At 34.0% G+C, this 72089-nt stretch overlaps 2 protein-coding genes, 1 long non-coding RNA gene and 1 pseudogene across 3 annotated transcripts; 2 read left to right on the top strand and 2 right to left on the bottom strand.

The window, feature by feature from the left end:
* The first annotated feature begins 17612 nt into the window (after window positions 1-17612).
* LOC120129665 lies at window positions 17613-20723 on the top strand (annotated as a pseudogene).
* Window positions 20724-40037: 19314 nt separating this feature from the next.
* LOC120129576 (probable E3 ubiquitin-protein ligase LOG2) lies at window positions 40038-41357 on the top strand. The gene is made up of 2 exons (XM_039147040.1): window positions 40038-40593; window positions 40789-41357. Exons 1-2 carry the CDS (start codon window positions 40118-40120, stop codon window positions 41135-41137), a joined length of 825 nt encoding a protein of 274 aa, XP_039002971.1. The 5' UTR covers window positions 40038-40117; the 3' UTR covers window positions 41138-41357.
* Window positions 41358-50894: 9537 nt separating this feature from the next.
* LOC120129752 lies at window positions 50895-53969 on the bottom strand. The gene is made up of 3 exons (XR_005516781.1): window positions 53654-53969; window positions 53504-53545; window positions 50895-53422 (listed from the first exon to the last, which is right to left on the bottom strand). It is a non-coding gene; the product is annotated as an uncharacterized LOC120129752 (long non-coding RNA).
* A 1575-nt stretch (window positions 53970-55544) lies between these two features.
* On the bottom strand, window positions 55545-57222 carry LOC120129657 (zinc finger protein JACKDAW-like). The gene is made up of 3 exons (XM_039147109.1): window positions 56833-57222; window positions 56499-56713; window positions 55545-56364 (listed from the first exon to the last, which is right to left on the bottom strand). The coding sequence occupies exons 1-3, from the start codon at window positions 57189-57191 to the stop codon at window positions 55790-55792; spliced, it is 1149 nt and encodes a 382-aa protein (XP_039003040.1). The 5' UTR covers window positions 57192-57222; the 3' UTR covers window positions 55545-55789.
* Window positions 57223-72089: the final 14867 nt, after the last annotated feature.

Genomic DNA, 72089 nt, shown 5'->3' with positions numbered 1-72089 from the left:
GAGGCCCGAGACACACACTTTTCACCTTCCATGTGGAGAGGCTACAATTACATTGGAGGATGTCTCTATGCATCTGAGGCTTCCCGTTGACGGAAATATGATGTGTGGTATGGCGGATGGTGATTGGCAGTCAATGTGCATGGATTATCTTGGAGTTGCTCCTCCAGAGTTTAATGGAGGTAGAATAGCTTTATCTTGGTTGAAATCTAATTTTGAGGTTTTAAATGAAAATGCTTTAGAGGATCAAGCAAAGGCATGTGCTCGGGCATATATTCTACGAATAATTGGAGGAATATTGATGCCCGACAAATCTCGCAACCAGGTGCATTGTATGTGGTTGTGACATCTGATCGATTTTGATGAAGCTGGAAGATATAGTTGGGGTACTGCAGTTTTGGCATTTCTCTTACAACGAGCTACCCAGTTAGTTTCATGTTGTGCAAAGTGTTGAAAACATTTTTGTGTTTCGATATAACAAATTAGTTTAAATGAATTTTAAGATTTTACAAATGATTTTCTAAGTATATTCGATTCAATTAATCGAATATCAAATTATTACTCCAAGTCTTTTAAGATCAATTTCAAACCTTACTAAATGTGTAAAATTGTGTTTTATACTTAATATATTTTTGAAACAATTTTCACAAAGTATTTTGAACCAAAATCAAGCCTAAAATCAATTTTTCAGAGTGATGCACCGATGAACCAATCCATGCATCGATACACATACCATGCACCGATGCACTAAGGATTTTATGAAAATATCAAATGCATTTGATGCATCGATGCACCAGCCATGCATCGATGCACTCTGGCTATTTTGAAACATCGAATAAACTTGATGCATCGATGCACTCTTAGTGCACCGATGCACTGAGAGTCCAACGGTCAAAATATTTGAATTTTACACTGATGCACCGATGCACCTAGGGTATGCATCGATGAACTGATGCTCCCAACTGCTTTAATTAATTGTTTTCATACTTAAACGACTATATTGACTCCACTAATCATCCCCAACGTTCAAAATCATTTGAAGGTGTATTTAAACAAGGTTAGAAGCCATTTATCAATAACAAGAAACAACAATCAACAAGAATCAAGAGAGATCAAAGAGAAAGCATCAAACCTCAAGTTTGAGCATTTCAAGCCTATTTTTCATTCAATATTCATTTTACTTTCAAGAACACTACTTGTACTCAATTGTATTCATTCTTGAGTGTTCTTTTCTTTGTTCTAGAATTGTGCAAACAATTTACCTTGTGAGGATTTCCTTGTAAGTTTGCAAATTTGCAATCTTCTCTTTGAGAAAGAGTGTTCTCAAGAATTGGGGTATATTCTTGAGGGTGTTGTAAGGTTATCTCTTTGGCCTCAAAAGAAGAACAAATTAGTGAATTTTTTGAAAAATCCTTAGTGTAGATAGCTAAGGTAGTGGACGTAAACTTTGGTTGAGAAAGTCGAACCACTCTAAATCACTGTACAAATCTTTTCAATTTTCTGCAAAAGCTTCCACCGAAAGTTTTAATTGCCAATTCACCCCCTCTTAGCCAATTCTGTCGATCGATTAGCTCAACAATTAATATCAGAGCTTGACTCATTTAAATGTTTAACTGCCTCTTGAGTAGATCCAGGAAGAGTTACATCGATAATCAAAGTCATAAATGGCCTCCACTTCAAACGTCGGCTCCGGTCTCGATTCGATGCCCGTCAACAAGACTCCTTTCTTCAATGGAGCTAACTATGCCTATTGGAAGAATAGGATGATGTATTTCATTCAAGCCAGTGATAGATATATCAATCCTCTCACTCATCCAAGATTGTGGAGTGAATGAGAGACAAGAATGTTCCAGCTCAACTGTAAAGCTATCCATATCATATTTTGTGCTCTTGGACCAGATGAATATGGAAGAGTTTCATCTTGTACAACCGCCAAAGAAATATGGGATAAACTACAAGTCACTCATGAAGGCACCGACGATGTAAAAAAATATAAAATTAGTCTTTTAACACATAGTTATGAAAATTTCAGGATGAAACCAAATAAAGATATCAAAGCTATTACAGATAGATTCTAAACTATTGTCAATGGTCTCAAATCATATGGAGAGATCATTCCTAACGAGAAGCTTGTGAGGAAGTTAGTTTACTCACTTCCAAAATCATGGCAATCCAAGAAGACGATAATCATCGAGGCTAAGAACCTAAAGTCCTTAACTCTTGAAGAGTTAATCGGTTCTCTCCTCACTCATGAAATGATGCTTGAGATTAAAAAGACACCAAAGGAGAAGGAGAAGAAGAAAAACATTGGAGTTGCTCTCAAATCCACAAAAGATTAGAGTGATTCGGATATAGATGACGATGATGAGGAAATGTCATTGTTTGCCAAACGGTTCAGAAAAATGATGAGACCTTACCGAGGAAGAAAATTCAAACGAAATGAAGGCCTAAAAAATGAACCAAAAGAGAAGGACCCGATCATTTGCTATGAATGCAAAAAACTGGGTCATGTCAAATATGATTACCCACAATTAAAGAGAAATGGCCAATCAAAGAATAAGCACAAGGCTCATGTGGCTACATGGAGCGATGAAGAAGGTTTCGATGAAGAGGAACAAGAAGTAGCAAACTTGTTCTTGATGGCATTCGGGGAAGATTCTAAGGTAACCTCTAACTCATCTGATTTTGATGATTTATCTTATGATGAGCTATTAGAGGAATATAATGGGTTGTCTTCGGATAATGAGAAATTGTTTTTAAAATATAAAAATGATATTTCAAAATTGAAAAATGAAAATAAACTCATATCCAAGACCAACAATGATCTTGAAAGTAAAATCAAATATTTGCAAATCAAACTAGAAGAGTTTGAAAAGAAAAATTCGGATTTGCAAAATTTACTTTCAAAGGTTAATGATGATCATCAAAAGAAAATTGATGATCTTAAAGCTTCTTTTGATAAAGTTGGAACAAAACGTTTTGAAAAAGGAGAAAATTCAAAAACCAACTTTGTTAGAAAAAGTTTTAAAAACTACAATCATAGAGGTCCCCGAAGAACCTCTAATGGAAAAATCGTTAGAAGTATGTGGGTTCCTAAAGAACTCATTACTACTAAAGATAAAGATATCCTACACAAATGGATACCTACGGGGACTAGGATTTTGGAAACTAATGAATATGGACCCAAAAGAATTTGGGTACCAAAAATTAAAAATTAATCTATGTTTGTAGGAAAAGGAGCATTGCTACAAGGCACGGGAAATAAATTCAAATTCATGGTACCTTAATAGTGGATGCTCGAGACACATGACCGGTGACAAAAGCTGATTCATTGAGCTTAACGCCAAAAATGGAAGAGAAGTGACTTTTGGTGATGATTCAAGAGGTCACATTGAAGGTATAGGTACTATAGGTAATACCTCTTCCATACAAATTAAGAATGTTTTATATGTGAATGGATTAAAGCATAATCTTTTGAGTATTAGTCAATTTTATGATAAAGGATTCAATATCATGTTTGAAATTAATGGTTGTAAAGTTATTGACATTGCATCTAATCGGATTATGCTTGTTGGTCATAAAATAGGAAACATTTACATGGTGAATTTAGATTCTATTAATGTGACTAATTTATTCCAAGTTGCAAAAGATGAGCATGATAGTTGGTTATGGCATAAGAGACTAGGACATGCTAGCATGAGTGTTTTGCAACGGTTAATTCAAGGAGACTTAGTAAGAGGGCTGCCTAAACTGAAATTTGATAATGATAAAATTTGTGATGCTTGTGCTAAAGGAAAACAAAAGCAAGTTTCTTTTAAATCCATTAATGACGTATCAACTAGTAGAGTATTACAATTGATCCATTTAGATCTTTTTGGACCATCTAGAACTACTAGCTTGGGTGGAAAACAATATGCATTTGTCTTGGTAGATGACTATTCTAGATATACTTGGGTTCTATTTTTAAGTACTAAAGATGAAGCATTAGAAAAATTCATCATGTTTTCAAAAGTAATCCAAAATAAAAAAGATTATTCTATAACTAGTGTTAGGAGTGATCATGGAACTGAATTTGAAAATCTTGGATTTACTGATTTTTCTAATTCTAATGGTATTAGCCATAATTTTTCAGCACCTAGATCCCCTCAACAAAATGGAGTTGTTGAGAGGAAAAATTGAACTTTAGAAGAAATGGCTAGAACCATGCTTTGTGAAAACAATTTGCCAAAATATTTTTAGGCGGAAGCCACAAATACTGGTCGTTATGTTATAAATCGAGTATTGATTATGCCTGTTTTAAAGAAAACTCCATATGAACTTTTCAAAAATAAAAAGCCTAACATTAGATATTTTCATCCTTTTGGATGTAAGTGTTTTGTTTTAAACAACGGTAAAGACAATCTTGGCAAATTTGATGCTAAAAGTGATGAAGGAATTTTTTTGGGTTATTCCTTAAATTCTAAAGCTTATCGAGTATTTAATAAAACAACTTTGGTGGTAGAAGAGTCTATACATGTTGTTTTCGATGATAATCTCCTTCCGAGGAAGGATTCTTGTGTGAATTATGATGTAGGTGTTATAAATACAAATAACGTTAGACATGACGTTGGAGAACCATCATCAAAGGAAGAAACGAAAAATGAGGAAACTCATGATCCTCTCAAGAATCCAACCATTGAATAAAGGGAAGTCTCTTACCCAAGGGAATACAACTATGTCAAGGATGGTGAGATTATAAGTGATCCATCCAAAGGGGTAACAACTCGATCATCTCCTAGAAATATTTGTAATTATGTGGCATTTATCTCATGCATAGAGCCTAAGAATATTAAAAAACATTAAAAGATGAACATTGGATTATGGCTATGTAAGAAGAGTTAAATCAATTTGAGAAGAGTAAAGTATGGACATTAGTTGAAAGGCCTAGTAATAAATCTACTGTAGGTACTAGATGGGTATTTAGGAATAAGCTTGATGAGAGTGGTAATATAGTGAGAAACAAGGCTAGACTTGTTGCTCAAGGCTATACTCAAGAAGACGGCATAGACTATGATGAAACATACGGTCTCGTAGCTAGGATGGAAGCAATTAGAATGTTATTAGCATTTTCATGTTTTCATGAATTTAAATTATATCAAATGGATGTTAAAAGTCCATTTTTAAATGGTTTTATAAAAGAAGAAGTGTATGTGGAACAACCTCCAGGTTTTGAAGATTCAAAATTTCCGGACCATGTTCTTAAATTGAAAAAAGCGCTTTATGGTTTAAAACAAGCTCCTAGAGCTTGGTATGAAAAATTGTCAAATTTTTTAATTGAAAAAGGTTTTTCAAAAGGGAAGGTTGACACTACATTATTTTTAAAGCATAAAGGTAAAGATTTATTAGTAGTTCAAATGTATGTTGATGATATAATATTTGGTTCTACTAATGATGTTCTTTGTGAAGAATTTTCTAAGCTAATGCAAAGTGAATTTGAGATGAGCATGATGGGGGAGCTCTCATTTTTCTTGGGACTCCAAATCAAGCAAAGAAAAGATGGCATCTTCATCAATCAAGCTAAATATGTCAAAGATATGCTCAAGAAGTTTGGACTGGAAAATGGGAAACCTCATGATACTCCAATGAGCTCATCAACAAAGCTTGACTTAGATGAAGGAGGTAAATGTGTGGATGTTAAATTATATAGGTAAATGATTGGTTCTTGGCTTTATCTAACTGCAAGTAGACCTGGCATTATATTTAGTGTTTGCTTATGTGCTAGATTTCAATCATGCCCTAAGGAATCACATTTACTAGCTGTTAAGAGGATCTTTAGATACCTTAAGGACACTCCTAGTTTAGGACTTTGGTATCCTAGAGACTCTAGCTTTAGCTTGCATGCCTTCTCTGATGCGGATTATGGAGGATGCAAATTAGATAGGAAAAGCACATCCGGTACTTGCCAATTCCTTGGAAATATGCTGATTTCTTGGTTTTCAAAGAAACAAAATTGTGTAGCATTATCTACCACTGAAACGGAATACATTTCAGCTGGTAGTTGTTGTGCACAAGTTTTATGGATGAAACAACAACTTTTCGACTATGGAATTGAAGTAGGTACCATTCCTATCAAGTGTGACAATACTAGTGTTATTTATCTCACTAAAAATCTCATCCAACACTCTAGAACTAAGCATATTGAAATTAGACATCACTTCATTAGAGACCATGTCGCTAAGGAAGATGTAGTTCTAGAATTTGTTGATACTTTGCATCAATTAGCAGATATCATTACTAAGCCTTTAGACAAGGAACGTTTTTGGACACTTAGGAGAGAATTAGGTTTAACTGACCTATCTTCACTTAGTGTTTAAAATAATTTTAACACTTTTAAGAATAAATAAAAATATATATGCTTATAATGGTATTTTTTTTATTGCATTCATTGCTATTAGTTAGGGGGAGTTTTTGTTGCTTAGTGAAAATTAATTTTATGTTCAAATGAAATTTAAGAATTAATTTGATTGATTGAACATGATTAATTTTCATTATATGAGTTGCCAATACCACTAGAGCTAATTAATTTAGCATTTTGAGTGTTTAAAATAGATTTTTGACATTTTTGTGCTTCATGCATCGATACACCTAACAGTGCATCAATGCATCCTTGAATGTGCATCGATACACCATGAAGGTGCACCGATGCACGCCTTGAATGTTCATCGATGGATAAGGCCATGCATCGATGCATCCATCGGGTTTTTGGATAAAAACCCTATTTCTTCCTCATTTTCTCAAAACTCTCTTAAAAGTCTCTCTTGGCCGCCGCTCTTCTTTCTCTCTTCACTATCAAAATTGCTCCAAATCCTTGGTTTTTGATCGAAATCTTCAAGATTTTCAATTCCTTATCCTGCTTCTATCATCAATTCGTGCAAAACAACATCTCATTCTCATCAATCCGAAATTTTCAAGGTAATATTTCAAAAACCTCTATTTCATTGATTTTTTATCTTAGGACTAGTTTAGGTTAGTTCTAGGATGAACATTATATCGGGCATTGATTATTTGATGATTATAAACTACATTTTACAACCAATTTCATCAAAAACTCACAAATTTTCAATAAATTTTTGAATTTTCGAAATTAAAAAAATCGAAAATCTGAATTTAGTTTTTAAATTTGATGGTTTTTGATTTAATTATATTGTCTTTATGAAGAACTATACATATTATAATTTTCAAACGTTGTTTTCTAAATAGTTTTTCAAAAACTATGCCCATTATAATTTGGTTTAGAGAACCTTGAATTATTGCGGACTCAATTGAGTTTTGGGATTGATTAAATTACATACATGTGTTTCAATTTGCAGGGTATATTTCTTATTCCGATTCCTAAACCATGTCTAATCTCAAATGCCCTAGAACTTCGTCGAGTCGTTCTCGTTCAAACCAACCTCCTAATCCCATTCCTCAACCTCCTAATAGCCTATTAGGATCTTGCTTTAACATGCCTGAGCGTCGTAGAGACGAATTGTACTCTAGGTACAGAAATTCTTTCCAAACTTATAGAATCTGTGAAGAGCGTATTCCTTTGCTTTAAGCCATGGTTGATATTGACTTCGAATACCTTCTGATTCTTAAAGCTTGGAAGTTTGATAAATTGTTTCAGCTTAAACCTATCGTCTATCAACAATTGGTACGCATTTTCTATTCCAATGCGGTGTGTATTCAAAATGAAAATCAATGTGGAACTATAGCCATTAGATCCTATCTTTTAGGCCAATATATTAATATTGACCCCGAGACTATATCTTTCCGATTTGGGTTAGATGATAGTGGTATATATAATGATAGTGAAAATGTGAAATATCCTTATGTTCCAAACTTCAGTGTTAGTACTCTACGATCTCATCATGATCGTTTTCTCCATTTGATGATCTCTTGGTGGTTTAGACCATCCAGAGGTAGGTACTCCACACTTCGTGCTAGGGATTTATGGTGGATGTATTGTATTAAAAATAAAATCAAAATAAATTTGCCCAAATTATATTCAGTCAACTAGTGGACATCATAAACATTGTTCCTTCAAAACATGTTGAAACATTAATTTATGGATGTCTTCTTAGTAACCTATTTATCAAACTTGGTCTAGACGTCTCTCTCGACAATCCTATCCCACTCCAAAATCAAATCAATCTTACTTTCTTTAAGAAAGCAGATTGGAAGCAAGACGAGGAAATCAGTCTTTGGGTATTTCGACCCGGTAAGCAAACCCCGAGAGCTAGCTCTTCACGAGCTGCTCCTAGCTCTTCTCGTGCTCCTCCTCCTCCTACGACATCGGATGCTGACGATGATCCTGAGTTTCATCAACTTATGCAAGATATCGATGATTATGCAAGATATCGATGATCACGTTCCAGACAATGAGCCTACACCGGAACCGGCACGACAAGAAGATCAAATGCCACCATATTTTTTATCCTTCTTGGAGTCTTTTGATCTGAGGTTTGCCTCCATGGAGTCTCAGATTACTGAGTTTCAGCGGGAGATGCGTGAACGTATGGACGCGCTCACTCTTGAAGTTCGAGCTCATTATCCTCCTCCTCCCGACCCTCCTATGGATTAGACCTTTTTCATGGAGTTATTTGTTTTGGATTGTTTAATGTTTGAATTTGTTATGGTTTGGATGATTGGATTTTGAACTTAATTTTATATATATTTGGTTTGGTTGAATTTTCTTTTCTTTTTTTTTGCATCATTAGATATATATATGACCAATTATACCATTTCACATTTACTTATGAATATTGTTTATGGAACTAATGGCTAATCTCTCTCTTGATTGTGATTTTAGCAACTTAAGTTATATTACTAATCAATTGGCTAAATGTTTTTCAAAACCTTATTTAAATCGATTTTTAAGTCTTTTTGATTTAACAAAAAGGTGGAGAAATGTTAAGTGTTGTTTTAAAAGGGAGAAGTGTTATAGTAAGGAGGAGTAATTTTTCAAAATTGATTTCAAATTTTTAGAAAATCTTAAAATAACACAAATGTTTTGTTATATCAAAAAGGGGGAGATTGTTGAAAACATTTTTGTGTTTCGATATAACAAATTAGTTTAAATGAATTTTAAGATTTTACAAATGATTTTCTAAGTATATTTGATTCAATTAATCGAATATTAAATTATTACTCCAAGTCTTTTAAGATCAATTTCAAATCTTACTAAATGTGTAAAATTGTGTTTACTTAATATATTTTTGAAACAATTTTCACAAAGTATTTTGAACCAAAATCAAGCCTAAAATCAATTTTTCAGAGTGATGCACCAATCCATGCATCGATGCACCATGAATTAAATTGAACATCGAATGCATTTCATGCATCGATGCACATACCATGCACCGATGCACTGAGGATTTTATGAAAGCATCGAATGCATTTGATGTATTGATGCACCAGCCATGCATCGATGCACTCTGGCTATTTTGAAACATTTAATGCACTTGATGAATCGATTCACTCTTAGTGCACCGATGCACTGAGAGTCCAACGGTCAAAATATTTGAATTTTACACTGATGCACCGATGCACCAAGGGTATGCATCGATGCACTGACGCTCCCAACTGCTTTAATTAATTGTTTTCACACTTAAACGGCTCTATTGACTCCACTAATCATCCCCAATGTTCAAAATCATTTGAATGTGTATTTAAACAAGCTTATAAGCCATTGATAAATAACAAGAAACAACAATCAACAAGAATCAAGAGAGAATCAAAGAGAAAGCATCAAACCTCAAGTTTGAGCATTTCAAGCCTATTTTTCATTCAATATTCATTTTGCTTTCAAGAACACTACTTGTACTCAATTGTATTCATTCTTGAGTGTTCTTTTCTTTATTCTAGAATTGTGCAAACAATTTACCTTGTCAGGATTTCCTTGTAAGTTTGCAAATTTGTAATCTTCTCTTTGAGAAAAAATGTTCTCAAGAATTGGGGTATATTCTTGAGGGTGTTGTAAGGTTATCTCTTTGGCCTCAAAAGAAAGAACAAATTAGTGAATTTGTTGGAAAATCCTTAGTGTGGATAGCTAAGGTAGTGGACGTAGACTTTGGTTGAGAAAATTGAACCACTCTAAATCGCTGTGCAAATCTTTTCAATTTTCTGCAAAAGCTTCCACCGAAATTTTTAATTGCCAATTCACCCCCTCTTGGCCGATTCTGTCGATCGATTAACTCAACACAAAGACTCAATCCTGGGATGATTGTTGAGTTCGAAACTCAACATCATTACGTGAATGATCGAGTGGTTCACGATCGCAACCAATTCTATCGTGTCTTTTGGACTTACCCTCAGTGTATTAATGCAGTCAAGTACTGTAAACCAGTTTTCCAAATTGATGGTACTTTCTTGTATGGGAAATACAAGCAAGTTTTATTATTGGTTATGGTCCAAGATGGAAACCGCAATATTCTTCCTGTTGCATTTGCCCTCGTTCAAGGAGAAGACACTGAGTCTTGGGCTTTTTTCCTTAAAAATTTACATTTACATGTTGTCACCAGGGAACGAGTATGCATTATTTCAGACCGAGGAGCCGGGATAAAAGCAGCAATGGACTTTTTGGGTACAATGTATAGACCTCCACATATTCAACATCGTTATTGTGTCTGTCATATTGCTGCAAACTATTACGGAAAATACAAGAAGAACGATGAACGTCAGTTAGTCGTGCGGATGGGTATGTTACTTTTTTCCAATTTTTCTATCATTTTCGTATTACTTATTTATACTTCATATTAACTATGACATATTCCTAATGGCTTAGGTTACGAACTCTTACCTCAAAGGTTTGAGTCGATGCTACAAGAGTTGTTTGGCAAAAATAAGAAGGGGTGCGAGTACATTATGGACATCAGCAAAGAAATGTGGACAAATGCGTATGACGGGGGATATCGCTATGGTCATATGACAACAAACTTGGTTGAAGCAATAAATTCAACCTTAAAGGGAGCGCGTCATTTACCAGTCACGGCGTTGGTCAAAATGACTTATTTTCGTTTGGGTTAACTATTTGCAAAGCTCAGTGAACAAGCTCTTACTTGGATGCAAAACGGTCATATTTACCACCCAAGACTAGTAACTGATTTACAGAAAAAAGTGGATGCATCAAATGGGATGTTAGTTACAAATTTTTCTCGCACCCGTGAACTGTTTCGTGTAACTGAAATGCCACATCCGTTGCAAGGAATTGAAGCTAACTCTTTCAGAGTTAATCTACATGAGAGGTGGTGCGATTGTGGTTTCTTTCAAGCACTCAAATATCCATGCTCTCATGTCATCACAGCTTGCTCACATTCGCATTTGGACTACAAAAATTATGTTGATCCTGTATACCAACTTTCACAAGTATTCAAGGTATATGAATTTGAGTTTTCGCCCATAGGAAACGAAAGAGACCCATATGAGATTCAAACTTGGCTTACAATTGTACCAGATCCATTGTTATTGAGGGACTCAGGTCGTCCAAAATCTACTAGAATACATTGTGATATGGATATTCGGGAGAAGTCAACAAAACAAAAACGATGTAGGTATTGTAGAAACATCGGACACAATAGAAAAAAATGTCTAGCTCTATTATCATCACATAACCGTTAACCCTTATGTAACATAATATTCTATTTAAATGAATGTTTTTGTTTCTAATATATAAATGTAATTGCATTTTCTATAATTTCTTAATGTATAATAATAATAACAGATTAAATGTGTAATTATACTAATTTTATTAACTTATGCATCAGTATTTTGGTTAAATAATAATAACAGATAACTAGATTGATAATATTTAAATAATTAAGTGATAAAATTAATAGATCAAATAATCAAAATAAAAAATAATAATATAACCATACGTGTAATATAATAATTTTATACATTTTTCATATAACTACAATAAAATAAAAACTAGTTTTCATCTATCGTTCTATCCGATTAATGTGGATAATACACTCCACCTTTAACACACATTAAAAAAATACATTCGATAATTATTAAATTATAACCGAAACAATTTACATAATATATTACTAATTTATAATAACAATAAAAATAAAATTTTTATTATTAAAAAAATACCACCGTGGTAACCAAATCAGCAAAACCCCATGAAGACGCGTCTCCTGGGATGCGCTTTTCACATGTGGCATCCAACTCAGCGTAAAATCAGATAAAGCGCGTCCCCGGGGATGCGCCTTTCGCCACCTTAGTCGAAAGGGTGTCACTTCGAGAAATATATATCAAACAGTGCTAAAAAAGAAAATATTCGATTAAACGGTGTCAATCTGGTTAAATCACCCAAAAAAGTGCTCTCTTTATAATTGATATATTTCTCTCTGAATTTGTTTTTCTGTCTCCTTTTGCCTGCTAATGGCTTTTTCTATCTGCTTCAGTGTAGGCCAACTATGGCTGTAAAAAGCTGACTCGACCTGTAAAACTGACTGAAACCGACCCGAGTCAAAACTGTTTTTGACATGTACTGTAGCGATCCGAAACCGACTCGAGTCGAAACTGGTGTTGACTTGAACCCGATTTAGACCTGGAAATTGTGGATCCGAACCCGACCTGCATCCGACCTGAGAACGACCTGAACCCGAATTAAACCGAAAATATGATACCCGAACCCGAACTGCATCCGACTGATATGAACCCGAACCCGATATTGACCTGGTAAATAACTGGTATTACCCGACATGTTTTCAACCTGACCTGTTTTCAACCTGACATGTTTTCAATCTAACCTCTTTTTAAACTGACCTGTAAATGATCCGACTTGTTAATGATCTGATCTGATATTTACCTGACTTTTATATTACCATGGACGGAATTATAAGATTTTAATAAAATTATGAGATTTTAGTTTATGATGTAATTAAAAAATTAATATGATTACTTTTTTAAATGTTATAATAAAATATTTATTATGATAATTAAATTAATAAATAGACATATTATATAATTTTTTTAATAAAATTAATAAAATTATTTAAATATAAATTATATATACTTTTAAAATAACAATTCTACATAAACGCATATCATTTTAATAAATAATAGTATTTGAATATCATTTTAAAAAATAAAGATATTATAAAAATGCCACATCCTTGATATAAATTTTAAAAATTGTGTAAACAAAATATAAATAAAATAACATATTAAAATATTCCCCCATTGTTTTATTATTTTCTTGATAGATTTAGTAAAAAGATTGGTATATTTAGATTAACCTTTTTGTACAAATGCAGGTTTGGACAGGTTACTAGGGTTTCAGAAAACCAATTTGGTTTTATGCCAGGCAGGTCGACTACGGAGGCAATTCATCTACTTCGACGGCTTATGGAGAAATATAGGGAAAAAAATAGAGTTCTTCACATGGCGTTCATTGACCTTGAAAAGGCGTATGATAGCGTCCCACGCGATACGATCTGGAAAACCTTGGAAATGAGACGGATCCCAACCGCTTATATCCGAGCGATTCGTGATATATACTGTAGATCTACTACTTCTGTCAGGACTACAGTTGGCGACACTGAGGCATTCCCGGTGGAAATCGGACTCCACCAGGGGTCAACTCTTAGCCCGTACATCTTCGCCTTAATTATGGATGACATCTTTTTGGCGACACCAGACGGTGTCCCATGGTGTATGCTTTTCGCTGACGACATTGTCCTAGTTGCTGAAACAAAAACTGAGTTGAATAGTAGACTGGCTACCTGGAAAACTGCTTTGGAAGGAAAAGGTCTCAGGATCAATATTGAAAAGACAGAGTATTTATGTTCAAACTTCAGTGGGAACCAAAACGATGCAGATGTGGAAGTATGCATAGAAGGACATGTTCTCCCCTCAAAGGATTGTTTCAAGTATCTCGGGTCTATGATACATAAAGATGGGGGTGTAGATGATGACGTTACACACCGTATAAATGCGGGATGGATAAAGTGGAGGGCTGCTACTGGAGTTTTGTGTGACAAGAAGGTGCCTAAAAAACTTAAGGGAAAATTTTATAGAATGGCAATAAGACCAGCGCTACTGTACGGATCAGAATGTTGGGCAATCAAGAAGGATCACGAAAGGAGGATGGAGGCCGCAGAAATGAGAATGCTTCGATGGACATGTGGTAGGACTCTGTGGGACATGACACCAAACTCTGCTATTAGGATGTCCTTGGGGGTGGTGCCGGTATCCGAAAAGATGAGGGAGGGAAGATTACGGTGGTTTGGACATGTCCTTAGGCGACAACCGTCGGATGCGGTCAGGAGGGTAGAGTCGATTACAGTTGACGGTGCTAGAAGGAGAGGACGACCAAGGAGGAAGTGGGAAGACTGCTTGAGATATGATTTGAAGGATTTAGCCATTACCGAGGACATGACCTCTGATAGGAAAGTATGGAGACTTAAGACTAGGGTAGCCGAGTAGTACGGGTCACAAACATAGGGTGTAACATCTCTGTCTTCCTTTTAATGCCTTTGTAATAATTTCCAATGACTTTTACTTTATATGCATTTCTGTCAATAGAATTTTTGAAGGCTTAGAACTAGGGTAGCGGAGTAGTGTTGCCTTAGTTTAGGTTTTAACCCATTTGACATAATTCCTTCTTGTAGCTTGCTATCGTTGATTATTGTGTATCCTTCTCTTCAGTTTCATCTTTTAAAATTTAGTCGGGTCTTACGTTTCTATCTATATGCAGAGATTTTCATGCAGAGATTTATTTGCAAGGATTACTTCCCATTAAAGACGCGCATACGTGGACTGCATATGATGCATGTTTCAGCTATGTATTTATTCTATTTATTTATACATGCATTGCATTTTATCTTTCTTTTTAATTTTCTGATTGCTGGAGGTCTTACACGGAAGCTGCTCTTAAACCTGGCGTTTGGGGGCAGCCTACTACTATGTTTCTATCTATATACAGAGATTTTCACGCAGAGATTTATTTGCAAGGATTACTTCCCATTAAAGACGCGCATACGTGGACTGCATATGATGCATGTTTCAGCTATGTATTTATTCTATTTATTTATACATGCATTGCATTTTATCTTTCTTTTTAATTTTCTGATTGCTGGAGGTCTTACACGGAAGCTGCTCTCAAACCTGGCGTTTGGGGGCAGCCTACTACCCTACCTCCCCCTTATCCAATTGCATATGAGAATAGGGTATTGTTGTTGTTGTTGTTGTACAAATGCAGGTTGGATCCCTGTTTTTCAGTTTCATTGCCTGGTATTGTTTAATGGGCAAGTGGTTGGTTGGTGGGGACGATTTATTTATTTATTTATATTCTGATTTTTGAAATAGTATCCGACACAGACTGAGTCACGGGTTTCAAGTTCTTCTGTATCACTTGTGTGTGAACTCATTTGAATTTGATTATGGGTTAGAATTTAGTTGCACAATATATTTTTTTAGTTTTATATAAATTTAAAATTATTGGATGAATAAAATTAGATAGTTAATATTTGCATCTTCATTTGACTCATTGTTAGTTGTTATTTATATTTTTGTAATTGGCCCATAACTTTTTAAATGTGTTTAATTTAGTCATTTTATATTAATTTAAACCTCACATTTTAAATTTATTTTGATTTAGTCCCTTGCCTATGTGTGTTGTTTAATTTATATTTTAAAATTTTATTTGTAATTTTACATTTCTTCAATTTTTTCCTTAAATTTATATTTTTTACAAAATTGATCCATGATTTTTTTTATAATTTACTCGAAATCGTATACAATTACAACTTGCAATTGTTTAGGGTTTAATGTTTATGATTTAGTGCTAGTCTATTTATATTAGGGTTTATAGTTTAGGGTTTAATATTTATGGTTCAATGTTTATAATTTAGTTTTTAAGATTTAGGGTTTCTATAAAATATATATTTTATTACTTTATATAGTATATATATATATAGGTTATATATATATATATAGAGTTTATATATACTATACATGATTTATACATACATATTATATAAAATTATTTAATAAAATTAATAAGATTATTTAAATGTAAATTATATAAAACATTATTAATTAGGTGTTAAATAATTAGTATGTCACATTACATATTATATGGTTCATAAATAGTAGTACATGTCATATTAATTTCATTTGCATAATTAATATTTTAGTTGCATGTTAGGTTAATTCACATTAATAGCCCATTTATTTTGTTATTATGAATAAGTAATAATAAAACCAAAAAATAAGTAATATTAGGGTTAACGATTTAGGATTCATAATTTAAGATTTAAGGTTTAGGGTTTTATAAACTATATACTTTATTACTTTATATAGTTTATGTATTGTGTTTCTATAATATATATATATAATCTATAAATTACTTATATTAGTTATACATACATATATATTATATATTAATATAAATTATAATTTATAACCTATATATCTTTTATAGTTTATACATACATAGTTTACATATATAGTTGATATAAACATAATTTATATAAATAACTTATAATAATTATATAGTTTATAATATAAATATAGTTTATATATAAACTTATATTATATATATATTATATTTTTTAAATTTTTTAAATGAATGCAATTTACTATATTTTTCATTATTTCTTCACATTTTATATTTATTTCGATTTAATCCTTTTTTTAATTTATTTTAATTTTAAGTCTTTCACTTTTATATGTATTCAATTTAGTCCTTAAATTTATATTTGCATCTTCATTTGGCCCATTGTTAGTTGTTATTTATCTTTTTATAACTGGCCCATAACTTTTTAAATGTTTTTAATTTAGTCATTTTTTATATTAATTTAAACCTCACATTTTAAATTTATTTCGATTTAGACCCTTACCTACGTGTGTTGTTTAATTTATATTTTAAAATTTTATTTGTAATTTTACATTTCTTCAATTTTTTCTTTAAATTTATATTTTTTTACAAAATTGATCCATGGATATTTATTTTTCTCTTAATTTACTCGAAATCATATACAATTACAACTTACAATTCAACAATCACGAAAGATGACAAAATAATTAATCCAAAAATAAAAACGATCCGACCTGAACTCAATCCGTATTTGATAAACATCCGACCTGAATTTTATCTGTCAATAATGTGACCCGATCTGAACGAGATCCGACTGAAGTCTACCCGAACTTTAATTAACCTGGTCTTTATCTGCTTCGGACCTGAATTGTTTTGACCTAAACTGACATCGATCTGAACTGAAAATGATCTGACCTGAACCTGATCTGGGTCTGGTATCAAATCAACCCGAAAATAACTTGAATTGATTTGATCTGACTTGATCTGAACCCAATCTGAATCTAATATCAAATCAACTTGAGTTGACATCCGACCTGTCAAGATCCGACTTAAACCTGCCCGATTATCTGATTTTACACCCAAGGCCAACGACTTATTCTTGGTTGAATCTTTGAAATAAAAACACCCAAATACTCTCTTTCACTCTTTTTTTTCTTTATATTCCTTCTATCCTCTTTGGCTTCGGAGGAGATTTTGGCTACAAAAACTTCGGTAGTTGTTAGTTTTTGAGTGTTTGGTCGATTTTGGTGGGATTTGTCTGTTTTAGTTTCTGGGTTTTCTTGCTTTTTGTTGATCTTAATTTGGGTGAATTGAACAAAACAAAAGGCTTCAATTTTGTTCAGCTAGTGATGAAGCTTAAGCTGAATTGAGAGGAGAAAAAATGGAGCTTTTTGGAATCTGAAGTTGGCTTTCTTTTGTTAACAAAAACGATGAGATTCTCTGGAATTCCAAGTTTTTGGTTTGGGTTGTGTTTCTGGTGAGGATCAAAGAAGATCCTCATTGGATATTTTGTTGGATGTTTGAAAGAGACTCATAATTCCACTGTTCACAGGCTTTCCAAGGTCACAGCTTCAATCAATCACTTTATTTCTGGTTCTTTTTTCTCTTTTTCTGTTGTTGAAAATCATGAATTGTTCACTGTTACAATAATTTGTTTCAATTTAGATGATTACTTTCATGGAGTCAAAAGAGAAACTCAAGGAGATGAAGATGTGCTTGGATTCTCAGCTATGGCATGCCTGTGTCACATGCCTTCGGTTAATTCCAAAGTCTTTTACTTTCCTCAAGGTCATGCTGAGCACGCTTGTGGCCCTGTTGATTTGAGGAACTGCCCTCGAATCCCGCCTTATATACTCTGCAGAGTGGCTGCTATTAAGTTCATGGCCGATCCCGAGACCGACGAGGTTTTCGCAAAGATTAGGCTGGCCCCAATTGATACCAACGAGCTCGATTTTGAAGATGATGGAATTGGAGGCATCCATGGGAATGAAGCACATGAAAAACCGGCTTCTTTTGCCAAGACATTGACTCAATCAGATGCAAACAACGGAGGGGGGTTTTCGGTTCCGAGATACTGTGCCGAGACTATATTCCCTAGATTGGATTACTCTGCTGATCCCCCTGTTCAGACAATTCTTGCTAAGGATGTCCATGGGAAAACCTGGAAATTTAGACATACATAGAGGGGGACCCCAAGGAGACATCTCTTAACCACAGGATGGAGCAATTTCGTCAACCATAAGAAGCTTGTTGCAGGGGATTCAATCGTGTTTTTGAGGGCGGAGAATGGGGACCTATGTGTCGGAATTCGAAGGGCTAAGAGGGGCATTGGAGGAGGGCCCGAGACTTCGTCCGTATGGAATGCTGCTGCAAGTGATTGTTTGGTACCATATGGAGGGTTATCAGCATTTATGAGGGAAGATGAGAACAAGTTGATGAGAAATGAGAGTAGCAATGGGTTTAGCTCGAATAGTAATTTGATGGGGAAGACAAAGGTAAGACCTGAACAAGTTATTGAAGCTGCAACTATGGCTTCCAAAGGCCAACAGTTCGAAGTTGTTTACTACCCCAGGGCGAATGCCCCTGAGCTCTGTGTGAAGGCCTCTTTAGTGAAAGCAGCATTACAGATCCGATGGTGCTCCGGAATGAGATTCAAAATGGCCTTTGAAACGGAAGATTCTTCACGGATTAGCTGGTCTATGGGCTCTATATCATCGGTTCAAGTTGTCGATCCCCTCCGCTGGCCAGACTCACCTTGGAGGCTTCTTCAGGTACTCTCATCTTACTCAGTTTTACAGTCTTTTGGTTTCTAGTAAGATTGTAGATGTTTCAGTTTCCCAATTCACATATTTTTAGTTATAACCATTTATTCAAAGTCCATCAATAGTTTCTGCATTATCTATACGGCCAACCATGTGTTGTTCTTAATATCAGTTTAAAATCGCAACTCGTTCTTCTATCAAGTAGGTGATAGATTGCCAATTTTTTTTTGGCAATATAGGCCTGATATGTTAATAATTGTGTATCTTGTGCTCCAAACTTATATGACAGGTGTCATTGACCAAAATTTGCTAGCTTCTTCCTGCTTGCTGCTGCTTTACTCGAGTGTCGGAAAGATGTGTAAAACTAACAACAATTTCTCCATAAAATGTTTGAAAATTTGTTTAATATCTTCAAATGCATTGGCAGGTGCCGACACCGCAATGTAGTTCTATGACTTGTTGAATGTTTATGATTATTGCGCATCATATTATTGGGCATCATATTATTGCACCTATTGCAGGGGCATTATTGAGTTCGAATTATTTGGATTCCATGAAGGGACATGTGTAAATATGATCTTGCATGTCACTTTTCTCCTGTAATTGTTGAACTGTGAAGTATTTGTTGTTTTTCCGATTAAATTGATGGTTCCTTTTCCTTCAAGTTGTTCTTATTTGTTCAACTTTCATCCTGCAGGTTACGTGGGACGAACCGGATTTGCTTTAAAATGTAAAATGTGCAAGTCCTTGGCTGGTTGAATTGGTTTTGAACATGCCCGCAGTTCATCTATCTCCCTTTTCACCACCGAGGAAGAAGTTGAGACTGCTACATCACCCAGATTTCCCCTCTGATGGTGAACTTCCACTGCCAACTTTTTCCGGCAACCTCCTTGGGCCCAACAACCCCTTTCGGTGTCTTCCAAACACCAGCTCTGCTTGCATGCAGGGAGCCAGGCATGCTCATTATGGTCTATCTATATCGGATCTCCACCTCAATAAACTGCAGTCAGGTCTGTTTCTGAGTTGTTTCCCGCCTTTTGATCATACAGCTACACCCAATAGGATATCCAATGGTAGCCTAGTTGTTCAAAATCCTAACATGAGTGAGAATGTGTATTGTGTGCTATCCATGGCACACTCTACTGAGAATTCTACGAAAACTGACGAGAAAAATACGCCTCAGCTTGTACTTTTCGGTCAGCCAATCCTTACCGAGCAGCAGATCTCTTGCAGCTGCTCGAGTGATGCAGTCTCTCTGGTTCTTCAGAAAAGAATCTGAATCAGACAGCAAACTTTTCCAACGGTTCTGGATCCACGATTCATCAACAACACTTACCAGTACGTGCATCGTGTGAAGGCTTCCCGTGGTGACTCGAATAAACAACACTTACCAATACCTGCATGGAGACTAACAGTCGTAACAGATTCAAGCAATGGCAACCTACGTCGGAGAATAAATAAACCTCAGTTTGAACGTATACGGTTCGTGGTGACTCGAATGGATATGACTTTCTTCATTGTTTTCCAGGAAAATAATTTAGATTTTGGATAATTTTCATAGTTTTGATCGAACATTTTTGTTGGAATAATATTAATATTGTTAGTGGTTTCAGAGGCACCTACATGGTCTTTAATCTTTATGTACTTCATTTATTGTATGTTGATTACTATTTAATGTACATGGTTTTCAACTCGTTAAGCAACATATAAATAAAATCGAAATTAAATGAGATGCTGGGACTGCAAAACAAGTCCATAGCTTCAGAGAGTAAAAATAAGTTGGAAAAATGCTTTTTTTAATAGACTAATGGTGTGATTATAATATTGTGTCCTATAAGAATCTTTTTAACGTTAAAAATGTACATACATCTTATAAATGTAATTATTCTATTCAGAAACTATGCATAAACATCTTACACAATTATTTTCTTTCGAATCTTTTATAAAGAATAATATTTTCTTTTATGAGATACTTTAATGAGTTTAATTAAAGAAAATTTAAAGCTATTCAATAAAAAAGAAGAAGCCTACGTTCATATAAAAAAAATCGACGCACGTGTGGGAGGGAGATGAGATGGGAAAGTGAAGGAGGAACCCACGTGCCAAACAGAAAAGGTGAAGGGACAATTTAAGGTAATAAATAATAGGATAAAGTATATAAATTGTCTCTTAACTGTATCCTACTGCTTCATTAAATTTTTATATAATTAAAATCTATAAAATAATTTTCTAACTATAGAGTATTACTTTATCGAGTTCTTTGATTATTAAAAATTATAAAATAGTCATTTGATTATTCATCATGTTCTAAACTCGTCTTTTTCGTTAAAAATGGATGATATTCTGAGCTGAATGTTAATATATTGACAGTGATATGATAAAACATAATCCTAAAATCTCAAACGACTATCATAGTTTAGTCATCATGTTAACGTTCAGCTTAAACAACTGTCATTTTTTTATAGAAAAAGACGAGTTTGGAACATAACAAATAGTCTGGTTACAAATTTATAACTTTTAATAGTCAATGGACTTAACAAAGTAACATTATATAATCAAATGATATTTTTTTAATTTTTAATAGTCGATGAACTTAATAAAACAACATTCTATAATCAGGAAATCATTTGTATATTTTACCCTAAGGGTGTGTTTGGTTCACGGAATATAAGATTACCAGTGAGAATAGGATTACAGGAATGTAACATTACCTAACACATTAATGAGAATGTTACATTACTGTGTTTGGTTTGTTTGGCAGTAATGTAAGATTATAATGTTTGGTTGAAGCAATAAAAAGATTACTGGAATGTATATTTTACCAAATAAACATTGTTCTATATTGTTTAACAAGTGAAATTCTAAATATTTAAATAAAAATTCATCAATAATATATTATTTTATTATTTAAATATATCATGTATTATTTTAATTTTAATTAATATTAATATTAAATTTTACTTCAACATTTAACTAAATGTTCAATATTAGGGATTTTTAACTTTCACTATGATATTGAATCGACTATGACGATGATTCTGTTGGGTAATGTTTTCCACACAAAATTGTTGATGGGAGCGTCTTGGTATCGGTACCATCCCTTATGGTATCGAGACTACCTGCATAAAATTCAAATATTTTGACCGTTAGAAGCAACAGTATCGATATCGTCCAAAGAGTATCGATACTTCTATATATAGTAGTATCGTTACCGTCCAAGAAGTATCGATACTTCTATATATAATAGTATCGATATCGTCCAAGGAGTATCAATACTTCTATATATAGCAGTATCGATACCAGACAATGGTATCGGTACCATTTTGAGATTCTGAAAAATTTTATAGTCAAAACCAAAGGAGTAGTATCGGTACTACACTTGTAGTATCAGTACTACTATATTGCATTGTATCGGTACATGGTATCGGTACCATTTGGGCATTGTGTTGGCTTGGTATCGATACTGATAAGGCAGTATCGTTACTACCATATTGAAATTGTGTTTTAGACTCGATTCAAATTCGAAACACTTAGTAATAATTATTTCAAAAATATTTTTAGTGTGAATCTCAATTTTTCATTAAGTAAGGAGTAAAAATTGACATTTTAAAACTTTGAATAATATTTGTAATATTCGAATAATTGAATTGAATATAATCTTTAAATTTATAAAAAATAATTAACATATTCGAAAACTAGCATAATTACTTGCAATCCATATACTACATAACAAAAAGAAGTATAACATTAACCATCAAAAGTTTGTACAATGTTCAGACTTACAAAAGATAATAGCCATGACATTTTAAACTTAATCATATATGTTGCCTATATTATATACACAAAAATTCTCCAAGTCAAAAGATTGACATATACCTGGCTAAGCTATACAAAAAAGTTGGGACCATATTCTAAAGTCATGATCAAAAAGATATCGACATAATTGTAGAAGGACCACAGTCAAAATGATGGTCTAAAGTGATAACATTCAACTAATTGCTTAATCACATAATCTTGCTTGAATTCGTTTGGCAAAGAATAGAAGAAATCCACATTGTGAACATCTTTGCTAATATACTCTCATGCAGTAAGCATTTCATCATTGGATAGGCCTTCAATTTTCATGATTTCTGTGAAAATCCACATTCTTCGATCATTTCCTTCTGCCTCATTTTTCAATAAAGCAGTAATATCCTTAATTTCTTTGGCGGTTTCTCAGTATGCAGCTCCAAACTTACTTATCTCTTGTATAAGCTCGATTAACCCATCATCACTTCGAGGCCTTTTCTTGCTAGCTACTTTTTTCATTGTAGGGGTAGAGGCAATAGCATCAGATGTTTGGCAAGTTGAAGCACTAACATCCTCTCTTGATTTAGAATCTCTTACTCCCTCTTCTTCAAGTAATGCATCTATAAATGCATTGTCTTCAACATCAATATGTTCCACTGCATCAGCTACTATTCCTGTTGCTCTTTCTTTTCCAAATATTTTAACAAAGTCATCAAAGAATGGAAATGACTTGTTTCTCAATCCAGCAGCAGTTGGATGACTCTACAATATAACAAAATCTCATATTTAATAAATCTTACAATTACATATGTATATAACAAAAAGTACAGAAAGAAGATAAATTCAATTAAAATACTTATTCTAACCCAATCATCAAACACATATTAGCATAACAAAGAGTACAGAAAGAAGATAAATTCAATTTATAAATCTTATAATTACCTATGTAGATAACAAAGAGTACAGAAACGACTCCTCCGTTTCTCTACTTCAAGCTAGGTTTTTAATAGTTCCACCTGCTCGCGTAGAGCAGTATTGTCCTGGTAATATCATAATCGGTCAATAAAACAGGAAATATTCATAACCAAAAGCAATACTTACTTTTCTTCTGCAAATACATTTTCAAGTAACATGAAGTCATGATAAATGACCCTTCCAGTGAAATCAATGATAGAATGTTCTGGTTTTCAAGAGCGTCGAATAAATCATTCGCGTCATCATAAGAACAAGAAAGAAATAACACAACTTTCAGTGGTGAAGAAGTAACCTTTTGCAGCATCTTTAATTTTTTATCAAAGCTGGTGGAACCTTCATTCTTTTCAATAGACTCCTTGATCTGTGAAAACAGACACGAACTCCATCCGTTATAAGAGTCGGTAAGAACGAATTAAGGATTAAAAAGATTGTAATGAAAGAAGATTTTCCCTTCCAGCATGCATTTAAACTGGCCTCTATAAGAAATTTTGTAACATCCTCAATACCGGGTTAGTGACTAAATTGTAAAATTTTAGAATTTGGTGATTAAAATAGAATAGTTGAATAGTTCAATGATTTATTTGGAAATATTTTTGGAAAGTTGTTAGTAATTATCAAAGGAATTAAAGGGCAAAATGGTCATTTGACCTGAAAATGAATTAAAAATAGGATGTGATAAGGATATATATGTATGGGGATAAGGATAAAGAGATATTTTCTCCACTTCTTCTTCATCTTATTTCTTCTTCTCCAATGTGAAGCACCCCAAGAAAAGGTAAGTTTTCTGATTAGTTGACTATTTGTTAATTTTAAGTATGAGTTTTGATCCTTAAGTGATACTTAAACTTAAGAAAAGCTTAAGTTGTCTTAAAATCAAAAGATGAAGAAGTTATGAAAGATTAAAGAGAATGAGTTTTTAAGTGAATTTATGGAGAAGAGTTTATAAGTTGAATTTGAAACTAAATTTGACTTGTCATCAACTTAATTAAGAGATAGAATTGGATTTAGTACATCTCGAAAATTTGGTATGATTATTTATTTTCATATGAAAGATGGAATTTTGAGGTTAAAGATGTATTAAATAAGTAGAAATTAGTTTAAGTATATGTACTTGAGTTAAGAATAGAAAAAGGAATGAAACATGAAGAATTTAAGCTGAAAATAATGAATTTTCGGGTGAAAAAACATGTTTTGGGCAGAGTGTATCGGTACCCTATGTATGTGTACCGATACCCTCTTGAACGAAAAATTCCATAATGTAATAAGGGTACTGATACCTTAGGGAGGGTATCGACACCCCCACAGGAAAAAGTGAATATGAGTCTATTAAATTCGTTTAAATTAATAGCATCGAAGTATAAGGTTTAGAATTCTGATAATTGTCTTGGAAATCATGTTTATGTAGATATCGAGCACAAGCAAGTTCTGAAACGATTGCAAAGTTAGGATCAATCCAAAGAGATAAATCATAGAAGTGGATTTGGATATATAAAGTGTCAATGTGAGTGCATTTTATTTTGATATAGGATTACATTGAAATTGGACTTGCAATAAGTCTATTTCCTATAACTATAGTACATGAAATCATAAATATAAGCATGTGAATGACATGATTTGTATGATGTATAAATTCATGAGTGAAGGCATGTGTGCATATTATTTGTATGCATTATATGTCATGTGAACATAAGAGGACATAAAATAAATTATATGATATAAGATAAGTGAAAGTATGCATATATGATATATGTATGAAATAATATATATAATTATATGAGATATATGAGAAAAAGTACATGTGACATGTGAATTATATGGAAATGATCTACTTGTAAGTGAACTACGTAACTATGTGATCGTGTGAAAATGTAACAATGAGTTATGTGGAAATACTTGAATAACACATATTATATGGAATGACATGAATGTTTACACATACATGTGGTATGTGACAGAAGAAAAGGTATATGTGATTACAAAAGAAACGACATGAGTACATGAACATATGAAACATAAAAATAATGTCCATGGTATATGATATGAGAGCTATAGGTATAGTTGGTATGCCAAGAGCCGAGGGTTCTACGTGGTTCTTTGGGACAAATACAGAGGTCATTCGGGACAAATACATAGGTCTTTCGGGACAAATTTCACATGCCCCTAATAGGACCCCAAATGAGTTGTGGTGATAGCAATAGTGCACAACCTCAATGTACTCGAATACCTTGAGTTCTCAGTAATGTACATGGGCTTACAAAAGGTATAAAAAGTGTTTGCATTATTATATGTTATCATGTTATTATTGTTTGCACTGAATCACATGCATTCATGTGCTAATAAAGGAATAATAACAAATACAATATATGTTATGTATATGCTTTTGGTGATATGAAATGTTTCACAAGAATTATATATGTATTATATGATAAATAGGTTAATGATAATGATATTGATATTGATAATGATAGAGATCATGATAACGATATTGACTTTGATAATGATGGTATATGTACATGTATGTATTTTGTTAGGTGAGATGTTTTATGATTTCTATTATATGTTTTATATGCCTCACTAAGTCAACGACTTAGCGTGTGATTGTTTCACACATAGGTTCCAAGAAGAGGAAGATTGATAAAAATTATGCAAGACATATCAGTTTCTCATTTCCAAAGATCAGATCAAAAAAGAATTGAATAGTATGTATTTTGTAATACTGATATTGGTTGGCATGTAAATAAAGATTTGAATACGATATGCTCTGATTGAGTTTTGGAATGTTTTAAATGTATTTATGTAAATTGTAAATGTATAGTGATGAAAGTTTAAATTTTATGAGTTTTTATAAAAGTGGACGAAATTACTGTAGCAAGGGTATCGGTACACTGTAGCAGGGTATCGATACTCCTGTAGTATTCTGGAAAAATTTTATTATCAGTACTGTTCATGGTACTATTTAAGCAGTATCGATACTATTTATACAATATAGTACTATTTATAAATACGTGTCTTTCCTTAAATTTGTTATAACAAAACATAATTCAATAGTATATTATAGTATTTTCTTAATATAAGTCCAAATGTTTTATTGTTTTGTAAGAATATTGTTTTAAAAAATCAATGTGACATCTCGGACTTGTATCCGGGTCAGGTACGTGTTGGGGTGTTACAAATTTGATAAGAAGAAACGGTGTAACCTCTAACAATATGCTTGTTCAAGAAGCATGTAGACACCCGTTTTTGTCTGGGTCACAAAAAATATTATTATTTATTATTATTATTATTATTATTATTATTATTATTATTTTATTTACATATATTACATTGTTTTGCATGCCAATACAACGAACCCAACAGACCCAAACCCAGTTTCAATCAGTTGACCCGAAGTTCAAATTCGACCCGATTACAACCCGACTCGGACCCAGTTAGTTCTTTTTCATGTAATTGAATTGCTTGAAAACCCTATTTAGTGGTTAGAATGTGAGGTTGCCTTCATGCTAGATTTGCAATTTGCAATTATATTTGTATGAACTTTGTGCTTGAATATATATATATATATATATATATATATATTGTTTTGACATTTAAGGAAAACATGGAAGCCAATAGGGGACAAGGTGGAATTCTGCAGTTGCTTGCCGCAGAACAAGAAGCTCAGCACATTGTGAATTCTGCAAGAAATGATAACTACTCTACTTGTTGTGTTCTATCGCCATTCGGAATGATTTGTCTGGATTTATATAATTATAGATCGATATTGATGTTCGTTCGTGTGTATACTTTCTCGTATCTCCGATTTCTAGTAGAAAGAACTTGATGACATCAATGGAAGAGCCCGTGTTTGCATCTGTTGCTTGTAAGGTGTCTCTGTCATGCGTGGAATTCTTCTGCTGCCTGCATTAATATTTAGTCTTCTCAAAGTAGTCCCTATGGATTTCATTTTGGTTCATTGTTACATTTTCCATTCCATTAATGCTAACATGATATTGTCTTTTATTTTTTTTCACTGATGACATATTATTATCTTATGGTGACACATCAACATCACCCCAATTATTTAACGATGAATGACTAAAATTAAATCAAAACTAAATATTAGATATGATTTTGAAAAAAATATAAACGAGTGACCAAAACGAAAATAAAGTGATAGTTAAGATATTAAACATATACTTTACCTTAATTTTTATTTAAATTGAAAATAAATACTAGTATCTGTGAAGATAAGAAGCATGCCGACAGGATCTTGATGGTATCACTTTTATTTTGAAGAAAATGTCAAATAAAACATCGATTGGCCAAAACCAGGGGCTCAAAGTATCACAGACTTAGCCTAGTTGGTTTAGTTGTTAGTCCGTGCGGAACTCGAAAGGGAAGCTTCCCAACCAAGTCAGCCTTTATCTCGTATATCTGATCAAACAGAAACAAACATCATGTTAGATCTTTGTAGCCACATGGTCCTTTGACCAATAATCTGAGACCATGGGGCATAGCGAATGCACACCCCTGACCCCAGACTTCTCCGAAAGAAAAATGGTTAATTAATAAAAGTAACATCGGGTTACAGAAGACTCACCCACACCATCGATTAGGCCGTAGGGGCGACCCTCGATGGTGTTCACAAAACATATACCTTTACCTGTGGATCAACCCAAACTCTGTCGGCTGTCCACCCCTACATATATGCAAAAACAAAATAACAGAAATGCTACTTATAGACATTAAAATGCTCGAACAGGGGATAGTAAGTCATACCCCCATTCATTACCTTAAACATTGAAATGCTTGAAAATATGATAAGCTTATTCTACCCTGCCACTAGGCCCTATACATGGTTGGCCTTGGCGTACCTACCCAGTTATGGCCCCCATAAAAGGGACGGCCATGACAATATCCCCCACCTAATTTGTCGATGTCCTCATCGACTGTACTGCCTGGAACTCTTCGATCTTCTGCTTGAACGCCCTGAGATCATACTATCTTTCCCAAGTGTTCTCTTCCTGATCAAAGCCTCCCCACTTGACTAGGTACTCTCATCTTTTCTTTCCGCCCACCTTAACAATTCTCCCTGCAATAATCTTGTCAACATGACGTTGTAAGGGTGGTTGCATACCAATCAACTCTCTAGCAGGCAAACTCTGATTAGCGACATTGGGATCGGTGTGAAACAGCTTCAAATTGCTCACATGGAAGACAGGGTGAACTCTCATCCAAGTAGGAGGGTCCACGTTGTACGAAGCATTCTCTACCTTTGCTACTATCAAGACTGGACCTTCGTACTTTTGCACCAAGCGATGATCCTTCTGACGTAAGAATCTAAGTTGTTCTGGCATCAACTTGACTAGCACCAAATCTCCAACCTAAAAGTGTAGGTCTCTTCTATTACGATCTGCACATTTCTTCATGCGCTTCGCTGCTTTCTCCAAGTAAGCCTTGGCAATCTCCATATTCTGCTTCCACTCCCCCACAAAATTTGAGGCACGAGGGCATCTACCTTGAGAGGTCTCATCCACAGTATGAGAAACTCTTAGCTGATGCCTTGTCACCAGTTCAAAAGGGCTTTTATTAGTTGATGAACTATTTTGTGAATTAAAACATAACTGCACCACATCCAATAATGGAGGCCATTTCTTCTGATTGGCATAAATGAAGTACCTCAGGTACTCCTCTAAGAGCCCATTAAATCTCTTAATCTGCCCATCTTTTTGAGGGTGGTAACTTGACGAAAATTTGATTTGTGTTCCCACTAACTGGAATAAACCCTTCCAAAACTTCCCAATAGATCTTCCATCTCTGTCACTGACTATGCTCTGAGGAATGCCCCAATATTTCACCACGTGTTTAAACACCAACCTAGCAGTCTATTCTGCCGAACAATACTTCGATGTCTGTATAAAAGTGGCATACTTCGAAAACCTATCCACTACTACCAGAATTGATCCAAGATCTCCTACTCGAGGCAAGCGTGATATAAAATCCAAGGAGATACTCTCCCAAGATCGAGCGGGTACCAGTAGTGGCTCGAGCAACCCAACGGTCCTCTGTTGATCTACCTTATCTTGTTGACAGATAAGACATGTCTTGGTGTAATCCATCACATCTTGTTGCATTTGAGGCCAATACTACCCTTGTCCCAACAAAGCAACAGTACGTCTCCAACTGGGATGCCCAGGCCATGGGGTGTCATGACATTCCTTCAACAACTTCTGTCGCAGATTCCCAGCCCGAGGAACAAACATTCATGGCCCATTTGTCATCAATAAGCCATTTTCTATCCAAAAACATTTCGAAATACCCTTTTAACCATCTCAATGAGGGCCACCACTTGCAGATCTTGCTTGGAAAAGTTCACAATGAGTTGAAGAATTTCATTGGACACTCTACTAGCGGATATAGGAGTTACACATCGAAGTGCTGCAAAATCTGCCCTGTGGGTCAACGCATCAGTGACCTGATTCTTTTTCCCCGCCTTATGCTCAAAGCTAAAATCAAACTCTTCCAGAAACTCCTGCCATCTAGCTTGCTTTGTTGTTAATTTCGGTTGTGTCAAGAAGTGGCTAACTGTTGTATTATCGGTCTTTACCACAAATTTGGAATCCAACAAATAATGCCTCCAAATCCTCAAACAATTAATTACTGCTAGAAGTTCTTTCTCCTGAGACTTATATCTCGCTTCAGTTTCATTTAGCTTCCTACTCTCAAATGCCACGGGATGTCCGTCCTGTAAGAGTACCCCTCCAATTGCATAGTCGGACGCGTCTGTCTCTACTTCTAGAGGTTTTTCAAGGTTCGACAAGGTAAGAACTGGTTCACTGATCATAAACTTTCTTTAAATCATCAAATGCGTCATGACAATCCTTGTACCAAACCCACTCACAACCTTTCTTCAGCAAATCAGTGAGTAATTTTACTTTACAAGAATAACCTTCCACAAATCGTCTGTAACAATTGGCCAAACCGAGGAATGATCTAAGCTCGCTAACATTTTATGGGGTCGGCCACTCCTGGATAGCCTTCACCTTCTCCTTATCCATACGGATGCTTCCTTGATCAATGACGTTGCCTAAAAATTGGACTTGTGTTTGGGCGAAAGCACATTTCTCATTCTTCATAAACATTTGATTTTCTCGTAATCTCGCCAGCACCAATCGAAGATGCTTCTGATGCTCTTCTATAGAAGGGCTAAATATCATTATATCATCCAAGTAGATGACTGTGAACTTATCGAGGTAGTCATGGAACACCTGGTTCATCAAAGTGCAGAAAGTAGCAGGAGCATTGGTTAGTCCAAAAGTCATAACAAGAAATTCAAATGCCCCATACCGAGTTACACATGTTGTTTTTGGCTCATCCCCTTCGGTCACTCTCACTTGATGGTATCCCGACCTGAAATCTAACTTCGTGAAATACTTAGCATTACTCAGCTAGTCGAACAAATCTGCAATCAAAGGAATGGGGTATTTATTCATGACAGTCATTTTGTTTAATGCCCTATAATCCACACACAATCTCAAACTCCCATCATGTTTTTTCTGGAATAACACAGGCGCCCCTAAAGGTGACTTAGAGGGTCGAATAAATCCGGCTTGGAGTAACCCATCCAATTGCTTCCTCAACTCTGCCAGTTCCGGAGGACTCATCCGATACGGGCACCTCGCAGGAGGTTTTACTCTCAGGATTAGTTCAATATCATGGTTCACTGACCTTTTAGGAGGCAACTCTTTCGGCAATTCATCTAGCATTACATCCTCAAAGTCCCTCAACACTTCTTGAACATTCTTGGGCACCGTGCTAAGATTGGCATCCTCTTTGGAAATTAGAAAGACTAAGAATGAAGGCTCCCCCTTTTTCACCCCTTTCTTAAATTGGATAGCGGACAATATCTTCTTCCCAAGACGAAAGATAATCGTAGCTGGTACCACAAATGACTGCTCCCCCATGAACATTAAACAACTTGATGCTGGGACAGGAATCACTTGGGCTGCCATCATAAAATCGATCCCTAAGACCACTTCAAAATCATCCATGTGGGAAACAGTGAAATCTACACTTTCTTCCCAAGACCCAAGTTTGATACTGACCCTCTTCACGCCTCCACAAATTGTTGAAGCAGCAGAGTTAATCGCTTTCATTTATCCCACCTTCTTGGTGACAATCAACCCACATCTCTTAGCTTCCTCTGGAGAGATAAATGTATATGTGGCTCCCGTGTCAACTAGAACTTTAGAGGTTTTCCCATTTATTAAGATGTCCACATACATAAATCCCCTCTCTGGATCTTTCCTCAAGTTACTCAGTTGAGACTGTAAGGCAGTTATAAATCGGATGGAGCCCATTCTAGCTGGCTCAGTCTCGTCATCTCCTATAGGAGCGTTCACTCATTCCCCGTCCTTTGTTGATGCCACTATGGCATTAAAAGCACTTTATTGTGGACACTCTGTAACCCGATGAGGTTTATTATAAAGAAAATACCTCAATGAGGGTTTATTCCCTCTATTGCTCGATCCAGGACCAGTAGGGACACTATTTTGAGTTGGGTCCCTTCTAGAGAATCTTCTACTCGCTCCCCGACTTGTTGTCTTCTCCCTTCGAGCCAACTTGTTCCCACCCACCTATTGGGTGTTAGCTCCACTCGTAGAAGGCGCCTTACACTTTCCAGAATGATCATTATAATCATTAAGGCACTCAGCAGCAGCTCTGCTACTGTCAGATCTTGCACCTTCTGTCCCTATATCTCGAGCCTAGCCCATGGCTTGAGCCCTTCAAAGAAATGAAACAACTTATCTCTTTCCGACATATCATTTATATCCAACATCAACGTTGAGAACTCTCTCACATACTCTCGTATGGTTCCTGTATGGGACAATTCCCTCAACTTCTTACGAGTGTTGTAATCTACATTCTCAAGGAGGAATGAGATCTTCAACTCCTTATTCAACGCATCCCAACTCGTAATAGAGCACACTCCATCTTTGAACTTGGACTGCCACCATAACTTAACGTCACTACCTAGATACATTGAAGCCATCGCCACCTTATCTTCCTCAGACTCCGTGTGCATGGCCCGAAAATAATGTTCTATGCCAAACAAGAAATTCTTAAGCTCTTTAGCATCCCTCGCTTCATCAAAGCGTTAAGGATTAGGGATCTTGGCTCGTACGCCCCCTCTTTTAATAGGGTTTACAGTTAAACTAGCTACAGCTGCCTTAAGCACACTAACTTGGGCCTTCAGCTCATCATACCCAAGTTGTATAACGCCTATGGAATCTCTTGCCTCGTTGCCTAAATCAGTCACTGTCTCAACCAAATCCTCTTGAGTTTTCTCGACTCTCCTTATACGATCACCAGAGATTATATGAGCTCTAAGGGCCTCTAGCGCGGCTTCGATCTCTTCTAACTTTCGTCGATCAACAGAACCAGTCTCTTTTACAACTGGCTCGGTCACTTTTTACTCTACACCTTTGTGAGAGCTTGTTGATCCACCATTACATGTGCGAACCATTCTCTTTAATTCGTTAGCACCTCTATGCCTGTAACACAAATAAGCACCATCGTGCCTAAATTAGAAAGAAAAATGAGCATCGATGTGCTGAATTCATAGCACATCTGTGCTTAAATTAACAATTGAGCACCTCTGTGTATCAATCGAGAGCTGACACCTCTATATAACTAAAACTGATTGAGCACCTATGTACCTCAATCGAGAACTGACACCTCTATGCAGTTAAAAAATGACTGAGCACCTTTGTACTTCAGTATAAAATCTGGCACATTTGTGCTTTTAATTGATTGAGCACCTCTGTGCTTTAATCTAGGATTTGGCACATCTGTGCTTTAGGATGATTGAGCATCTCTGTGCTTCAATCTAAAATATGGCACCTCTATGCATTAGGATGATTGAGCACCTCTGTGATGCAATCTAAAATCCAGCACCTCTGTGCTGTAATTTAAAATCCAACACCTCTGTGCTTTTACAAATGATCGAGCACCTCTATGCTACAATCGATATCCAAGCGCATCCGTTCAAGGTTTAGCAATTGTGCACCACTGTGCAACAAACAGGTAATAAGCATCATCATGCTTTACTCAAGGAAATGAACACCTCCGTGCTTCTAACAAAAGATCATGCACCTCTGTGCTCTGATACCAAATGTCACAGACTTAGCCTAGTTGGTTTGGTTGCTAGTCTGTGCGACACTCGAAAGGGACGCCTCCCAACCAAGTCAGCCTTTATCTCGTATATCTGATTAAATAGAAACAAACATCATGTTAGATCTTTGTAACCACATGGTCCCTTGACTAATATTCCGAGACCGTAGGGCATAGTGGATGCACACCCCTGACTCCAAACTTCTCTGAAAGAAAAATGGTTTATTAATAAAAATAATTCGAGTTATAGAAGACTCACCCACACCATCAATTAGGTCGTATGGGCGGCTCTCGATGGTATTCACAAGACACATATCTTTACATGTAGATCAGCCCAAACTCTGCCGGCTGTCCACCCCTACATATATGCGAAAACAAAATAACAGAAATGCTACATATAGATATTAAAATGCTCGAACAGGGGACAGTAAGTCATACCCCCATTCCCTACCTTAAACATTGAAATGCTTGAAAAGATGACAAGTTTATTCTACCATCCCACTAGGCCCTATACATGGTTGGTCTTGGCGTACCTACCCAGTTATGGCCCCATAAAAGGGACGGCCACGAGCACTTAACAGCCTCTCAATATCTCATTCCAGTCTAAGTGGGAATTATATTAAAGTTTCCCTCTTTCCAATTCCCCCACTATAATGTATATAGGGTAAATTATGCCTGATATCATCAAATTTCAGGCGTTATATCGTTTATACTACTGAACTTTCAATTTTATTAACTATAGCACTGAATGTTGATTTTTGTTTTAATTATACTATTAAGCCATTAAATCGTTAACAGTTGGATAAAAACGATATCATTTTGATGAGGTATCTATGTCAACAATCATCAGTCACGTCAGTAGCTATCGTTAAAAAAATGTAGTGTTATAATTAATAAAATAAAAAGTTTAATAATATAAATGGTACAACACTTAAAAATTTTGTAGTTTCTGATATAGTTTGCCCATGAATATATGTACGAGTAATTCAATTATTAATTAGATTTCAATATTATTATATGAATGACTTCACTAGGAAAATCTGAGAAATGCTCACGTGAGGCGCTTAATATACGGCTAAAAAAGGCGGTACCGGTTTTGTTGTTGTTGTGCATAACAAAACGGGTTAAAATTACCGAAAACATCATTATTTGTACCGGTTTTGTTATTATTTGGCATTTTACCGGGTAAAATATATCAGTTTTGTTATTGTTGTGCATAGCAAAATCGGTAAAAATTACCGAAAATATCATTATTTTAACAAAACCGGTAAAGCGCTACCGGTTTTTTTATTTTTTTACCGGTTTTGTTATTGTTGGGCATTTTACCAGAAATGTTAAAAAACATTGATGTTTTAGGTAGAAATAATAATGTTTTAGGTAATTTTTATCGGTTTTGTTATGCCCAACAATAACAAAACCAGTAAAAATAGACTTTTTAATGATAAAATTAGTAAACACAAATTATACAAATTAATTTTAATTTTTTAGTTTGTAAGTTGCCACAATATAACTAATGAAAAAAGGACACGGTATTTCTATTTCGATATTAGTTTTCTAATAATAATAAAAAAATTTAAAAAATTATATATAATTTAAAAAAAATCATAATGAAGTGATGAAAAATAATCATAATGAAGTGATAAAAAATAATCATAATTACAATATAACTATAAACATCAAATACAATAAAATAATATTATTTATTAACAAAATATTATAAACAAAATAATTATTTTTAAAATATTAGAATAATTTATTTAATTTTATTTATGTCCATATTATTATTAAAAATATTATATCTATAATTTTATAAATAAAAAATTATGATTATTATATTTTATTAGAATAAAATTATTATAAATTATATTTATTATTTATTATAATAAGAATAATATATCATTAATTATATTATAATGAGAGAATAGTTAAACATATGCGTCGATACATTTTCTAAAAGTATTGACACATATGTTACATCGAAACCAATAATTATAATATAATAGGTAAATTTACAATGTAACTGGTATACAATAATAACAAAACCGGTAAAAATTACCGAAAAAATTATTATTTTAACAAAACCGATAAAGCGTTACCGATTTTGTTATTTTTTTACCGATTTTGTTATTGTTGGGCATTTTACCGGAAATGTTAAAAAACATTGATGTTTTAGGTAGAAATAATAATGTTTTAGGTAATTTTTACCGGTTTTGTTATGTCCAACAATAACAAAACCGGTAAAAATAGACTTTTTAATGATAAAATTAGTAAACACAAATTATACAAATTAATTTTAATTTTTTAGTTTGTAAGTTGCCACAATATAACTAATGAAAAAAGGACACGATATTTCTATTTCGATAATAGCTTTCTAATAATAAAATAAAAAAATTATATATAATTACAATATAATTTTAAAAAAAATCATAATGAAGTGATGAAAAATAATCATAATTACAATATAACTATAAACATCAAATATAATAAAATAATATTATTTATTAACAAAATAATATTATTATTTTTAAAATATTAGAATAATTTATTTAATATTATTTATGTCAATATTATAATTAAAATATTATATCTATAATTTTATAAATAAAAAATTATGATTATTATATTTTATTAAAATAAAATTATTATAAATTATATTTATTATTTATCATAATAAAAATAATATATCATTAATTATATTATAATGAGAGAATAGTTAAACATATGTGTCGATACATTTTCTAAAAGTATTGACACATATGTTACATCGAAACCGATAATTATAATGTAATATGTAAATTTACAATGTAACCGGTATACAACAATAACAAAACCGGTAAAAATTATCGAAAACATCATTATTTTAACAAAACCGGTAAAGCGCTACCGGTTTTCTTATTTTTTTATCGGTTTTGTTATTGTTGGGCATTTTACCCTAAATGTTAAAAAATATTGATGTTTTAGGTAGAAATAATAATGTTTTAGGTAATCTTTACCGGTTTTATTATGCCTAACAATAACAAAATCGGTAAAAATAGACTTTTTAATGACAAAATTAGTAAACACAAATTATACAAATTAATTTTAATTTTTTAGTTTGTAAGTTCCACAATATAACTAATGAAAAAAAGGACATGATATTTCTATTTCGATAATAGCTTTTTAATAATAAAATAAAAAAAAATTATATATAATTACAATATAATTTTAAAAAAAAATCATAATGAAGTGATAAAAAATAATCATAATTACAATATAACTATAAACATCAAATATAATAAAATAATATTATTTATTAACAAAATAATATTATTATTTTTAAAATATTAGAATAATTTATTTAATATTATTTATGTCAATATTATAATTAAAATATTATATCTATAATTTTATAAATAAAAAATTATGATTATTATATTTTATTAAAATAAAATTATTATAAATTATATTTATTATTTATTATAATAAAAATAATATATCATTAATTATATTATAATGAGAGAATAGTTAAACATATGTGTCGATACATTTTCTAAAAGTATCGACACATATGTTACATCGAAACCGATAATTATAATGTGATAGGTAAATTTACAATGTAACCGGTATACAACAATAACAAAACCGGTAAAAATTACCGAAAACATCATTATTTTAACAAAACCGGTAAAGCGCTACCGGTTTTGTTATTTTTTTTATCGGTTTTGTTATTGTTGAGCATTTTACCGGAAATGTTAAAAAACATTGATGTTTTAGGTAGAAATAATAATATTTTATGTAATTTTTACCGGTTTTATTATGCCCAACAATAACAAAATCGGTAAAAATATACTTTTTAATGATAAAATTAGTAAACACAAATTATACAAATTAATTTTAATTTTAATTTTTTAGTTTGAAAGTTGCCACAATATAACTAATGAAAAAAAGGACACGGTATTTCTATTTCGATATTAGCTATCTAATAATAATAAAATATTATATACAATTACAATATAATTTTAAAAATAATTACAATGAAGTGATGAAAAATAATCATAATTACAATATAACTATAAACATCAAATACAATAAAATAATATTATTTATTAACAAAATAATAATATTATTTTAAAATATTAGAACGATTTATTTAATATTATTTATGTCAATATTTTAATTAAAATATTATATCTATAATTTTATAAATAAAAATTATGATTATTATATTTTATTAAAATAAAATTATTATAAATTATATTTATTATTTATTATAATAAGAATAATATATCATTAATTATATTATAATGAGAGAATAGTTAAACGTATGTGTCGATACATTTTCTAAAAGTATCGACACATATGTTACATCGAAACCGATAATTATAATGTAATAGGTAAATTTACAATGTAACCGGTATAAATATACCGGTTTTATGAGAGAATATGCCAACATAATGTATCGAAACAAATTTAAAAAGTGTCGATATATTTTGTCCAGAATGAATGCCAAACGAGGTGCACGCATAAAGTGTCGATACATTTATTAAAAGTATCGATCCCAAAAACATCGAAACCGATAATTACAATGTAATAGGTAAATTTACAATGTACCCGGTAGAAATATATCGGTTTTATGAGAAAATAGGTCTACATAATGTATCGACACGTTTTAAGTTTGTGTCGATACTTTTTTCCAGAATGAATGCCCAATAAGGTGCACGCATAAAGTGTCGATACATTTAAAATTGTATAGATCCCAAAAACATCGAAATTGATAATTATAATTTAATAGGTAAATTTGTAATGTTACCGGTATAAATATATCGGTTTAGTTAGAAAATAGGTTAATATAAGCGCTACTTATTACATTATATAAGAGCTACCTAATATGTTATTGTACTTAATAATATTTTCGGTTAAAAACCTTTTTTGTTATGTATGCGCTACCTATTACATTATATAAATGCTATCTAATATGTTATTGTACTTGATAATATTTCCGGTTAAATATTTATTTTATTATATAAACGCTACCTAATATGTTATTGTATTTGATAATATTTCCAGTTAAATATTTTTGGATAATATTTTATTATATAAGAGTCACTTATTACATTATATAAGTGTTACCTAATATGTTATTGTACTTGATAATATTTTTGATTAAATAATATAACATAACCAATATAAATTTTATCTGATCACTTATTTAACCGATGACGTTATTTTTTTTTAGCAGTATTTTAACTGCTGCATAACATAACTTCCGGGAAATCTCCAACAAAAGATTGTGAATTATTATTATTTCTGCCGCAAAATTCAAAGGACAACTAGAAGATTTTAGGCAAAACGGCATAAGGTATGTTTGTACTTTTGAAAAAATTAATTTGACTGTATTATTTTTTTAATATGATTTTTTAAATCAAAAAAATAATACGATTACTACGTTTATTTTTCTTAAGTACAGGGGTATTTTTACCAAGATTTTAATTTTGTTTGTTGATTTCAGGGTTTTATTTGGTATTTGCAGTGGAACAAGCCATATTACTGATACGAGATAGGTGGAGAATACCTGTAAAGCATTTCGTTTTCAACAATAAATTGACTGACATTTGATCTGAGACGTATAAAATTAAATTTTTTGTTAATTCTACATCCAATTTTTGAAATGATTTCTGCTTTGAAAACTTTGTTGATCATTGATTAATAAAACATAAATTGTAATTAACCTAAAAACTCAGACTTTTTTTCGCCATCAAACAACAAAAATGGAAAAAAGAAAAAGATGTCAACTTTAGCACAATTTATATCTCTTCATCAATGGTGGTTTTGGGGGAGCTTTAAGCTAGCCCAACTTTCACCCAACCAAAGATTCTCTTATTTTTTTATTATTTTGATAGAAAAATGAAACGAAGAAATAGGAAGCAATCCTCGTTTTTCTTTTCATTTTCTTGGGGGTTTTTGAGGGAATAAAATGGTAAACCCTGGATTTTTTTACAAGAAACCCGGAAATAGTTTTGTTATAGAAATCATTCCTTTATAATTTTTTCTTTTTTGCAAAAAATTCTGGTTGATTTTACTTTATATTCCGAAAACCGGGAAAAAATTCATGGGAAACATCGGAAGTAGCCGAGTGAATGGCCGGAGAAGACACGGAAGCCGGCGGAACCACCCTCCGCCACTACCGCCGCCTCCTCCGGCTCGGCCGCAAACTGAAATCCCCGCCAACCGCTATGTCTTTGCCGCCGCAACCCCTTACCCGCCCCAAAATCTGAACACCAACCCGCCCCAGTACTACCAGTACCCAGGGCAGCCGCCCGTGCCGTTGCCGCTTCCGGCGCCTTACGATCATCATCACCACCACCACCGTTGGGGTGGGCCCCATATAGAACCCTCCAATTGGGGTCGGTATGCTTACCGACCGATGATTCCACCCCCGCCGGTGCCGTATATAGAGCATCAGAAGGCGATCACTATAAAGAACGACGTTAATTTGAAGAAGGAAACTTTGAAATTCGAAGCCGATGAGCTGAATCCCGGCAAGTACTTGGTTTCTTTCACGTTTGATGCCACTGTTGCTGGAAGGTATAAAAATCCACTCTCTTTTGAACGTGAATCTAATGGTTGTAGTTATGAATTTCTCGATTTTATAAAATTTTGGAACGAAAATAAATTTTCAGTACAAAATATTTAAATTATAATAGAATCGAGAACAGCAGTCTGTAAATAGCTGTTTGTATCTGATTTTATTTCATAGTATTTGGTTTGTTCTGCAAACAGGATGACTGTTATTTTCTTTGCAAAAGGAGGTGAAGACTGTAATCTGACAGCAATGAAGGAAAGTATTCTACCCCCAGTGATTTTACCATTCGAAAAAGGTCTAGTACAGAAGTTTAGATTGCCCCCTGGGACAGGGATCGATTTCTTTATGTTCGAGGAGTCGGAACTTCTCAAACTATTCGAAGTCGATATCTATCATCTGGCCGTGAAAGCCGAGGCAACGCCGCTCGGCGAGAACTTGTCAAACGGTAACCAAGAGTCGGGAGCCATGAATTCTCAGATAACGCAGGCGGTGCTCGAGAAGGACAAGGGCGAATACCAGACGAAAGTAGTGAAACGGATCCTGTGAGTGAACGGGTTGAGGTATGAGCTGCAAGAAATATACGGGATCGGGAATTCCGTCGACAACGATGTCGATGCAAACGATAGTGGAAAAGAATGCGTTATTTGCCTCTCGGAGCCTCAGGACACGACCGTTCTTCCATGCAGGCACATGGTACTATAAAAGTGAAAATGAAAAAAATGAAAAAATTGAATTAGTGCACGTACAATAATAAGGGTAAACTACACGGGAGACCACCAAACTATGGTCATTAATCAATCTTGTCACCGAATTATTTTTTGTTTCAATTCGCCCACCAAACTTTTTAATTGATTCAATCAGACCACTCTCCGTTAAAAAAAATGGAGAGTCCGACGTGGCTTTTAATAAATTGACATAATTATATAATTGTTCCTTAATATTTACATATTCTATCAATTTAATCACTATTTTAATTTAATTAAATAAATTTAACTATCAAATTAGAAAATGACACGTGTTAATGCATGATTGGAAGACCCCGTTGAGCTTGACTCTAGTCCGACTTTATGAAATGACTTGAGAGGTGTAGAATAAGTGGAAGCTCTCGGGCGGTTTTATTTATGAATTTTAAATTATTTAATTAATTGATTTTTTAACCAATCAGGTGGTGACACGTGTCACCACCCTAATTGAAATGGAAAATTAAATAACAGAGTTGCTCCCAAGCAGTTTCGAACCTGCGTTTAATGGGAGAAGAGTAACCAAGCACCCAAATCGTTGGGCCAAAGCTCCCCAATAATTCTAACTTACAACAATTTGTATTTAACTTGTACCGTTAAACAAATTATTTGGTTAAATAAATTTCAGTTCGATTAATGGTTATAGAAAAATATTTGGTTAATTTGATTCGGTTAATAAATTTCAAATAAATTTCGGTTTGATTAACGGTTAAGGAAAAAATAATTTATTTGAAAATTATTAACCGAACAAAATTAACCGAATTTTTTTCTTTAACATTAATCGAACCGAAATTATTTGAATGTTATTTGAACCGAAATTTATTTGAAAATTATTAACCGAACCAAATTAACTGGATTTTTTCTTTAAAATTAATCAAACCGAAATTATTTAACCGTTAATCGAACCAAAATTTATTTGAAAATTATTAACCGAACCAAATTCTTTAACCATTAATCGAACCGAAATTATTTGATCGTTAATCGCACCCAAAATTATTAACCGAATAAAATAAATTATTTTTTCTTTAACCGTTAATCGAACCGAAATTTATTTGAAAATTATTAACCAACCAAATCAACTGAATGTTTTCTTTAACCATTAATCGAACAGAAATTATTTGACCGTTAATAGAATCGAAATTTATTTGAAAATAATTAACCGAATAAAATAAATTATTTTTTCCTTAACCTTTAATCGAACCGAAATTTATTTGAAAATTATTAACCGAAATGAATTAACCGAATTTTTTATGTAACCATTAATCGAACTGAAATTTATTTAACCAAATAATTTGTTTAACGATACAAGTCAAATACAAATTGTTGTAAGTTAGACCCATTCGGGAGCTTTGGCTCAACGGTTTGGGCGCTTGGTTACTCTTTGCCCCTTTGGACATAGGTTTGAAACTCCTTGGGCTCAACTTTGTTGTTCAATTTTCCATTTCAATCAGGGTGGTGACACGTGTCACCACCTGATTGGTTAAAAAATTAGTTAATTAAATAATTTAAAATTCTTAAATTAAACCTTCCAATCATGTATTGACACATGTTATATATTTTAATTGGACAAATAAATTTATTTAATTAAATTAAAATAGTGACTAAATTGATAGAATATGTAAATATTAAGGACCAATTATATAATTATGCCAATTTATTAACGTACACATCACCAAATTAACGGTCGTTTTTTTAACGGAGAGTGGTCTGATTGAATCAATTAAAAAGTTTGGTGGTCAAATTGAGACAAAAAATAGTTCGGTGGCAAGATTGATTAATGACCATAGTTTGGTGGTCTTTCGTGTAGTTTACCCTAAAATATAAATTGAAAGATGAATATAACACCTACCCTCACACTATCTACTCAAATATGATTTTATTAAAATAAAAATCCTACCTGAGCATGCTTTTTACTCAACATGATTTATTTCGCAAAATAATCATAACCACATAGTATCTAGTTCGCATGCTCTTGTTCGAAAAATTATTCATTCTATGTAGCAAATATTAAAGATGCAAAGTCATTCTTCCTTTGTGTGCATCTATTAGGGTGACTACTATCGAACATAACTTCGACATTATTGCTGACGACAATGGTTCACTATATGTATGGTTTTGGTTCTAGGAAAAAAGGTACTTGAATTGTCCTTAATGTTGGTGCCCCATTGGGCGGCCAAACCCTCAATCCTCATCCATTATAGACTTAAGTGGATCGAGTTCAATTCGAGGAAGCATATTCCTTATGTCTACACGGAGGGCTACTCACGAAGATCATAAGGGCATGTACTCCGAGAGTGATTCACTAGGCTATGCGGAGGTCTACTCACGAAGGCACTAGCGACTCACTCCCACTTAGCGAGACAAAGCTCAGATATAAAGCTTATGATATGCAAATGTACGTGATGTGTGTGAGAAGGAACTCACAAACATTTTGACAAAGATAAAATAAATCAAGACTCGATTAACACTCTACAGCGCCCAAAATTTGTACCCTCGATTATACCTTATTTAAGTAGTGGGACTTTATATATTTGAATTTAAAATTTAAGTTACAATCATCTTTACTTCTTATGAATTTTGAAAAGATTGAATTTATTTATAAAATACTTGACTCGATAAAGGTGATTTAATTCACTCGGCTTTATTTAAAAATAGTGTCCTCTTACAACATGGATTAACGGAAATTGAAATCCAGTTACTTTGAATAATTAAAAAAACATAAAAAAAACATATACATTATTTATGAATGCAACAATGATATGATATGTACAAGATGGATGAAATATCAAATATAACATGCCAAAAATAATAACAATAAATAATAGAAAAGGACCCACTGAATGTTTATATTAATTAAATTGAAATTAACGTGGTGTTCTTTCACTCGTACATCTTAAGAAATCGAACCTCAACTATTTTGGAGGTTTTCCCATTGACCGTTCTTCATTCAAGATATTTCCCTAAAAAATAGATATAACTTGATTTTTATGAAAATATTTTATTATATAAAGAGAATACGAGTGTATCTAAAAAGAGAACCTTTATCAAAATTGAATAAAATCGTTTATCTTGATTTTCAAATACTATAAATTATAAATTAATAATAATGCAAAATGCCCTCTTTACTCGAATAACCCCGGAAGGACACTCCGACGGTAAGCAGCAACGACGGTGCGACACTGCAGGGCAATAGGCGGCGGCGGCGATGGGGAGACTAGGGTGTAACCCTAATTTTGTTGGATTGTTGCATGTGGGATTTAGGGTTTCCAAAATGTTAGGTCTTGTAATTTGTAATCGAGCATTTAATATTATTAAATAAAATAAAAAATATTATTAATTATTTAATATATTTATAATATAATAATAAATAAAATAAAAAAAAGCCGAACCGAGTAAAAATGGGCGTCTATAATATATATGTGATTTATCTTGTAGATGCATATACTAAAACCACTAAAACAAATTACATTTTGTGGGTAAATAAACTCATATTTCAATCAGAGATATGCAATGCATTCATTCTCAACTTTAACTATAACTAGTGATGTTCTAAATTCATTTTGAGAACATATAACACATGATCTGCATGTTCTTTAAATTTATGCAAATCTCAATAATTTTTGCATCACTATTAATTGGGATGGCCTAACCAATCATGCTAACTAACTAAAGTTGTTTAAATTTGTAAACTTTTGGTTTACTATACCATATGTAGTACAAACAAAAGAAGTTGGACAATTTTAAGATATAAGTTTTCTCAAAACTTAAAAAATACACTATCCATTATAAAATTATTTATTCCAAGGAGAATAATATAGCTCTTGAGCTTTCAAAAGATTTGGTACTACAAAACTAATAATATAATAATTTACTATAAGAAATGTAACAAATAAAAATGGATCATGGTAAGTGTATCTAGAAGTTGTTAACAATATCATTACCATCATGTTTGTCTTTATATAGATTATCAAACAAATTTTCTTTCATGATAAAATCATAACCACAAACAAAAATATTAAATCCCAATTGACATAAGGAAATAACTTGCATTTACTTCAAAGAACGAAAAAGAAAATCATTTATTATAAACATCAATCCACAATTTAAAAAGCAATGTGATGAAAACTTTACTGTTAAAAAGTGTATCGAAAAACTATCGTTATATATGAGCTTCGCTTGGTGCAAAAGAAAAACATATTTTCATTAATCCCATATAAACAAATAAAATGGAAGTGTGTTCTTATTTATAACATCAGGAAAGCATATTAACACTTCCAAAATCATTTAATAATGTTAAAACGTATCACAAATTTATATGTATTTATAATATTATCTAACATTAATATGTAATCAAACTATAATAAATATATGATCGATATCTAGATGAAAAATAAAATGAACTACCATATGAAAAATAGTATGAAATAACTCAAAATATGGTTTATTTAGCTTGTATGAACACATGATGAAAAACAAGTTCAATCATATTAGATTAGGATGCACTCAATGGAAAATTAATAATAATAAACAATCTGAAATTTAATCCAGCAAATTCATAAAAGTAAAAAACTTTTGTATGTCTCACAGTACCCGCTAAAAGGTAAATACTTCCTTTGCATTTAAAAGTTTAGTTAATTTAGTGGGCATACCTTCCTAAGGCACTAAACTGCAAAATCAAACTATGAGGATAACAAAAACTCAATAATTTTTTGTATAATTTTTTTTATCTGAAATTGTGGTACGTTGACGATTAGAAATTTAATCTGTATCATTCGAGATTCTGATTGAAGAGTGTGCATGATGAATCTAATTTTGAGTTGTGTGTTGATAGCGTGTTATAAAATAATCTAAACAAAACAATAAGAAGAGCAATAAGGAGAAGATATATAAGGATAAAGGGAGAGAACTGTATTATTATCTTAATAAATTGTATACAATACTTTCTCTGAATTTCATATTTATAAGCATAAGGAGTATATATCATATATGACTCTAACTCTAATTATATTAATCTCCTAATAATACTAAAGTATACTAAAACCCTATCTTATAAATAGATGTAGAAATAAAGATCCACATAAATAAATATTCACAACAATAATTGATTAATGGAAAATTCATTATAAAAAAATCTCAGAGGATATGCAGATATTTTCAAACTATAAAAGATAAGTGAAATTTCCACCAAACCTTATAGGAAATGTCTTCTGCCTAATTTTGAAATACTTACAAATAAATACAGATAATTTTGTTTATCAATATATATATATATATATATATATGAACTTATAATGGGAATTTATCTTATTTTTCTATTCTAGGGTTTTGCCCTTTTTCCTATGCTTTTGACAGTTTTCTAGGGTTTTACCATTGCTTGATTAAGTGTTTCTGTTTAGCATTGTTTGTTGTTTAGTACGGGATCTGGCCTTACTCTTTGGTTGCGACTCTTCTTCGATCCTTTCTGATAGCCAATATAGAGCAAAGGTTGAATGATCTCCAATTAGACGATGATGAAGATGAGATTTTGGCCCTGGAAGCTTGGGTTGATGGTTCGGGTATTTCTTATGAACACTGCATTATAGGTTATTTTCTTACTTATAGTTTGATCAATTTTCAGATTATGAGAGCAACCTTGGCGAGTTTGTGGCACCCTCTTGGAGGGATAGCAATCTCGGATCTGGGTGAGGAGAGGTATTTATTCAGATTGTTTCATACGGTGGATGTGGACAGAATTATGCGTGATGGCCCGTGTTATTTTAATGTTCACTTGTTAGTTTTCCACCGTCTTGGTCCTAGGGAGAATCTATTAACAATTCAATTTCATACTGTGGATTTGGATACGTTTCAATGATCTCCCTACTGGCTTTTTTTTCAGAATCAGTTGCAAATCTCCTTGGCAATCTCATTGGAGAGTTCATAGAGTATGACTCCTTAGCCATTACTGTGAGAAAGGTGCCATTATATCAAAATAATTACTGCATTTTCATTGACAAACCAATGAAGAATTACATGGTTTATACAGCACTTGGTTGTTGAACCAAGAAGCAAACTTCCTAACAGACTTTGACAAATATAACCGTGTAACAACAGCCTAACAACCTATGGTTCTAATTGTCTGCAACCCAGCATACACCATCAACTATGAGCTTAACTACAAGCTTCTTGAATCTTCTCCATGCACACCATACAGCATACCCTGAAGCTCGAGCAATGTTAGAGCATGATCATTGATGTTCACTAACTCATTATGCTAACATTCCCTCTACTTCTTCTTTTGTTCTTCTGACCTTGAACACACTATTACAGCAAGCTCTAAAAACTAATTACAACTAATTTTTAACATTCAACCTTCTTGATGAAAAGATGAACACCCAAAACGAAAGTGCGATACATCTTTCCGTTCGATTTGAATCGGAAGTGCCAATGCTTCCTTCCGTTCGATTTGAATCGGAAGTGTCAATGCCTCATTCCGTTCGATTTGAATCGAAACTGCTGATGCCTCATTCTGTTCTATTTGAATCGGAAGTGCGATGCTTTCTTTCGTTCTTCTTATTCACCTTCATTTCTTTCTTTTTCCGAGCCCGCTGCCTTAGCTCTTGTGCTTTGACCTTCATCTCTTCCGGTGTAAGAGAAGGTTTAGGTGCCTCAGCATTTTTATTGACAGATACCTTGGGCATCTCATCTATGTTTGGACCAGCATCATGCTTAACTACCCAGTTCACGGCAACCTCAAGACTTGTGTTACCAGAAAAGTGGATAGTATGTATTGCTTGTGCGGTAGGGAAACCCGTCGCTTCCAGATCTTCAAGCAGTTTTTTGCCAACCTCTGGCACAACCATCTCTTCAGACTGGCTGGTGCTACCTACATCAACAGCCTCTTCTGAGTCCATTGCTACCTTTGGGACCTCCAAATTGATTGGTTTTGCTACCTCCAAAGTCTTATCTACTAACTCGGTATGCCCTGTTCGGTTTGTATGCAAATCGCTTTCTGTTTTGGATCGGCATGGTTTGTCACAAGGGAAGCAAACAAGATTGAGAACCTTCGATAAATTGAAAACAGTATACCAAACCTCATTAGTAAACTCAGGTCCATACACAGCAGATGATGAGGAACAGTGTAAACTTAGACTCATTTGGTGTAAACCGAGACCAGTGAACATCAGTTGAAGAACAATGACAACCCAATGAAGTTTGCATGCATCCATTAAGAAGGGAATGAGTTCAAGATAGCATACAACGTATGAATTGACCATTGTTGAATTGAAATGGAAGAAACAGTGGCGTTGAGGCATCAGATTAATCAATCAAGCCCAGTGATTTCCTCGTAACAAAATCAACTCTGAGATCAGGTACGGTGGATAGCGATGGACGGTGGTTGAGAATTCGGTGACTGATCGGTGTTTAGAAAGAAAATAACAACAAATGCAAACGAAATAAAGATGGCCGCAGGATCATCGGCGAATGATACCATGTGAGAAAGGTGCCATTATATCAAAACAATTACTGCATTTTCATTGACAAACCAGTGAAGAATTACATGGTTTATATAGCACTTGGTTGCTGAACCAAGACGCAAACTTCCTAACAGACTTTGACAAATATAACCGTGTAACAACAGCCTAACAACCTATGGTTCTGATTGTCTGCAACCCAGCATACACCATCAACTATGAGCTTAACTACAAGCTTCTTAAATCTTCTCCTTGCACACCATGCAGCATACCCTGAAGCTCGAGCAATGTTAGAGCATGATCATTGATGTTCACTAACTCATTTTCATACTGTGGATTTAGATACGTTTCAATGATCTCCCTACTGGCTTTTTTTCAGAATCAGTTGCAAATCTCCTTGGCAATTTCATTGGAGAGTTCTTAGAGTATGACTCCTTAGCCATTACATATGGTATTAGGGAAGTATTAGGGCCCGTGTTCGGCTAGATGTTCGTATTTTTTAAACAAAATAAGAAATTAGCATTGCCCAATAGGAAGGTGGTTATGTTACTTTTCAATATGAGAAGTTGAGCCTGTTTTATTTTCTGTATGGTAAGTTGGGTCACGGAGAGAGTTTCTTCCCTCTACGAATCTCTTAGAACATGACAGAAGTTGTGTTTCAGTGGGACGTTTCTTTGTGAGCCCCCCAAAGCAACGAGGAGTAGTTCACTGTCATTGGCTCTGAGAGGAATGTGATGAGGTAAAGGGACGAGTTCGGTGAAGAGTATAAATGTTGGTTTCGGTAAAGAGAATTTGAGGGCGGGTGGTACCAGGGATGGAAGGAATGAGCGTATCCAGGGGTCTTTTGCTCTGTCTATCCTTGACCAGAATAGGTTTTGGCTACTAAGACCTCCATGGATGTGATTATGATCTAAGCGAATGACAATATTACGGTGAAAAGAGGGGATATTGTTAAACGTTAGCAATATTCCTCTAGCCATAATGGTGTTGTTGAAGACATGAGTTCTTGCAAGGATCTCATTAGACCAACGACAGATCTGCAATCCTAGGTCAACCGATCTCAATGAAGCTCATGTACTAGAACATCCGGGGTTTGGGTTCGAGCGATTAAGCATATCCGACATTTACTGAGAGACGTTAACCCAACTGTAGTTATTTTATTAAAACAAAACTATAACATGTTAATATGGAAATTGTTCACAAATCTCTTGCTTTTTCGAATGGTTTGGAGGTTAATTCGTTTGATAGTAGTGGTGGTTTGTGTTTAGCTTGGCGTATGATTGTGTAATGACTTTGCGTTTTTTTTGGAAAGGCACATCGATGTGGTGATAAAAGAGGCTGAAGATGGGGTGGTTTGCCAATGTACGGGGTTCTATGGAACACCAGAAGAGAGCATGCGATGTGAATCATAAGAATTATTGAGGAGGTTGAATGCTAGGCCAGATATCCCATGGTTGGTCATTGGTGATTTTAATGAGATTTTTTTTGCTTCAAAAATGGTGGCCTTATTCGGAGTGAGAGACAAATGGATGTTTTTCATAATTGTTTGGTTGATTGTGGACTTGAAGACATTGGGTACTCGAGATCTTGATTTACTTAGGAGAGGGCTATCGTTTAGAGACAAATATTAGAGAGATGCTAGATAGGGGTTGTAAATGAAAAGTGGTTTGATAAATTTTCGCACTACTCTTTGTCTCATTTGGTATCCTCGTTTGGTATCCTCGAAGTTGGACCATTTTCAATTGCTTCTCAACATTAAAGTCGAGGGGAGTACCTATCGGCAGTGCCACTTCAGATTTGAAGCTTCGTGGCTTTTATAGGAGAATTACGAATCTGAGGTACGTTGGCTTTGGGAATCTTCTTCTGGCTCGGTTCTTGATAGATTGAATTATATTAGTCTTGGACTTGATAATTGGTTTTGTCGTGTGTGCAAGGCTAAACATATTACGGGGGAGGATTTAAAGCGAAGATTGTGTGAGCTTCAGGGGTTTGTTTTATTGAAGGAGGTTCTTGATAAAATTAAATATGTGAAACTTCGATTATACATGGAAACTGATAATTGAGCTCTATTGGGAGCAACGTGCGAGAGCCAATTGACTTAAGAACGGAGACAATAATACCAGGTTCTTTCACAATTATGTTACTCAGAGAAAACATAAAAATCGAATATTATTTCTTGACAGGGCTGATGATACTCGGTTGGAAGGTGTTGAGGTGATTGGTGAGAAAGTTAAATCCTATTTTCATTCCTTGCTCTCTTCTTTGACTACCACAATTGATGATTGAACTTTGGAGAGAATTCATCCGACTAACGACTGAGATGAATACTGCTTTGTTGAAAGATTTCACTTATGAAGAGGTGACATTCGCTGTGAAGACTATATGCCCGCTCAAAGCCTCGGGGCCTTATGGTTTGGAGGCTATTTTTTATCAGCATTTTTGGCACATTTTTGGTTTGGAAGTGGCAGGATATTGTGTTGATTTACTCCATGGACATAATGTGATGTCGCTGGTTAATCGAACTCACGTCGTTCTTGTTCCAAAAGTGAAGTCTCCCTCTAATTAGTCTTTGCAATGTCCTTTACAATATACTCTCAAAGGTGCTCATGATGAGAATGTAGAATTTGTTACATTTATGCATCGATGAAGTTCAGAGTGCATTTTTACCAAGCCACCTTATTACTGATAATATTCTGGCTACATATGAAATTCTTCACTCCAAACTTAAAAGGCGTACAGGTCAACGGGGTTTTTTTCGCTTTGAAGGTTGATATGAGTAAGGCGTATGATAGAACTGAGTGGGATTTTATTTGGGAGGTGATGAATCGCATGGGTTTTCATCTTGACTAGATCCAGTTTATGAAGACATGTGTGTGCTCAGTCTCCTACGCTGCTGGGGTTAACGGTATCATGGGGGATATGTTTTACCCGAAACAGGGTCTTCGATAAGGGGACCCTCTTAGTCCTTATCTCTTCTTGATTTATAGTGAAGGCTTATCTGCACTCATCCGACAATCGCTTACTTTAGGGAGGATGCAGGGTGTCTGCATTAACAGGTACAATCTGGTTATTTCACACTTACTTTTTGTGGATGACTCTTTAATTTTTAGAGAGACTAATTTGAGGGTGGCTAGTGAAATAAAATAGATTCTTCGTATCTATGGAAGTACTGATCAACTGATAAACTATGAGAAATCGGGGCTGTTTTTTATTTCCAATGTTATTGATGCAAATAGGGCTGATGTGAAATGAATCCTTGAAGTTGATAGCTCACCCAATCCAGAAAAGTATTTAGGATTATCGGCACTGGTGAGTCAAAATAAGAGACAATCGTTTGTCTACTTTAAGGATAGATTCTTTTCTCGTATACATGCCTAGAGTATTTGTTTCATTTCTCGGGGGAAAGGAAGTTTACATAAAGTCAGTGATCCATGCACTTCCCGTTTATGAAATGAATTGCTTTCTTCTTCCGAAGAGTTTGGTTAACAGTCTGGATGGTTTAATGGCATGGTTCTGGTGGAGGAAGACTGTTGAAATGAAAGGGATACATTGGTGTACATGGAAAGCGTTATGTGATTTAAAGAAGGCATGGGGTTAGGCTTTTGATACTTGTCCAAGTTTAATGTGGCTTTATTGGCGAAGCAGGGGTGGTGTTTGATGATGTATCCTGAATCTTTGGTGAGCAGAATTTTTTGAGCTAAGTATTTCCCTACGTCAAATTTTATGCATTCTAGATTGGGTTCGTATCCATCGTATGTTTGGAGGAGTATTTGGAGGCCTAGAGGATTATTAGAAAAGGTATTCGATGAAGCATTGGATCTAGCACTTTTGTTTCAGTTTGGAATGTTTATTGGCTCCCTATGTTCCCGCAGGGTAGGGTCACTTCTCCACATTCTGTTTTAGTATAACGTGTTTCAGATATTTTAGAGGTAAATGGCAAGTTGTGGAATAGGTCTTGTTCGAGGTATCTTTGTTGAAAGTGAGGCCGATTTAATCCTTAATATTCATATTCCATTGATGGCTTTGGAAGATTGTCTTGTATGGAGTGGGGAATGGTCAGGGGTCTTCACTGTGAGAAGTGGTTACAAACTATTGATAAATATTGACAGTGGGACAAATTTGTCGCAAGAGAGTTATAAGAAGATTTGGGAAAACAAATGTCATCAGAAAATAAAGCATCAAATGTGGCGTTTTACCCGTGACTTTGTCCCTACAAAGATGAATTTGTTTCATAAGCGGGTAATTAATAACCCTCGGTGCACTACTCTAGTAGAGTCAAACGAGCATGTGATTCGTGACTATTGGTTTGCAGGATTAATCTGGGGGGTACTTGCCTATAGTTAGCCTGTGACTGGTCAGCAATGGACAATTAAAGAGTGGTTATCTTAGTTTTTTAACATCTATCCAGTAAAGAAGCATGGTGAGATTTTAACAATAGTTTGGACACTTTGGTCCTCTAGAAACAAGCTTTATCATGAAGGTAAAGTTATACCTACCAGACAACTTGCATCGTTCATTCGGGCTCATTGCAAAGAGTTCGTTGAGGGCTCCCAGGCACTCCAACCTTCCTTTTTAATGACTGAGGTTAACTGGTCCCCCCCTTCACCTTCAAAAGTTAAGACTAATTTCGATGCAAGTTTCTTGCACAGTAGTAAGGAAGCATGGTCAGGTGTGGTTATCAAAGATGAAGCAGCTGCAAGACAGAGAATATGGGGTGTTACCTCGGCGATGGCTGTTGAAGCAACAACCGCTGTGCACACAATCTTCTTTTCCAGAGAATTAGATTTCATGCATGTCGAATTTGAGGGTGATTCTCTTGCCATAATTCAAAAATTACAGAGTCAAAGTAAAGATTGGTCTAAAGTACGAACCTTGGTTTCTAATGGCCAACGGTTGGCTTCATCTATGCAAGATGTGTCGTTTCGATTTGTCCACCGGTCTGGAAATTTGGCAGCTCACCTTCTTGCGAAAGATTCCACAGCAGGTAGCAAAGACCTCTTTTGGGTCGAGGAAGCTCTGATATTAGTTATGGAGCAAGTGGCGAAGGATCAAAGGTGGTTCAATCCGCCTTAGAGTAAAGTTTCCACAGTGTTTTCAAGCTTTTCGGTTTGATATTGGGATTTTCTTTTCAGCTTCTCTGTGTTCGCGACTGGGTTTCATAAAGATGGGGGAAGTTTTGGTCCGGTTGTGTTTTGTTTTTTTAGCTTGTTTTACCTTTTGAGTTTTCTTTTTCAGACTTTTTATTTGTGTTTTGTGTATTTATGTTGGAAACTCTTGAACTGCCAGTTGGTGCCTCCTTTCCAGTTGTTTTATTTTTAATATACTCACAACCGACATTTAGTTCAAATATATATATATGAACTTATAATATGTACATGCAAACACTTATAAAGTTATGAATAATACATAATTATAAGAATTTGTTCAAAGGATGATAGTTGATAAAACATTTACATGCATGATACAGATTTCAATAACGTCATACATCACAAAATTAACAAAAACAAAATATAAAAAAATCAATAATTTATTTCAAAATTTAGAGGCAGATGTTGTAAAAAGTGGTGGAAGTGTTAAGGGTGTTATTGGAATTAAATCAAAATATAATATATAGTTTGAAACTTCAAAGACAGGGTGATCCAAGCCTCAAAAGTGAGTCTTGGAAGTACAAATATAAAGGTAGATCCCACTACTCAATTATGTCAAACATTTTACGTTTTAACATATATTTATAATGATTTTAAATAAATGCATAGTTTTTAAATTTAAAATTTAATTCAATTGAATATATATAATATTCATTTTAGCAAGTGACATATAATTATATAGGGTTTGGATTGAATCATATAAACGTTTTTTTTATTTTCATCTCATATTTAGACTTGTTTTTTTTATATAAGTATAGTTTTAATTAAAAATGTATATTTGTATAGTTTATTGATTAAAATATCGTATTTATTTATAATTTTTTATTAACTATTGGTATAATCTATTGATTAATTAATCTAGTTTGAATTTTGCAAAGTTTCATTATGGCGGCGATCCTCTCTAGTGGGGATGGCAACGAGTAGAGTTTTTAGTCAACCCGGCCTGAAAATATGTATCCTCCATCTGAACCCGACTCGATCCTAAAATTATATATCCTCCATCCGACCTATCCCCATCCGAAAAAATATATCCTCCACCCGACTCTAATCTGACCCAATTTTTTTAGAGTATAAATCCAACGTAATTAGACTCGACCCCGTATAAAATAAGAATTTAATTAAAAAATAATGATATTTTAAAGAAATTACATAATTCTCGGATAGGGTTGAGTCAGAGTTTTTTCACCCTCCACCCGAATCCAACCTCACCCCTTAAAATATTTGAATCGACCCAAACCCGAATTTTTAAAAAAAATCGACCCTATCGAGTTGGATCAAAACCCGTCAATTTCGAATTAAATTTTCATCCTTACTCCCAAATCCCAAGTCAGTTTATTCCATTCTTAATTGTCACGATTTGACATCGCTTAAGAAATTTAATGTATCATCTCACTAAATCAATTTATCATTGGTTGTTTAGAATTTTTTTTTAATCATTAACAACGTGTACTATTTTATAAATGTATTATTCCAATTCAGAACCTAGAGATTATAGAGATGATCAGAAATATATGTGGAATAATAGTCAACTGAATACTTGAGTAAAGCAAGAAAATTCATATATAGAGATATAAGCAAAGGGTAAATAATTGTGAACAAAGATAAGAGAGCTAAGACACCAAGCGAAACAACAAGAAGAACAAAATACATGCATGCATGCACTTGGAGTAATTTTTGCTCACTGATTAGTCATTTCAAACAAGGAATCGTGACCCCATTACTGACGATTCACAAGATGAACTTCTGTTACTTTTTCTGGGGTTTGATTAATTAATTCCCAGACTCCAACTCTGTCCCCCAATCACCACATTTTTCGAAACTAGATGCAGCCTTGTAAGTTGTAATTTGGGATAGCTTAACTCAGTGGTTGCTGCTGAATTGACTCAGACCCATGGTCGACCCAATTGATGCGAACTTGGCTAGTTCCTTGGGTAAAACCGCACAAGCAGGTTGATCATTGCTCATGCCAAGGAAATCCCTAGTCAAGCTCTGGTCAATTGAACTCGAACCGAGTTGCATCTTTAATCGACTCGGGCTCGGCTCACTTTGTTTCACTGCTCCCGTTTGTAACATCAGGTTGTTGCTTGACGCCATGAAACACTCTTGTTGACTGATGGAATGGGAAGAAAACGAGCTCATTACACCGAAAAACGACGTCAAGTTGCTCCTTGTTGAACCCATCTGCGCCGCTTTCTGCAAAAGCGCAGTTGCAGACATCGTTGTAGTAGCAGCAGACTTGGCCTGCTGCTGCTTGTTTTGAGTATCCGAGTAGAGAGACGAAAAGTTTTCTGTTGACTTCCCTTTGCTTTCACCTTCTTCTTTTAGCCCTTGTGGCAATGGCAATAGGAGAAGATTCGAATTCGTACCGAAATTGCCAATTGATGATGATGAACCAAAGAGATTGCCTGAAGCCATTTGAACCATCTCAGGCATACCTGGGCAATAACATTAACATGTTCCTAAGTTAAGTACCCATCATATCTCATGCAATACTTTTACCAAGATTATGCTCGTACACAGGATAGACGTAGAATTTTATATCAGGGAACGTAAACAAATTATCAGATACCTGATGTTGTCATCCCGTTGAAATCTTGTGTAAAATCCGAACCAAATTGATGGATTCCAGCAACATCAGGAGCTCCTCGGCCGGCAAATCCAATAGACATATTCACAATATCGTTTCTGAAATTCAGATTCGTGGCCGAAACTGATGAACTGAATCTCGCACTTTCTTCAGCCAAGGCATCACAAAACGCTCTATGTGTGATGAAACTGTCTTTTCTGCTCGTTTCAAAAGAACCGCAAATTCATTACACACGCCATTCATGACCTAATCATTAAAATTAATTCGAAACCCTTAAAACATGTAGTATTTGATTATTACGAGGATTCATGTATACCTGGAGAAGAGTGTCCCACAGTCACACTTGTACTCCCGAGTACCGCAAGTCTTGGAATGAGCTTTCCAGTCCGATTGAACAGCGTATTTCTTGGAACATTTCTCACACTTCCACTTCTTCTCTCCGTGTTTTCTGCTGAAATGTTTCTTTATCCCGGTGAGATCACCGAGCGCTCGAGAAGGATCATGGTGGGCGCAGGTTTTCTCAGGGCAAATGTAAACCTTCTTCCTGATCGCTTCTTTGTTGTTCCTTTGCTTCAGCTTCCATGGAAGATTGTGACCCCTCCGATGAAGCTGTAAGTTCTGGTCTCTCTGGAACCCTTTGTTGCATATTTCACATATGAATCTGTTGGTAGCCATTAGAGTTTTGGGAGACAAAGCAATAACTTCAGCATCCGGATCTGTCACAAGACAAAGAAAATAATAAAAACAAAGAAAAGGGTATTATCAAAAGAGAGAGATAAAGCAAAAACTCACCTGGATTTCCTGGAAGATTTCTCTTCTTCTTAACTGGAACAGATTTATAGTTAGGGTTTGCATGATTTTGTTCTTGATGAACAGAACCCCCTATAGAAAACGCATCAGCAGACATTTTTTTTGGGGAGGTATTTCAACTAAATTCTGATAACTGATAGTTGTAAGAAAAAAAACAGTATAAAACAAAAGGAAAACAAGGATTTCTCCCAACACAAGTAGATAAACGATTGGTGTGTATATATATATATATATATATATATATAATACTGACTCGGTGACTCAGCTTAAAGAGACAAGAAGAGCACAACTCAAGCTTAAATCTAAGACAATTCTCCCAACAAACAAATATACTTACTAAGGTTAGATCTGGTGTTTTTCCCCCTTTTTCAAGCACCAAAAACTGTTATCTTTCTTTCTCTTCCTTAGTCTTACATTTATTCAACTCTCGTTCTATTTCATGCACGAACACAATCGTTGAAATCAGCGGTTTGGGCGTGGAAGACAGCGACCAGCTGAAAATATATTGATTTTCGTAGTGGTTGTAGCAGCTTTTTGAGTTCAAACTGCCTAGCCTAGTTTAAAACAACTTGGTAGTATTTTAATAGTATCTGCAGTAAAACCTACAGAAAAAGGGTGAGATTTTCAGGAGGGCTTAGAGATGTGTTAATTTTTTGTCTAGTGAGTAGTGATGTGAGTCCATGAAAAAGGGACTTTTGGGGTTAAAAAGTGAAAGGGCTTTACAGCACATGATTAAACCATAATTAAAAGTAAGACCGGGTTTAGGGAAGACAGGGGGAAGAGATAAGGGATGGGGGTTCCCTGGAGAGAGTGAAAGGACGATTCGTGATACTTGTCTGGGAAAGTGGGACCCGCATTTGAACCGTGACTCAGGTGCTACACCTTCCTCAATCATCCCAAAATCCACTATTCCCCACCCATGTTTGTTGTTGTTATTCATCTCCGTCTTCATGATCATTCATCATTAGTATCTAATTATTCTACCTATACGCGTAGGGATCATAAATGGGTATAATTTCATAGATTTTGTATCGTATTTACTTTAATTGAAGTAAATATAGATATAAATTTAGTAGATAGTAAGTAGGAGTAGATGTAAAAAGTCATATCCGTGGTATATAGTAGATAGGTGATGGGTTTGAGATCTTACTCGCACCACATCCGTCTGCCTACTAATTATCCATTATGTAAATTTTGGATCATTATGAATTTGAGTATAATTTAAGATATTATTATATAAATCTTAAGATTTTATAGGGCTTAACTTGTATTTTAATCAAATGTTAAAGTATAAACACTTTTAGAATTAAAGATTGTCGTTTCTTCTATCTCAAATTGGTGGGCATGGGCAGGTACATACGGATACAGGATGAATGGTGGGCATCTAATTAGGTAGTGAGTGTGAAGATAAATTTGAGAATACACTCGCATGGACGTGTGTGAATTTAAAAATTTTATCTATCGTGGATGATGAGTAGATGATAGATACGAAAATATTAGGTGAGAATGGAGATGGAAGAAGGGGTAACCATACCTGCTCCTCCCGTTTTTTCCTCCCTATATATACATACTTTAAACAAACTAGATCAAGGGTAGAGCAAAAACATGTTGATGCACAACATGCTTGGTGGTTCAATGGGTCACAAGTGGAAGAGGTTGGTTGACAGATTCTAATTCATCATTTCTGAATTAGATAGAGGGTGGTTGACAATGGTAGAAGTTTATTCGTTTTTGATGAATTTTATAAAGATTTTAGATAGAGTAGACTTATTTAAGATTTTTTTAGAAGTGAAATGTGAATATTTATATTCTTTTATGTGTTATACATGATGATACCAACATTTATAAAATTTCTTATGCAAGATTAAAAGGTTTCTTCTCCTTCTCTCATTCTCTTCTTCTTTAGAGAACACACCATCTATTATCTTAAAATGGTCACCCACAATGAAAGTATCGACTGTGATTCTCCATCCAATTTAAAAAAGGTGAATCGTCTATAGTCATTGTAGACACCCATTTTCGTATGGGACTTCAAGGGTCTTTATTACATTATATAGTATATATGATAATATATATATATATAATAATTTCAAAAATATATAATATATATAGTTTTTAAAAATATATAATATAGTTTTTGAAAACATATTTTTGAAAATATATAATATATAGTTTTAAAAAACGGTTTTTGAAAATATATATAATATAGTTTTTGAAAACATATCATATATAGTTTTTAAAAAACGATTTTTTGAAACATATATATAATATAGTTTTTGAAAACATATTATTTTGAAAACATATAATATAGTTTTTAAAACAGTTTTGTGAAACATATATAATATAGTTTTTGAAACATATTATGTTGAAAACGTATATAATATATATATATTCAACGTAATATATAGTTTTTAAAACAGTTTTTGAAAACATATATAATATAATATAATCTTTGAAAACATATTATATTGTTTTTGAAATATAATATATATTATATAGTTTTAATACATACATATTATTAGTATGAGTATTAGTATTTTATTTTCCATTTTATTATATATATATATATATATATATTACTTTTTTTTCATTTCAGGTCCAAATTAAGGGTCCAAGTCCATAGTCCAATTTGGTCCAAGGAGAAGCCCAACCAGGTAGGAAGGTCTGACCTAGCCAGCCAACCCGGGAAGCCCAATAAGCCTAAGTTAGGGTTTTGCATTAAGGAAAGGCATTGTACGGTCAAGGGAGGTCAATAGCCAAATATGGCGCATGAGAATCACACATCGACAAAGGAAACCATGCGCTAGCAAATCTGGACTGAGCCATCCCAAGATTTCTGGCCAAGCAAATCGAGACTGAACCATCCCGAAATTTCCTACAAACCACGAATAACAAAACAACCCAAACAAATCAGAGATCGAGACTGCACAATCCCGGGTTGTTCGAAAACCACCACCAGTGGAGGGGTTATATAAACCCCACCAAGCCATCAGAAAGAACAGAACAGAAATCATGAAGAAATACCCAGCAAAAGTCGAAACAACACAGCAAAAATCCATCAAACCACGAGTGAAATACGAGAAGGAAAACTAGAGAAAACACCAAGAAAAATCGACTGAGAAACAAAGCAAACAAAGCAAAGCATTCGAAATAGCAAGAGAAAAATCACAAAACTATCAAATATTCAGTTTTAGGGTGGCACGGAGGAAAACACTGTCGCAGAAAGCCAAAGGTCACCAGAAAACAAGAAGTCTTCGTCGAAAAAAAGGTAAAACCCGAGAACTCTTTTTTTAGATCTACGCCGAGGGACGCTTTTTCTTAGGATTTGAGGCTCCGATTTCGCTTTATGGGGTCAAGAGGAAGCTTGTGGGTAAGTTTGAATTTTGGTGGCCAAAGCGGCGGTCAATGGTGGTCCGGGCGACGGGGTTTCATCGGGGAGTGACCAACCTTTGGCCGGTCGAGGGGAAATTTGAGAGAGTTTCTTTGAGAGGGGAGAGGAGAGTTTTAGGAAATAGGTAAGAAATGAAATGAAATGAAATGAAATGGTGTTTTAAAGACTATTTATAGAGGGACCTCTGTGTAATTATCAAATTCTTAAATTTTTTCCGCAGTCCTTGAAGTTTGGATGCGTATTTCATTTTGGTCACTTGTTGTAATTTTGCCCTTGAATTTTGAATTAATTCGATTTAATATCTGTTTATATTTTCATATTTTATAATTTGGCCCCCTAACCTTTTTATTTTCTTGCAGCTCGTATTTAGCATCAATTTGACCCCCAAATTCTTTACTTCTTTTCAATTTAATCCTCTTTAATATGTATATTTTTCCCAGATCTTTTATTTTATTTTATTTTATTTTAATTGTTTAACATTAATTTCATTTTTTAGGCAATTTTAAATTGGTCAAAGGTAAGTAATTCGGATCAAATTTTAAAATTTTAGTTTCAATTTTAATTTTCACAATTAAGACAACCGATAAATCAAATTGGTACCAAAAGGGCAGTGCAAAGGTGCTAATCCTTCCTTGATTGTAATCGACTCCCGAATCCGATTAATTTATGGTAAATCGTAGATCATATAAATGGTAAGTTAAGGTGTCCGATAAACCTAATTTAAAATGATCTGTGGCGACTCCATCACACACATTAATTCAAGTAGGAACTTGATCCCGGGACTACCCGAAGGACGGTTACGACAATCATCACCGAGAATTTAAATTGATGTTGTGATCATGTTTTCTATTACGTTACGTTTATTGTGATTACGGACATAACGAGCGTTATTATAGAGATTGCATGTATCACAATCATGTAACGATTTTAGACAACACTACTATCGTTATATCACATACGTTATTATGATAGTGGACCACTAGTTAAATCTCTAGTCGCCGTAGTTTAATTGTTACCAACAACGGGTGCGATTTTAATTTCAATTGGATTGTATTCCATGTTATTCAATCCTTAAATCCATACTAACCAGAATTGGAAGGGGTTAGATTTCATTTTCATTTTGATATGAAGCTAGTATACGTCAATTGTCAAATTCCATATGACCGAGTTCCCAAGATATGGGTCGAGGGTCCCAAAATGAGAGTATCACATGTTCGATGTGTTACTATATGATAAGAATTATGAGAAACATTCACCTTAAAGCTTATACTATTAAAAATTTAAAATATAAAGGGTAAAATGTATATTTTGATATTCTGATTTAGTTTTAAGGTATACTTAAATAATCTGAATCAAATTACCTTAGTGATTAAATGAATGATTATAATTTTTAGAGGTCTCGAGTTCGAACACTAACGATTACATCATGGGTGATTTAATGTTCATTATTAAATAGTTGATAATATTTAAAACAAATACTACTTTATAATCACCTTTTATAAATGTATATCAAGAGAGTTGGATTTGAACATGTGGATGTCTTAATCTAAACTGACTTTGAGTTTTGTAAATCATAATTCCATGGATGTATCAGTCAAGGTTTATAATTAATAACATGGGGATATATAATTAATATAATGCAAATATATATATATATATATATATATATATATATATATATATATATATATATATTCAACTGCTTTTGGCTCCATGCATTCGGCTTTTTCTTCCACAATATTTGATGCCCTTGGCATCCTATGCTTTTTTCCTTTATTTTTTGTTTAAAAAATATTTAGAAAATATAAGTAGATCGAGACACGTGCACATGACCAAATCCCATGTCCCATTATTTAGGGTTTTTAAATAATTTTTTTTTAAAAAAACTCTCATATATATTATTTAAAATATAGATATTAAATTTATATATTTATATAGGAAAAGGATCTTGTTATATAAAGTAAAACTCTTTTAGTTTTACACAGATTCAAGACTGTTGGATGAGTGAAAATATATTGCTGAGATCAATAGTAAGAAATGAGAAATATATTCACTGGAGAAAAAAAAAATAATGCATTAATCTCAATAATCTATTTTCACTCCTCCAATGATCTTAAATCTGTATAAAACTAAAAAGTTTTACATTGTGTAAATGTGTCATAACCCATTTATATATGATATGAATATATTTAAATTTTTTTTCTTAATATATTCAAAACCTATGATTTCTTTTAATATACTGATATAACATAAACTAAAAATAAAATAAAACAAAAAGAGAAAAATGATCTCTTTGTCCCTTTTCTAATTATTTATAACCATATATATATATATATATTATATATCTTTTTTATATTATTTTCATAGGTAATATACATATATCATACAGGGACAAACTCAAACTTAAAATCAATCCATTAATTAGTAAAATTTTGAGTTATTCAAATTGTATTTTGTAACTCGACTTAAATTTGATTTTTTTTTCAAGTCAAGTCGAGTTTATGAAATTACAACTTGAGCCAATTCGAGTTTATCTTTTTCCAATCGAGTCAAGTCTGAAAAAATATATGTTTCGAGTTAAGTCAAATTTTGCTCACCCATAATTATAGAAATGATGAATTACATTAAAATTAATGAATAATATATAATTTGATCTTTCAATTATAACTAAATTTTTACGTTGTTACCTTCTAATATTGAACTACAAGTACCTCCATTTGACCTGATGAAAGTTCATCGTAAAATTGAATTAGAAAAGAAAGAGAAGAACGTCAAGAACAATAGAAGAAATTCCCAAATGTATGGGCGATGATCACGTTCCATTGATTTGGATAATGATTACCAAAAAATAGTTGTCAGTCACTTATATAAAGTGTGTGTTAATTGATCGAAAGAATTATAGCCATATATTATTTTATAATTATTTTAGATTAATTAGAAAAAACAATTACATGTTTAATATTTTAATTATTATTTTAATTCTTTTTTAGTCACTCCAAGTATTTTTTTTAAAAAAAACTATATCTAATGTCCACATGACAAGTTTATCCAAATAATAGTTTTTATTTAAATTTATCATGTCGACGTGATAAGTTCCAAGTAATTATAGTAGATCCCAAATTAATTTTGAAAATAATCTAATGAGCTATTTTTTTAACCCGTCTTACCTATTGGGCCAATTTTACCTAGCCCGTACTTAACAAACTGAAACCGAATGAGATTAACCAACTAACCAGTTATAACAACAATTTTAACTAATGGAGTCTACTAGGTTAAAAAGATTAATCTAATTCTCCTTGTTTTCTTTATTTAAACGTATCAAAACTAATAAATTGTAATTTGGATATAATAATATGAATAAGCAGCATTTTCATCATTCCATTTATCTTCTCCAATTTTACTAAAGAAACCATCAATAGATGCTTAATATTTTAGTTAAACTCTAGGAATTTCTTAACTGCATATTAGATTCTAGGATATATTAAACTAGTTGATAAGACAAGCTTCATAAATCCATCACTAATTTGATATCCCATATAAGATAATGGAACTCTAAACCTTAAGTATTATCCATTGAGTTCATGCATGCATGATCATTTTAAGTCTCGATTATAAAATATGTGATGAATTATGATATTAATATCTAAAAGCGTATTCAAAATCGTAGAATTGGCGAGAATACTTAAAATTAAAGAGATAATCGAGTGATTTGATAATTCAAGATAAATCGTAAGTTAAGACATTTATGGTGTTCGAAACAGAGACTTTAAGAAATAACAATAATTATTTTATCACCAAGCTCACTTATATTAAATTAAATCGAATTCCACGAACTTATGTACAAAAACAAGCAAACAAAACCTATTCCTAGGAATGTTTATCTTTCCCATGAACGATGGAATTGAAAGGGAAACCTCAGCTCGAGGTAAACGAGGTCTATTAATTACTTAACTAAAATCTTGTCCTGTCCTGGCCCAATACTACAACGAGGTTTATTAATGTAAAGTTTGTTAACAAATGAAACATCAATATTTTCAAAAATTATTATCCTAAACACCAATAAATTTATCAAATCAATTATTAACATAGAAAATAAACTAATGTATTCTCATAAGTGTTTAAACAAATTTATTAAACATTTATTTGGAAATATCAAAATATATCACGGTCTTGAATCTTGGAGCACATGCAGATGGAGCAACCGCCCGTCACCATGGAGACAAAGGCGGCAAACAACATGGAGGTTCCAGGCAGAGGCAACAAGAGAATTAGGGCCGCAGCAGGAGAGGATACTCAAGAAGAGATTCCACAGTCGAGATCTTGGAAGGATACGGTTATGGAGTCCCCCCTTTTCGCTGGTATGTTTCGAAGCTCTTCAAGAATGGAAGAAGAGAATGACGACGACATCCCAACTGTCGAGATTTCAGCAGATACGAAAAATGAAATCAGACAACCATGGAGGAAAGCTTTAATCATAAAGGTTCTTGGGAAAAAAGATTGCCTATAAACTGTTGATGTCCAGAAATATAACAATGTGGAAATTAGAGGGCGAGTTCGAATGTATCGATCTTGGGAATGGCTTCTACGCTGTGAAATTTCAAAGCATGAGTGATAGACTGAAGGTACCAACCGAGGGACCATGGAAAATAATGGACCACTACCTAACAGTGCAGAAATGGAAACTGAATTTTCTGGAAGAAAAAGCAAATGTGTCGTATACAGCAATGTGGATTCATATATCGGGCCTTCCGATTGAATATTTCGACGAAAAAATCTTAGCGGAGATTGGGAAATTAATAGGTATACCACTAAAAGTTAACTATCATACAGCTTGTACTACCAGAGGGAAGTTTGCTCGAATTTGGGTGGAATTAGATCTAAACAAACCTTTGATTCCCAAAGTTAGGGTAATCAACATGATTTTTAACGTTGAATACGAGGGACTACACTCTATTTGCTTCCAATGTGGAATGGTGGGGCATCGAATTTCAACATGTCCCTTGAAGTACATGGAAAACTATCAGTGAGAAGAAACGGATGGAGGTAGAGAAGACAAACCAGCCGAAGATCAACAAGAAGTTAACATGGATGAAACACCCAAAACATACAAAACGAGGGAGGAAAATACTAACTCGGGAAGTTACGGACCCTGGATGATGGTTCAGAGGAGAGAAAGAGGCAATCGTCGCAGTAGCAAGAATAGGGGCAGAACGAATCATGACAATCAAAATTAAAATAGATTTGAAATATTGACCACCGAGGACCCGGGAGACAACAAGGAAATAGAAGAACCCACGACATGCGACCACACAATGGAAGAGCAAAACCAAATCCATGGGAAATATACAGAGAAGGGAAATGCGTCATAAATAAGGGGGAAGACAATATATCAAAAAGAAAAATTATGCCATCAAGGATGATCTTTCCGGACTAAGTAGAATTGTTTCCACGTTAAAAATCAATTATTTGAAAGAAGAGATGATAAAAATCCTGGGTCACAGGATAACCAATCCCAAAATATGATTATACAATGAAGCTGATAACCTAGAATTGCAGGGGTGTGGGTAGCACCGAGTTCACTACAAATTGTAGAGATCTTATTCGTGAGGAGAACCCGGTGATCATTAGCCTCCTCGAAAATAAGGCTAAAGAAGGTGCTGGTAACAGCCTCCAAAAGAAGCTGAGATTCGAGAATAATTTTGAGGTTCCTGCCAGCCATAGGTTTAAGGGGAAGGTTGGTCATCCTATGGAATTCAAGCCAAGTTGAGATCATTGTTCGCTATGCAATAGATCAAGCGATTCACTGCGAAGTCAAGGATGGCGATAAAAGTTGGCTGGTAACTTTTGTATATGTGCAACCTTACACAAACAAAAAGATGGAATTTTGGGAGGACCTTGGAAATTATTCAGATAATGATAGAATGCCTTGGTCGCTGGTGACTTCAACGATTTTGCATCTCTTGATGAACGAGAGGGAAACAACACTGATTGCATTGATCGTATCATTCAGTTTCGTGAGCGCTGGGACAGATGTAATCTGCTGGATGTTGGTTGGACAGGGAATAAGTTTACCTGGACTAGACGAATTCACGGTCAGGTAGTTCTGCAGGAACGTTTGGACAGAGCTCTTCTAAATACTGATATCCTAATTATGTTCCCAAATATCCACACCACCAGTTTGACTAGACTTCACTCTGATCACAATCCAATTCTTATCAACACAAACATGGATTACATGGTCAACAAGAACAAAATACGTATCAGATTTGAGGCTGCCTGACTCACTTATCCTGATTTCTCCACCATCTTTAATAACGCTTGGGGGAAGAGAAATCACTCTTTAGTATGGTAGACATCAAATTTCGTCCCATTATAATATTTAATATAAAATATATTATATATATTATATATGTAATATTATTATTTTTATTAACATATTCTGTTTTATTATTTTTACAGGCCCTACACTCAACAACTCTTATCTAGTGATATTCAAACCAACATATTTGAGTCCTATTGAAACATTAAAACCAAAGCAATTTAAGTCCAAGTAGGACTCTAAATCTGAGCTAAAAAATAGGTTTCTTTAGACTATAAATAGACACAAGCATCAAGAGGAAAAAGGGACGGAAATGAGGGGTTCATACAAGGTTCATGGAAAGCAAAAAAGAATTGAAGAGAGGAAGAGGGAGAGACGCCACCCAACTCCACGACAAATCCAAACCCATCTCCTCGAACTCCGCCGAGAGTTCGCCCTCGTCGCCTCTCCTTTCATCACCAACCACAACAACTCCAACACCAAACTCTTCTTTGCCGACATCGAGTTCCGCGAATCCCAATCCTCTTTCCACCTCTTCGGCGTCAGCTCCCTCCTCCACATCCGCCTCGTCGACCCCAATGCCAAATCTTTGAAGGATGACTCCGAACAGATAAACCAGGGCGATTTCTCTCGATTATCTGAGTCTATGGCCGAGTTCGCCGAGTCGAGAACTGAACTCACCATTTGGCTTTCCGGTGCCTTTTTTTTTATTTGTTTTTTCAGTGTTTCAGATCGGGGATGCAGCTCGGAGCGGAAGGATTCAACGTGGGTTTTCTATATTCAATCGTGGGATTGTTGCTTGCTTTCGTCACGCATTTGTTTGTTTATATTAAGAACACGAAAGCCCAGCGTGTGGTGATGTTTTTTGCGTTCAGATACAACAAGAAGCTGCCAAGTTTGGTGCATTATCAAAGATAAGAATACATGCATATATGGTGGGGTTCAAAGGTACCTCAAGTATGTGGTGATTGTTATTACTACTGTGAAGGCAAATATTGGTGGTAAAACCACGTTAAATATATTTTAAATGGGACTTATAAGCTAATTGACGTGTGTTTGTGTGTAAATTGGTGTGTTTTGGACTTTCTAAGGGTTAATCTATGCTTTAGTCATGCCATCTTTAAATATCATTCATTTTGGTCATTTTCTTTATTTATTTTTTATCTATTTTTTTATTATTTTCTTTTTTACTAACTTTTATTTTTCTTTGTTATCTATTTTATTATTATTATTATTATTATTATATTAATATTTTTTCTTTCTTTCTTTTATATTTATTTTTATTTTACAATCTAACTTTAGGGATATTTTTCAACCAATCAAAGGAAAGTAATCTGAATCGAACGTTTTAAATTTCAATTTCAATTTTCACAATTAAAGACAACCGACAAATTAATTGGTACCGAAAGGGCGGTTCAAGGGTGCTAATCCTTCTTTGATCATAACCGACTCTCGAACCCGACACATTTCTGGTAAAAACGCAAATCAGGTAAGATGGTGTCCGACCCACCTAAATTCGTTTTAAAATGGTCGGTGGCGACTCTAACCCAATCAATTCAAGTCGAAGCCTAATTCCGGGGCCCAACCGAAAGACGGTTACAACAGCTTGGCGACTCTGCTGGGGACCGAACTTAAACTCCTAAAAATAGGATAGAGTTCTACTATGATTTAAACTCCTAAAGATAGGATCCACAAGCACTATAAATAGCCATTGTAACTCACTATTGGAAGACACGATTTACAGACAAAATACAGAGGAAAACACGGAAAATACAATGGCAAAGCTATTATAAACGATTCGAAAAGGAAATAAAAGGTAACATTTGTTTTGATTCGTTCATTTCTCGTATGTGCACGTTATTTTTCTTGAGTTTTGGTTCGAATAACCCAAAATGTGGGTTGCGCCGATGACAAAAAATGGGTGGGGTTTCGAAGTTTCGAACCTAGATCTACCCCGAGGCGTGTTCATTTTTTATCCCCCTAATGCGCAATATCAACGTTAATTGTCTTTCAAATTTGGCCCCAATCTTTATTTTTCTTTATATTAGTCCTTTTATTTATTGTATGGATATTTTTATTTATTTATTATTTACATTATTGTCATTATATAAATATATATACGTATGTTTTTTTAATGATTTTCAATTGATTTTTTTACACTATATATTATTATTATATATACATATATTTTTTATTTATTTATATTCATTTGGTTATTTTTTAATATTATTATTTATATATATATATAGACTTTTTTTAAATATTTTATTTATAAGCGTATTATTACCATATATATATATATATATATATATATATATATATATATATATTGTAATTATCTTTATTTAGTTTTTTTACTTTATCATTATACGTATATATGTATGTTTTAATAGTTTATTTATAAGCCAATTATCATTATATGTATACTTTTATATTTGATTTATATATTTATTTATTTTTGTTTTTTGGTTTTTTATTTGTTTATATTATATTATATTTTCATATTACTATCATTATTGTTATGATTATTATTTTTCTATTTTACTCATTTATATATATATATATATTTTAATATTTCATTTATTTATTTATTTATTTATTTATTTTTATTTATTTTACTTATTTTTATTCTTCATTTTTTTCATTTATTCATTTTTTTCCTCTAACACATCTTATGACTTTTTAAGGGTATTTTCGTCAATTAATCAGATGTAAGTAATTAATGATCAAATTTTATCTTTTAATTTAAAATTACAATTTTCTTAATTAAGACAACTGGAAATTACGTAGTACCGAAAGGGCGGTTCAAGGGTGTTAATCCTTCCTTGACCGTAACCGACTCCCGAGCCCGACATATTTCTGGTAAGACGCAGATCAGGTAAGAAATAGGGTATCCGATCAACCAATTTATTTTTAAATAAATGATCGATGGCGACTCCAATCCACATTTTTCAAGTCGAAGCCCAATTCCGGGGCCCAACCGAAAGACGGTTGCGACAGCTTGGCGACTCCACTGGGAAGACAGGTAAGTGAGTCAGGCTAAGGTAGTTTCCAGTTGTCTTTTTAATGAAAAGGGTAAGTTTAAATTTTAAGGTAACATTTCGATCCTTATTACTTACTTTTGATTATATTTTCGAGTAAATAGTTGTACTGACCGTTTTTTAATGATTTCAGCCCTTAAAGATTTTTCATCTAAGGCTCTAAACCCGAGCTCCAAACCCTGCTTTAAGTGGGGTGAAAGCGACGCCTTCGTGTGAATTTATTCACCGTGCGGGCCTAGCAAGTAGCCTTCGGGATTCATATACCTTATGTCTTCGTGTGAATTTATTCACCGTGCGGGCATAAGGGAATGTGTCATCTCGAGCTTAACTTAGTCCACACAAGCCTGTGATGGGTTTAGGACTAAGGGTCTGGCAAGCCCAAGGGGGCACCGGCAAGGAGAACTCGGGTACCGTTTTTAGAACCTAAACTGGGAGAACATGGAGAATTAGAGCCTACCCCGAAACCACATTTTCGAAACCTATGATATTTTTACCTTAACCATGTCTTTTTTTCCTTTAGTCATTTATTTATTTATTTATTTATTTTACTAACATTTATGCCTTTGTGTTTTTTTTTTTAGCATTTGCATCTTAACAAGAGGCTATTGATCCTTAAAAAGCATTTGTTACACACAAAATAATCTGAATTAATGGACAAAGGTGTTGTAATACAAGAGATTAAGAATGCCGAGGCACGACTATGGTTTGAGATGACTCAGAAAGAGAAGGGAGACAGTCTTCATGGGAACTATGTGTCAGAGCTTGTTAGCTATGCCTCTATCAGCGTAAAACAGAACAATGTGCAAGAACTTTGAGACATCTGGGATAGTTGGAAGAATGATCGAAAACAGAAGTTCAGTCAGCGGTATGGTGACATTGCACTTTTGCTTCATGTTAAGACCGATGAGCCCTTAATCAGAGCCTTAGTTCAATTCTGGAACCCGGGATACAATTGCTTCACTTTTAACCAAGAGGACATGGTACCTACCATCGAGGAGTATACTACACTATTGCACTGTGAAAGCATTAAACTGGAGCGAGCCTACATCAAACACATCAAGAGTCAGCCTTTCAAGAACAGACTGGCTAAGATTGCAGGAGTTGATGAAAAGTGGGTGACTGACCGACTCCGAAATAAAGGTAACGGGCAAGGAATTCAGTGGATCCACATAAGGAAACTAATGAATGACCACCATGATGAATGGAAGACTATAGACCTTTTTTGCACTAGGTCTATATGGCTTGATCATCTTTCCGAAGATTTTGGGATGCATTGACTTAGCCGTGGTGGTTTGAGCAACTTCCAAAACGAGTCAACCCAGCACCAACCATCTTAGCCGAGACCTTTCAGTCTCTCAACTATTGCCGAAGAGCTGGCGGAGGTAGATTCATTGGATGTGTTCAGCTCCTTCAAGTCTGGATTCACAGCCACTTCTGGAAGACTAATTGGGTTGCCTACCGCCGATTTAGCACTACGTATTCACCTTTGAGAGAGTTCATCACCATGAAATGGCATGAAGGAACTTCAAAAGAAAAGTGGATGAAAGTCTTCACTCATCTATCAAGACCGAGATATTACTTGGAGAGCCCCTTGGTTGTTCCTCAGTGACGTTCTTTTCCAATGTGGGGACTCTGACACTATGACTTTACCTGAACTTTAGGATGCAGTTGGGTATGCTCTATTGTTAGAACTTAGACATTATGAGGCACGTCAGTTTGTCCCAACAACATGCGGACTAGCTAAATCAGAGTTTGAGTATCACAATGACAACTATAAGAAGATGATCAAGGAAGCAGTCGATTCATAGAAGAAAGTATTCTGGATGGATGTGGTAGCTACCAGAAACATGCTTGCTCCGGACTATGTGGAGTGGCAAAGATTGAGGAAAAATGGCAATAATCCGGTGCCAGACTGTGAGGACACCCGGACAATGGAGGAACATCTCAGGCCTATCCCTTCTGGACTTGAGATAGCTAAAACAGAGTTTGAAGCTGTGAACAAAGAGCTGGGG

Source organism: Hibiscus syriacus, unplaced genomic scaffold, assembly GCF_006381635.1.
Source record: "Hibiscus syriacus cultivar Baekdansim isolate YM2019G1 unplaced genomic scaffold, ASM638163v2 tig00110503_pilon, whole genome shotgun sequence".
Lineage (NCBI taxonomy): Eukaryota > Viridiplantae > Streptophyta > Magnoliopsida > Malvales > Malvaceae > Hibiscus > Hibiscus syriacus.
This window is presented reverse-complemented; position numbering and strand designations above follow the sequence as displayed.

Excerpts from the sequence above, each read along its gene's own strand:
- LOC120129576 (XM_039147040.1), top strand. The coding sequence starts at position 40,118 with ATGGGAAACATCGGAAGTAGCCGAGTGAATGGCCGGAGAAGACACGGA. Across the intron at positions 40,594-40,788 it reads GATGCCACTGTTGCTGGAAG|GATGACTGTTATTTTCTTTG; the intron begins GTATAAAAATCC and ends TTCTGCAAACAG.
- LOC120129657 (XM_039147109.1), bottom strand. The coding sequence starts at position 57,191 with ATGGCTACCAACAGATTCATATGTGAAATATGCAACAAAGGGTTCCAG. Across the intron at positions 56,714-56,832 it reads TGTGGGACACTCTTCTCCAG|AAAAGACAGTTTCATCACAC; the intron begins GTATACATGAAT and ends TGAAACGAGCAG. Across the intron at positions 56,365-56,498 it reads CAACGGGATGACAACATCAG|GTATGCCTGAGATGGTTCAA; the intron begins GTATCTGATAAT and ends GTTATTGCCCAG.